A 61039-nucleotide genomic window follows, 5' to 3' on the forward strand; every position below is an offset into this window, starting at 1 on the left:
TTCCCAGCAGAGGCCTCTGGGTCCCCTCCCCCCCAGACAAGGGTCACATCACCAAGGGCACTGCGAGTTCCCCACTGTGGCCCTGCCCCAGGGTGCGTGCTACCCCAGAGCCGTCTCTGTCTTGCGTCCTCCCTGGTCTCTCCGGCTCTTCCTGGAAGGGGCTGCTGGCTCCCATCTCCCTAGGGTGCTCTCCAGCCCTCATCCCTCCCAGAAACCCAAGCCCAACCCCACGGTGGGGGTGTCCTAGCCACTTCCAGCCTCACCAACACTGCTAATATTAGCCCAGGACGGCAGCTCGCTGATGGATTAGGAGAGATTAAGAATTCAAATTCTGTGATTTGGACTGGAGGACGCTGCCTGCTGACAGCTGACACTTCCCCAGAAATTAATGATGAAGGATCCCGGTGGTGCCGTCTCTTCTCTGACAGTGTAATGCTCCTCGGCTGCCTGCCTTTGAACCCCAGCCCCAGGCAAACGCTCACTCCCAGCCAGAGCACTGTGTCTGGGTCCTCAGGGGTCTCGGGAGTTCTTGGAATTGGCCCCTTCACCCCCTCAGGTGTCCTTGGCACCTTCCCCAGCCCGGCCATGCCACACCAGCCTCTGTCCGTGCTGGGCCTCAGGCGCCTGGGTTCCTGTCCCTATGTCTCGGGATTCACTGTCCCTGGAGGGACTGTCTTGTCTCCCATATCAGTTTGTTGCCTTGTGCCTGGCCCAGCGGGTGCACCGTGCCTGGGGGCTGCACTGTTTCCAAAGCAGCACCTTCTCCATGGTCTTTGATCCTCAGTGTTGCTCCCATGTTTGCTCTGGGGGCACCCAGGAGCCCTGGGACTGGGGCCTCCACTTGCATCCTCAGAAACCTGCACTCTGCCTGGCATGGGATAGGGGCTTCCTCCCATGGCACCAGCTACTGAGGGCCTGCACAGAACTCTCCAGCCCGTGCAGGGCCAAGGCACAGGAGAACTGGCTCAAAGGGTTCTTGTATTGCTGAAGCTGCAGGGTCGCTGAGACCACCTCTGTCTTTGACAGATGGGAGCCGAGGTCCAGAAACTCACTTGAGATTGAACTCCATTACCATCTGGCAGGAAGGCAGTGGAGGGTGGTCTCAAGCAGCCGATCCTGGCCCTCTCTGAGAGCTGCAAGATTCTGGAAACTCAAACATTCTTCCCAATTCTGCCTCCTCAGGCTGTGTCTGAGCAAAACTTCACTGCAGAAGCACTGGGGCTGCAGGACAGGACAGACCTGGCACCTCCAGCCCCAGCTCACTTTCTGGGTCCACCCCACCCCAACTTCCCCACCCCTACCAATGTCCCCCTCCACCGACCTCCCTCCAGGGTGGGGAGCTCCCTGTAGCAGCCCCCACTGCCCTTAAGGGCCAGGCTGGGCTCCCACCTGGATTCCTATGCCCCCAGCTACAAGGCCCCTCTGTGCAGGAAACCGCCTTTTCCCAGATCCAATTAAAACGGTGTTTGGAACAAGGCTGAAATGATCACATAACCATTTTCTTCAGCAAAGCTACTGACTGGAGCCTGATTTGAAAGCGGAGCCAGTAATTGAATCTGAGAGGCAGTGATAGCAGAGGGACTGGGGGTGGGCAGAGGGTAGAGGGGGCGCAGGGACTGTGGTAGGGTGGGGCTTGTCATGGGGAGCAGACGCTCCAGGCTGGGATCACCCTTCCCACTGCCTGCTGTGTCTGTGTGTGCACATATGTGCATGGATCTGCTTGTGCAAGTCTCTGAGTTGTGCATGTCTGTCTGCCTGTGGATTTTGCATCCCCCTTGCCCCTGCCCCGCACTACCACTTCATGTCTTCTGGTCACAGAGAGATCCCCTAGAGCTGCAGGACCCCCAGACCACAGGAGCCCATGGGCCCAGGGCCCTGCCACACACCAGTCTCCTGGGGATGGTGCCTGCTCAGTCCCTGGGGGCCCAGATGCAGCCAGCCTCCATCTAGCCCAGGTTTCTGATTCCCCACTGGTGCCATCTCTGCCCCAGCATTCCCATCTCCCTGGAGGAAGCCACAGACCCACCCTACCACCTCCCTGTCTCTTATATGACCCTGCCAGGCCACTGTGTTCTCTGTCAAGGCAGGTGAGGCCCAATGCTGGGCCTGTGACCCACTCTCTCTTAAGAGTCCCTCCTCCCAGTATGGGCTAGGTTTGGGGAATTGTCATGTGTGCTTACAGGAGTCTCCCCCACTCCCCTTCTCATATCTGTCCTGGAGCCAGGCAGGTGCTGGGCTGGGCAGAGGTAAACAGATGGCAGTTGCAAGCCACTGGCAGTGCACAATGAGTTAAATACCACCACACAGCCCACGTGCAGCTGGGGTACCTGGGCTTCCTGCCTCAACACTGCAGAGGACTGTGTTCCCTCAAGGCACATGCAGACCCCTGCCTGGTGGTGCAGAGCTGTCATCCCAGCTGCTTGGAAGGCTGAGGCAGGAAGATTCCAAGTTTAAGGCTAGCCTGGCTAACTTAGTGAGACCCTGTCTGAAAATAAACAAGGGCGGGGCAGATGGCTCAGTGGTAGAGCACCCTGATCTTCAGCAGTCAAAAAGACTAAATAGGTGCAAAGGCTGGGCAGCAGTAAGAAGCAGATGCGAGTCTAGGCAGATCGAGGTCTCGGCTCCTCTAGAATGGATGCCAGGGTGTTTGGCTTGCAGGACTCTGGGCAAAGGTGTTTGGCTCTATACTCGCCCCTTATTACTGTTTGCACGGGGCAGGCTGGGGGCAGGGCGTTGGGGGACTTGCTTTGTGAAGTCTTGGGTGCTTTGCCTAAGCAGAGGGCATGGACTGCGATGTCCCTTCCACATGCATGGGCCCAGGGTCAAGGTGGGACCTGGTTCCCGGCACCCTTCAGCCAGTTAGCATCTGCTCTGCCCCCTGCAGCGGCCCATCTGGGAATGGTCCACTTCCCCACCTGCAGGTTTTGCAGGAGAGCTAGCCCTGGGCCGGCCTCATGCTCCCTACCAGCTGGGACACCCACCACCAAACTTTCCACCTCCGGGAATCCTTAAGCCTGGGCCTGTGGCCTTGCTGCCCTTCCTGGCATGGTGGCTGCCCGGTCAGCAGCTGCAGGGTGAGTCAAGGCTCTCATTAGAGCTTAATTAATCAATTGAGTTAATCAGACAGCTAGGATGTGCTGTGGTTGCAGATAGGGTGCAAAGGAACAGCCCAGGCACAAAGGCTGGGCTGGCAGGGAAGAGGCTGGCCTGGCGAGAACGGGGGTGTGGCTGTGCCTGCCGTGAGGTCGCTGGAGGGGGTGGAGGGCCCTGGGCAGGGTCCTGGGGTGCCAGGGTACAGCCTCACACGCCACCCCGTCCCTCATCATTCTGTCTCCTGCATCTCTGAAACTGTCTGAAATCCTTTTTTGAATGGAATGGAAAAGAGAAAAAGGAAAAAGCAGGTCCTCTGTCTCCATGACCCAAGGGCTCCTGCAACCAGACAGGCCAGGCTGTGCAGCTAGACAGGCAGGGGTGAGTGGCGGCTTCACACCGCGAAGCAGTATGCTTTGCCATCACTGCTCCTCACAACTGACCCTGGTGTCACCTTGGGGACGAGAGTGTGGGGTGGAAACAGTACAGGGGGATGGACACTGCTGCAGTACTGTCCTTGGGGTTCACCCTTTTGGCTGTGTGACCAGAGTGTGGGGTGCCAGGCTGGTGTGGGGCTCCAGGAAGGGTTGCAGGATCGAGATGTGCCATGGGCTCTGCAGAGCAGGAAGGGCTCAGAGGGAGAGGAAGGATGCTGAAGACTGCCCAGGACTGCTTGCATGGGGGCACAGCCCCAGGCCAAGAAGCCTGACGCTGACCGGCCACTGGAACCCAGGCCGCAACCCAGTGGAAGAGAGATTCAAGGGTCCAGGGGGCAGGCTGCCACACTGTGTGTATGGCAGTGGGAGGATGTGCTTGGGGTTGCAGATGCTCTTGGCCCCTACTCTCAGCTTGGAAAGCACCTGCAGTCACCATGCTCTGCCTTTGATGATGGTGACAACTGCGGTTTCAAAGACTATGAGGCCCATGTGCTGGGTCCTGAGGTGCCCTGAGGTGGAGAAGGTGAAACATCCCATGAGGGCAAGGCTGCAGGAGACAAGAGGAGCTTGGGGCTGCCCACTTCACAGCCCTCTTCTCCAGAAAAAGCCTATGATGGCCCTGGGGTCCGGCCCCAGTCCAGTACCTGGTCACATGGCCCTAGGGTTCACACCCTCCCCCACTGCCTCCTGACCCTCCTAGCTGTCCTAGAAGGGCCCCAGGTCCTCCCTTCTGTGGCTGAAGGGCAGGTGACAAGAGGCCAGTCCTGCAGAGAAAGCCAGGCTCAGAACGTGTCCAGGGCACTGCCCATAGGACTGCAGATCCAGAGGGGGCCTGTGCCCTGCCTGCAAGCTGGGATCAGCTGTGGGCCCAAGGGGATCTTTGCTGGTCACTGGCACCCCTTAGGAAAGAGGACTCAGTTTGTCTTGTCACGGGGCAGGAGCCCTACCCTGGCTTCTTTTTTTTCTTTTCTTTTCTTTTCTTCTTCTTCTTTTTTTTTTGAGACAGTCTCTCTATGCAGTTGAGGCTGGCCTTGAGCTCATTTTGTAGCCCAGGCTGGTCTTGAACTTACAGCAGTCCTTCTGCCTCAGCCTTCCAAGTGCTGGGATCACAGGCATGAGCCACCACACCCAGCTATCCTGGCTTTTTATCCTAGAATGGTGCTGGCCCAATATGTCACAGTGGGGCCTGCCGCTCTGGAGCAACTGAAATGTGACAGCTGTGCACCGCTGCAATCCTTGCACTCAGGGGGCTGAGTTCACCTTGAGTGTGAGGCATGAGAGTGGTCACCATGAGTGTGAGGCAGCCTGGGCTACATACTGAGTTCAAGACAAGACAAGAGAAAGAAAAACAAGAGAAAAAAAGAGATAAAGGTGGGAGACTAGAGCCACATGCAAAAATGGTAATATTTTAGACATATTGGGTTCAATTTAAAAATACATTTCAGGGCCTGGGGGTTTAGCTCAGCAGGCATAAGCGCCTGCCTTGAAAGCAGGCAGTTGTGAGTTCAATCCCCAGTACTGATAAAAAGGAAAAAGACCAAAAAAAAAAAAAATTTCAATTTGTTTTAGGTATTTTCTTCTCCTTTAAACATGGCTGCAAGAACATTTATAAGGACCCACCGCATTTAATATGTTCTGCCTGGTGCAGAGCCCAGCGGTGGGTAGGCCACAGTCCAGGAAAGGGGACTCAGAGATCAAACACCTGGGTCAAGGTCACGGCGCCCAACAGGACAGAGGTGTAGGATTTTTGTACTTCAGTCCCAGATGCCCCAGGAGAGCCTCCTTTGGTACTCAGCTTGCTGCCAGCTGCCACCCTCAGGAGTCTGGGGACCCCGCAGAACCTAGACGGCCCCCTGCAGCTCTAGAGCCCAAGCTGATGTGTGGCCTGTGGTTCAATCCCCTCCTTCCCCCACTTCGGGCCACCACCCTAGACAACAGTTCCTTTGATTTTTCCCCTTCCATCCCTGGAACATGATAAAACATCCCCAGAATTGATCTTTTTTCTTCCCCTTCTGCCAGGATAATGTTTACCCACATGTCAATCAGGAGAATCTAGCTTCCTAATTTCTCTCCTCCTCCCTGGGGGACACATGTCCCCTGCCTCGTGTGGACACTGAGCTAGAATCAAGGTTACTAATAATCCCCGACACACACAGCCACTGAGAGCACATATATTAAAGTCACACACTGATTTATATTTCTGAGTCTCTCTGCCTTTCTCCCTGCCAAGCAGAAAAAAGAATTATACAGCTGTATTTATCACCAAGATGTTTAGTGTAAAGAACATTGTGCAAAGATAATCCCTACTCCTTCTGGCCCTCTGGAGGGTATTTTCTAAAATACTGTGGCCACCTACCCATAAGCATTTATCTTTTTGCTGTTCGTCCTTTACACTTTTGCCAGAGGAGATAGTGAGAGACTTAGACTGTCAGGAGGCCTTCTGGGCTGGGCCCATGGCGGGTGGGCAGTTCCAGAGTGGGGGTTCTGTGTTCCAGGCAAAGTAGGGTAGGTGGGGTCCTGGGTTCAGCAATCTCTAGAACACATTATGATTAGTGGTTTGTGGCCATTGGGCCCACTTCACAGCTGGCAAATCAAGGTGGGGGAGTGGGCTGCTGTAGTTATCAGCCTGGAAGCCTGGACCCCGGGGACCTGGATAGGGCAGGGGTGGCCCAGACCCTCGTGTTGGAATCCCGGGGCTTACAACCCTTACACGGAACCACCCAAGCCCTGCCACCCTTGAGGGCCAAGCAACTCCACAGCAGTGGGATGGAAACAGGGGCTCCCCTGCATGTACTAGACCCTCCTGGGTCAGGGTTCCTCCCCCCACATCATTTCCTCCTCCCCTCCGCAGGCTGGGATAGTCCTTTCCTTCTTCCTGGCCCCTGCCCCGGGCCCAGCTCTTCCTTTAGCTGGGCCAGAGCTTTCCCCGGAGGGCCTGGCTGGACCACTGTCTTCACTCCACACCTAACTCCCCGCCCCCCCACCTCCGCAGAGAACTCACATGGGTGGAAGCGACAAGGCCAGGCCTTGTGTCCCCCCTACTGCCAACCCCACATACAGACAGGCATCCTGGACAAGGAGCACAGAGACTCCCAAAGGCCACCCAGCAGGTCCTGAAGGGACCGGGCCAGATCTACGAGACCAAGTCCTCTCTTGGGGACTCTCTTCCATCAGGAATCCATCCCTGGCCAGCTGCATGTGATACATGGTGGGGACTGAGTGCCAGCTGAGATGCAGCAGTTGGCCCAGACCGGGTAATTGATCTGCAGGTGCCAATTTGTAGCAACTAAATATTTGGCTTCTGCTGCTGCTTGCTCAGTTCTCTGCTCAAACAAACTTCAATTAAAAGTGAACAGTGAGGAGGGAGGCAGCAGCCACCACGCCAGTGGGCTGGCTGTCCCTTGCGTATCACTGGCTTGGGCACCGGGCTTGTGGGAGGGACTGTAGGGGCGTCAGCTGGGCCAGCATGGCTGGAGGTCCCTTCCAATACAGAGAGGGTCTTGACAAGGCCCACAGGTACTGGCAGAGGACACACCAGGCCATTCTGCCCTCGGAACTCGGCCCCCAGCCTCACCTTTTCCCCATGCTGGATGCTGGGCAGAGGGCCAGGGCCTCTCACTGAAGCACCTGCACACCCTGCCAGGCCTTTGCAGGGCATCTGCAGCAGAGGAAGAGTCCTGGTCCCAGGGGCTCTTGCCAGGGTTCCCACAGTGACCCAGTTTCCTGCAGAGGGAATGCATGGGGGTCCTGCTCTCCAAGGATCACCCAGGATGGGGGCCTGGAAAGAGTTGCTCGCTGGAAGGTCTTTCTGGGACAGTCATGATGGTGGGTGGGATGGGGAGAGTGCAGGGGACTCGAGGTCCTTCCGCCAATTGGAACCTAGATTGGAACCAGGGCCTGCCACATGCCAGGTACATACTGTCTTACTGAGCTATGCTCTGGCCCCTTTCATTTCTTAAGACAGTCTAAGCTGTCTGGGCTTGCCTTAAACTTGGGATCCTCCTGCCTCAGCCTCCCCATAAGCTGGGCTGCTGGGCACCAAGGGAACATTTCCTAGGAGCCAGAGGAGGGGCCAGAAGGTATGAGGAGGGCACTGTCCTCTTCTGCGCTCCAGCCACCTGGATGCAGAAGTGGGTCTTCCTCTTCCCCAGGCACCCCAGTTCTGGGAGCCCCTTGGCATGGCCCTTACTGGGTACAGGTCCTCAGCTTCCAGGCCCTTGACCACCTGTTAGGGCTGGTGCCTGCCTATTCCTAGGGCTCCACCCAGGCCTCCGTTCCCCCACCTCTCTCCTGCTCCCCCATCTCTCTTTGGCCTGTGACCTGGATCTCCTTGCACAGGGAATGGACCCAGAACAGAGCCCAGGCCTGGATGATCCCCAGCTCCTCAACCTCTTGCCAGTGCCGCTCCCTCCCTCTCTCCCTCAGGTGAGCCCAAGCTCTGTTGTGGAATGATTTCCTGTAATTGGCCTGTGCTGCACGGCCCACGTGTTCCATTGACATGCTGATTAGCAGGAATTGTATTGGAATCTGAGTAGATCAAGGACAGGAGGGCAGTAGGAGGCAGAGAGGTGCCAGGCCCAGCAGGGTACAACCTGGGCTCCAGGAGGGTGGCAGTGTCTCTAGAGGGCTCCTTCCCACCTCCCTCAGTGGCCATAGTGGCTGTCTTCTCTCCAACCTGGTTCCCAAGGGTCACCAAGAGTCCACGCCTTTCCCTGTTCCTCCTGGCCCCATGAGGAAGGAGACAAACACCCAGAGATGAACACCAAACAGTCAAGGTGGCACCCACAGGTGTGCAGGCAGTGGGGGAGCTCTGAGCTAGGGGTCACCTTGGCACCACACCGCTGACCTCAAGGACACACAAATTCCTGAGCTCAGGGCTCTGTGTGCTCCATAGGCTGGGCATGCATGCTTCTGGGTGGCCTTAGGCCAAGACAAGGTGACCAGGCCAGGGAAGGGGCAAGGATTGGAGTGGGGGCTGCAAAGCTAGACCCTCATCGCCCAGAAGGCCTCAGCCTGGGCACCTGCTGCCACCTGCTGGCTGCAAGGCGGCTTGGGAACAGCAAGGCACATGGGGGAGGGGGGACATTCAGCCTCCAACTTTGTGGGTTCTTGGGGATTTTAACCAACACAGGTTCCTCCATTTTCTATGTAGGAAGGCCCAACATGAGCACCACAGAGCTCACTCAGGAGCAGAAACCCCAGGTTGGAGGTCACAACACTCAGGGGGACAGCACTGGACCACCCACTGGAGGCCCTGCTCCCGTTAAGAAATCTGGCATGCTACACAGCAACCCAGATGGAGCCCCTCCTTCCCGGGCCCAGCATTAGGACAGCCTTCTGTCCTGTAGCCATCATGCAGCGCAGCGTCTGAACCCAGGCACTCAGGGAGTCCCCTTTTCTAAAAATGGAAATGGGAACACCTAAGCCCTTTCCCTGTCCTGCAGCTCCCCCAGAGCCCAGCCTCTCCCCTACCCAGGGGCTCAAAGATAGTTGAAGAACTGTCACCTGGGCATGTGCAGTGATGGGCAGGGGCCTCAGATGTGGCTACAGCTGCAGGAACAGTCACCTACACTTCTGGCCTTTTCAGGCTGCCGGGTGCACAACCACGTATCAGCAGGGCTCAAGCACGGCCAGGGGGCTAATGCCTGAACTGGTGTGATTGCATGGGAGGTTTAGGGACTACCCCACTCCTCTCTCAGGTGCAGGGCACCTGGCTGGCGCTCCTGGGCAGGAAGTGGCCAGGGCCCCGCAGAGTCACCCACCAGGTCTGTACACTCGGCATCTGTATCACACTTTATTTAGCACCACTGGAGCAGACAGTGCAGGAGCAGCAAGGAGGAGGGAAGTTCTACTCCAAGAGGCCCATGTCTCCAGGAGCCAAGGCTCCACGCTGGTGACACCCATAGATTATAGGGAATGTGGGAGGCTGGCTCCCTGGGACCCCAACCAGTCACCTTCGGAGCAGGGTTGGGTGGCAGCAGACGTCCCAGGCCATGGCGCTGGAGGGAGGCACAGGATGAGCAGCAGCAGGGCCAGTGGGTGCTGAGAGCTCCAGGCTCCAACAGTGTGGAGGAGGCCTGGGGTGGGGGCCTGGAGGGAAGCCAGGGCGCAGCAGGGCCTCCCCATCTGCTGGCCATAGCATCCCTGTCTGTCTTCCAAAAGGGTTTCCTCAGTCTACAAGGGGTCTGGTTTCGATGGGGGAGAAGCCAGGAAGGACTCAAGCCTGAGCCTTTGGGCCCAAGTCCCCAGTCTAACCAGTGTGGCCTCGAGTCACAGAGCCGGAGGGGACGCCAAAGTGGGGGGTGGGAAGTGAGGAGGGCTGGCCAGCCAGACCCAGGCGTGCAAGGGCTGTGCCCAGCTAGGGTGGCGAAGGCAGCAGGCAGCGGGCAAGCAGGTAGAGGAGGCTGGCAATACCGGCCAGCCCCACCAGCACGCCAAGCCGCAGTGGCAGGTACTCAAGCGACCGTTCCAGCTGTATGTGCAGGAGGATGGCCTGGCGCCGCGTGTTGCTCCACTCGCCCGAGTTGTCCAGCACATGGCTGGCCATCCGCACCTTGTCCTTCAGGGGCAGCTGGGCCTGGACACGGGCCTCAGCATCCTCGAGGCTCAGGCCATTGCGTTTCATCAGCCGCGCCAGCTGTGTATCTCGATTGCTGGGAACAGGCAAAGGGCAGCATGGGCCTCAATCTCCCTGCTGCTGCAGACAGGTGCTTGGGGACAGGGTCTCCCAGCCAGGACCGCCCTGAGAACTGGATGGTGAGGTGGGGCTCAGGGAGCTCCCTGCACACTGAGGATGGCGAGGGGGTGATGTTCTCTGCCCCCCTGGGTCCTTGGTATGGTGTGGGAGGTCTGGATTGCTTGTAATCAGTGCACCCCACGTCCCTAGATGTTGCACTTGGGCTTTGCATTTGCTGCAGGTTCCTGGGGCTTAGGTTGCAGCGTTCATGCCCTCTCCTGAGGACAGAGCCCTCACCCGGCACCACACCTAGAGGGTGTCTGCTTGTGTTCAGTGCCAAAGGCATGGGGACAGGCAAGCCCAGGGCCTTTGAATGACAGCAAGGACTCAAAACTTGCACCCAGTCTCAGGGCAGGATCAGGCATGCAGACTAAGTGAAGCACTGTGGGTCTCCCAACCCCAAGAAAAGGGCAACTGCCTCTTCTACCACCTGACAGGGCCCATGCACCATTTCTCAGGAAGCCCCCTCCTGCCTTTGGCACACAGGAGCTGCGTGGCATGGCTGCCACAGCCAGCCCCCCACCCTGAGAGCCTGGCCACTGCAGGCCAGGAGATGTTCACACCACTGTTTCCCACCCCCTGGGTCTCAGCTTTCCGGGCTGTGAAATGGGAGGTTTCATCTCAGGGCCTGGTTTCCAACTCAGGGCCTTTCCTTCTCTGGGACTGGCAGCAGACCAGCCCCAGCCAGGTACAGTGAGGCTGTTCTCTGTGACAATGCACATCTTTTTTACAGGGGCTGGGGCTGTGGCCACCTCGCTGAGGTCAGGATCTTATGTAACCTTCTTTTGGAGCTGGGGACCCAGGTGATGACAGGGCCAGCTTGAAGCTAAGGCTGTGGGTGCTGCCTGTCCCCACGAAGGTGGCCTGGAGCCACACCCTCCACCCTCCCTGGGATACTGGAGTTGAAGGCCTGATGCTTATCACTGCACTGGGATTTCTGCCTGTGTACATATGCCACGACTGTTAAAATTCCTCAAAAATATGAATAATCAGGGTGGGGATGCAGTTAAGTGTAGAGTTGTTTGGAAAGCATGAGGCCCTGGGTCTTTGTCCCCAGCACCACTATAAAGTCATTAGGTCTGGTTGTCAGCCAGGTGTGGTTTGCCAGGTTCATGCAGATCCTCTGCTGAAAGGAAGCAGCACTCAACTCTCTGGCCTCGCTGGAAGGCCAAACCTCCTGAGCTGGTAACAGTGTGACTGGCACTCAGACCTCTACTCTGCCTCTCTCACTCTGAGACCCAAAGTCCCTGTTTCTGACCGTTGGCAGAAAGATCCACTGTGCTACCAAGGCACAGAGGATCTGAGGACATCATGGGCACCCGGCCCACGTGATGTCGTCTATAAGCAGGGAACAAGAGCACCAAGGTGCAGGTTTGCAGGGGAGGCACAGCCCTTGGAAGGGGATGCTGCATCCCAGGTTGGGCCTGAAGTGACAGCCCAGAGAGTGTCGTTGGGGATGGTGACCAAGCAATCTGGCCTTGCCTCCAGGTGCCCCAAATACCTGAATATTGGGTGCCCAGCAAGTGGCTGTGTCCCTGTGGGTGGCAGCCTGGAAGTTAGCCCTGCAGCCTCATCTGCCACTGTTGGGGACTAGGACTCAGGTTCTCTGCCAGTCAGTTTGAATCCGCTGCTCGGCAGACCTGCATTCTTGTGCACTTCCTGGCCTGGGATTCTGAGAACAAAGCTCCTTGCTTGCCAGGCTCTGACCCCTCCACATAGCGCTGCCAGTGCGTGCCCTGTCTCTTCTGTACCTGCCCTAGCAACCTCATCCTGAGCAGCAGTGTGGAATTGTTTGGAAAGCAGGGCAGCCAGCATGGGGTGCCTTAGGCTCGGGAGCAGCGGAGCCTAGGCCCGCATCTGCCCCAGGTGGATCTGGCTCTGGCACAGCTGTTTTCATAGCTCAGGGCACTGCTGTCCAGGCCCCAATCTCGGATCCCATCAGGACAAGGCCAAGGGCACAGGGCTTGTTCTGGGCTCAACCCCCTCCAAGGCTGCCGGACTCACCAGTACACCACGATGGTGCGTTTCATGTACTTGAGCAGCTTCCTGGTCTCAAATAGCAACGGGATATCAAGAATCACATAGCGGTGCCCTGGGGAGAGGCCAGAACCGAAGGTCAACTATGCCGGGCTCCCAAGCAGCTCCTGTGATGGGGGTGCCATCCAGCGAGCGCCCAGAGAAGGGGTCGTCTTTGGGGCAGACCTGAGACTCCAATCCGCTCCACACACTCGCTGGAGACTGAGTCACCTCAGCTCAGGGAGAACCTCAAGGGATGGCATGGCACTGGCTGGAGATGAGGGAGGACTTGGTGCCTGAAGCCAGTGGTGCAGGGGAGAAGCCTAGGATGAGGCCTGTGAAGCCCAAGGCATAGGGATGTGCCCTGCCCTTCCCAAAGGGGTGTGCCCACAGCAGACAATGCTCGTCTGATTTTTTTTTTTTTTTTGAGACAGGGTTTCACTATGTACTTCAGGCAGGCCTTGAACTTGAAGCAATCCTCCCACTTCAGCCTCCTGAGTGCTAGGATTACAAGTCTGCACCTCCATATCTGCTGGTTCACCTTGGTCTTGAACCCAGAGTTCTGAGCAAAGATGTGACATAGCCAGGCTTGTGGGACACTGGGGAGAGTTCTAGAAGTCTCTGCTCTATTTGCACCTTTGCACCTAAGAGACCCCCCAAAAGGGTGGGCTATCTCTGAGCTAACACAACCCATGCAATCTCCACACTCACAGGGAAAAGCCAGGTGGAGGCTGCAGACAACTTTGCTTAGTGGGGAGCAGAGCTGGGTGGCCAGTCCCATCTGAGGGAGCTGCCCAGAGATGGGCACAGCTTCTGCTTCTCCTTACTCTGTGTGGATGACAAGAGGAGGCACCCAACGTCCCCCAGCCACACAACCAGGTGCCACCATGCCCATGCAGGGAGGTCGCAGGAGACATTCACTCTAGGGGACGAAGGGAAGGGAGTTGGCTTCAGCTGCTGCTGATACCCCCACTTCTGGCCTGTGACCCTGGCCCTTCAGGAGCCTCACCTGTGCCTCACAGGCTGCTGGGAAAGGTGAAATGAGGCCTGCCTGTGCACACTCCACCAGCTCACTGAGTTCTAGAAACAGTTGTTACGGCCACTGTCCCCCCCCAGGAGGAGGCTGGCTGTGCAGGCTCCTGCTCTGTGACCCAGCTTGGAGCAGAAAAGACCAGGTCCCCTTATCTCCCCTCTGCCCACATGCCCAAAGCCTCCCTGGCACTGTCCTTTCTCCTGGTCCTCTTGGGATCCGTGGCTAGGCTTCAGTCACCAGCAGAGGGCTACTCAGCTGTCATCTGCCTTTTGATAAGCCCTGCACACACCCTGACTCTATGAAGACGTCGTCTGCCTGCCGAGTCCTCCCCAGCAGCTGGTGATCTTATCTGATGTCTGATTATACCAACTTTGACAGTTGTATTTGTTATACTCATCAGGGAGAAGCTAGGACTGTAGAAGCCACAGCTGTCATCTCATTTTTCACCTTATTGAGCTGAAAAGAGCTTTTTGGCTTTTATTTAAGCAGTGGTGGAGGAGGAGGCAGGAAGCTGGCGGGTGACACGGAGGCAGCACTCGGTGCTGGTGACATTATATGACACCTCATTTCAGAAGCGAGGAGCTCCTGGCCTGATGGCCTGGCAGATGTGCTGGTATCTGCTCTGGGAGCAAAAGCAAAGGGCAGGCGTGGAAGGCAGAAGGCTCTGCCCAAGGCGGGTGCAGGAGGGACCTGACACAGGCGCAGGAGAAAGGACAAAGGCACAGTACAGTGCCTTCTTGGGGAGGAGGAAGAGGACTGCTGCTGGGATAGCCAGCACAACTTGGCCCAAGCAGTGGGGCTGACAGAGCAGGGTATCAGCATGAGTATCCGACGTATCACCCTTCTACCTCCCTCTACTAAGCCCGAGTTATGACTGAATAAGGGGTCTGGCCATGGACATGACATGAAGACAGCCTAGGAAGCTCCCACAGATCCCAGAAAGCAAGGCATAGTGTCTGACTGATGGTAGAAGACAGGCGCGCAGGCAGAAAGATCCGAGGCCCTGGCCAGCTTCCCCAATCCCATGACTGACTCAGCGGCCCCTGCCAGCAAGGTGTGGGAACAGGCTGGGCCGCCCATGTGACCCTGGGAAGGCCCTTGCTGTCCACATACAGACCCTGGCTTCTCTAATGCCCCCTCCCTCAAGGCCCTGCATACCTTGGTGCCCCTACATCTGTTGAGTAAGCTCTGGGAGCCGGTCCCAGGGGTAATCCCCCACCTGGAGCCCACCCTGGCTATCTTTCCCCAACTCGTCTGCAAACTAGCTTTCCCAGGAGCCATTAAAGCTGCTCTCACTGCAGCGTGTTTGTGTGACAATCAAGTCACCATTCTAAGAGCCATCTGAAGTGGCAGAGATGAGAAACTGGCAGAGATGAGAAGTTGGCCTGTAGCCCTGGACCCCTCTGTCAAGCCCTAAGGTAGAAACTGACCAGGCCAGGACGTGACCTCAGGTCTGTGACTGCAATGTCCCTGGCTGCCATCACACCTGTCTACCAGAAAGTTGACATCCTTCTCGTGGATCCTTGTGAGCCTCTGGGGTCTCTTCATCTCCTAAGGGCTAAAGGCCCAGCGCTTTTCCCGAGACTCCCCTCACACAGGCCCGGTTCTCACCCTGGAGGAAGTACTTAAAGGTCTCTTTTATCATCTCCTTGCGGATTTCCGGGTGGGTGATGGCGTTGAGCAGCTGCCGCTGGTCAGGCTGCTTAAAGATCAGGTCTCCCAGGACCTTGCGGTTGATGTCGCCATTCTCCAGCAAGACCTCAGTGCCAAAGGCCTCCACGATGCGCTGGTGGGCAGGGTACCCTGGCTGGATGACTATGGAAGGAAGAGGTGGAGGGGTCAGTCCTGGAGCCACAGGCCCTAATGTCCAGAGGTGAAGTGACAAGAACCTGAGGTGTGCCCTTGGATGCAGCAAAGATAAGGGAAGGAAAGCAGCAGGGAAGAGGGGCTTGCACAGCTCCCTCTTATGGTGAAAGAGGCTAGGCGGGAGGGTGAGATGAGCAAACAGAATTGCTGAGCCCAGAAGGCTCCAGACAGCTCCTCTCCTCCAAGGCCAACTTCTGGACTCACCATGGCGAGCTATGACGTCCACGTCAACCACTGCGCAGCCCAGCTGCTGGAAGATCTGCAGCACGGAGCTCTTGCCTGAGGCAATGCCCCCTGTCAGGCCCACCAGGAACATTATCGATGCAAGGGGGTTGGCCAGAGCAGGAGGAAGGGAAACGCTGGAAAGCAGGTGAGGTCAGCAGCCAGTAGCCCACGGAACAAGCCAGAGGACCTGTAGACAGAGGCAGGCCGGCTGGTCAGGGCTGGGCCCTTGGGGTTAGGAGTGGAGACAGAGAGTGGGAGGAGACCTGGCCCTAGGCTCAGAGGCTCTGGGGTGACCTGTCATTGGTAAGAGCTCTCTCCAGAACGTAAGGACAGAGTTTACCTGGAAAAACGGTCAACCTTGTGCCACTTAGCTGCAGTCCTGTCACAGGGAACTGGCATCAGTCTTGACTCCACAGTATCGAGGGCTGCAGCTTTTCCACCCAGGGCCACTCCCCACAGGCCCTGGCCTGCTGCCCTGATGGCAGAAGGCCACACAGTCACGCTTGGAACCGGACTGGCTGGCAGCCTTGAGGCCCTCCTGGACCCAGTGAAGCACTTCCGGCATGAGCAAGATTGAGAGCCACCCCTAGCCTTTGTTTAGCAGCGGGAGGAATGGGGACATGAGAGAGGAAAGTCCTGCCACAGCCATCCCAGGCCCCTCCTCCAGGCTGGCCCCACATCTTTAATGTGCTCAGAGAGTGAGGAATTATTTCACTTTACACTAGCAATACTAAATGAGAAGGGCGACTCCATGTGTGATAAGGGGACCCAGAACCAACAGAGGGGCTCTATGCTGTCACCATATTTTCTTTCTGCTGCAGAATGGGCACGACGCAGGCTGGCAGGGCCACTAATGGATGGTTTCCCTTCCGGGTACCTGAAGGCCATCTGCAGAAACACACTGGCAGCTGCTTGGACTCCAAGAGGATGGCCTCGGGAACAGGAGCATGTGTGGGAGTCCAGGGCTGGTGGCAACAGCACTCCCTAATGTACCCTGCACTGCTGGTTGAGATGCTCCAGACAAGCAGAGCCCTTGGGGGAGACCCAGGAAAACATGGGCCCCACCCTTCGGGAGCACAGAAGGCTTTGGGCAGCAGCAAATGATAACAGCTGGGAGGAACAGGCCATAGCAGACAGGTGCACTTAGGTGGCTTATACCCTTGGCCAGGCTCCCAGGTCTGCAAAGAACCCACTGTCCCCTCACAGCTCAGCAAGGGGGACCAAGATTTAGCCCAAAGCCCCATCCCAGCCTGCAGGCAGCTCCCCAGGCAATGGGACAGGTGGCCACCCTGACAACCCATGTCCAGCCTCCTCCTGTGCTGGCTCAAAAACCCTTTTCTGGAACCTCCTCTGTGGACACTCACACCAAAGCCAGGCCCAGCTATGACCTGAGTCCTCAGGAAACACTGACGTGCCCAGCCCACTCCACAGAGAGGCCTGAGTTCCAGTCCCTACACCTGGCCACAGAACCAGCCACAACACGGGGGGGGGGGGGGAGACCTGAGCAGGGTGATAAACACTAAGCCTCACATGCCTGTCTTCCTTTGCCTCAGTTTTCTCACCTGCAAAGAGGACAGGGCTTCTGATGCAGAGGGCATTAGACCTGAGTGAGCCGGGCCTCACAGGAGCTTCCAACCCTCACCTGGGCACCAAGCAATGATACAACCAGGGGTCATGCAACCTCTGGTTCCCAACATGAACACCACTGAGTGGCCCTGGCCCTGGGCAGGAACATGATGCAGGTGGTGGAGTCATTGCAGTCAAGGTGGGGCTGGGAGGAAACGTGGCACTCAGCCCCAGGGGCCTGAGGCCAAGGCCCCCTCCTAGTTCTCCACAGGGTTCGGGCACCAGCCCGAGGGCTCTGAGGCAGGGGAGGAATTTGTACCCCAAGTCTGCTGCGCACTCAAGAGGCTGAGGATCACAGGCCCGCTGTACTCCACTGCAGAGGCTTAGGCTCTTCTCACTGAGCAGCTATAAGCTGCCTTTCACTTCTCTCCCAGGCCCCATCCTCCCAGACAGGACAAGAAGGGCCTGCCAAGCCTTCGCAGTTCTTCGGGCCATCAGAACCTGGACCTCTGGTCCGCACTAGGCTTCTCCACAAGGAGGGCACGCACCTGGCGTGGGCGTTGCCTCACCTCGTCACTCATAGCGTTCAACCCCTAGTGATACTGAAACACCAACACCAGCCACCTCACTGGACTCTTTCCTCCCTTTCCAGCCGGTGCTGACCTGGGTCACTCTGCCCAGCACGCAGCTCTTCACCTGGCTTCCCTCTGTCCTAGTTGGAGAAGGGTCCACAGCTCCCTCGTCACCTTAGCTCACCCCAGGCCTCTGGCAATAGCAGCCACCTGTCCCCAGGAGGTTCCCAGCGTCATGTGGGAAGCTCTGAGCAAGGGGCTGTGGTGTTGGCAGATGGACCTAAGAGGGCACTGGGTCAAACCTGAGCACAGCTCAGTCATCTCCCAGGAAATGCATCCCATCCTGTATCGCTATTACTGTTTGGTTTCCCGCCTTTGCACCAGTGCACTCTGCAGCCTTGCACCATCTGCCAGGTGGGTGACAGGTGACGCTGGTCTTTTCCTCATCTGTGAACTTTAGCTACTGATACCCACTTCCCCTGATATGAAGAGTAGACGCGCCGAGGATGAAGAAAAAAGAGTGCGGGGTGTGGAACCCATCACACACCAGGCCCATGGCCCACAAGCCCCCCTGGAACATTTTTCTTGCGGTGCTGGTGACTGAATCCAGGGTATCTGCACCAAGCTGCATCCCCAGCCCTTATTATTTTTCATTTTGAGTCTGAGTCTCACAAAGTTGCTAAGTTACCCAGGCTGGGCCTGGACTTACACTCAGAGTCCTCAGCCTCCCAGTGTTGGGACTGTAGGTGTGTGCCACCACGCCTGGCCATGATCACCAGGACTAGGAGTGCGTCCCGAGGAGGAAAGGGAAACACCCGGGTCACATTCTCCCTCCACCTGCTTTCCCTCCCTCAGAACAAGCTGCTTGCCGCTAGCTGGCTGCTCCTGGGGAAAAAGGGAAACAAATGTGCTGTGGGTCAAGAAGGAACTGGTGTCCTGTGGCCACCCTGGAAGCTCTGGGGACTGAGTGGAACCAGGCTTCGTGGCCTCCCACGCGCTGGCTCAGCTCATTAGCCAGCAGCTCCTCCTCCCACCACCTCACAGACCAGTGATTACGCTGGCCAGCTGCCAGAGGGGACACATCCATTTCCCTCCAATGATCAATATAATCATTCATGAAAATGAGTCATCCCTGCCTTGGGACCCAATTATTTTCTTGTGAACCAATAGTTGCAAAAATATATTGTTTTTCAGTTAACTATTAAGTGCTATTTTTATACAGCTTTCCCACTCCTGGCCTTTCATTATTGGTGAGTGGTTGCTGCTTAAACAGCCACATCCTCCAGCGTGCGGGGCCTCTTAAGTCACCACCTCCTCAGGCTGCCAATTATGGGAAGAGGGGCACAGGGTCAGTTCGCAGGGCCAACACTGAGGGAGCGGAGACATAGCTCTCATCTTAACTACAGCTCTGTCCAAGCTCAGACCCTCACTCCAGAGAACAGCTGGGAATGGGTGGGGCTGGTGTCCCACAGAGGGGTAATGCCAAGATGGATCACAGGGAGCCTGTCCAGGCAGGAGAGCTCTCAGCTTTGTCCCTGAAGCAGCCATGTGGCCCTGGGCATTTCCTTCCAATTCCTTTCTTTCTTTCTTCCTTTTTTTTTTCTTGAGGCAGGGTCTTGCTATGTAGGCCAGCCTGGCCTCTTGTGGCTGTTATCCTGCCTCTGCTGAGTTCTGGGGTTATAAGTATAGGACATCACATCCAGCTTCCTCCCACTTGTGGGATTGATAATGATACATACAGTAGTCTTGCAAGATCAAAAGGCACCAGAGGTCAAGGTTCCCTCATTTACCCAATTCAGTGTGACATGTCACAGCGTGTGACATGTCACAGCCAGGGCAGCCTTCTCCTCTTCCTGCACAGTAGCAGCACCTGTGGCCTTAGCTCTGTGGGAGGCATGGTAGGAGGAATCTGGAGGGAGGAGGATTCTGGAGAGCACAGTGAGACCCTGACTTGTAAAAGAAGCACAAGCAAACACAAACTATTTGCTTAGGCCAAAATCCTTACACTTCCTGTTTTCCTTCTCTTTGTCTTTTCCCTTTGCTGAGCTAGATCCCCAGCCCCTGTTTTCCTTCTTATACCCTTCGTGTACCAGTGCCCTGCCAGCTCCCACCTCTGCTTCACAGACACTGCCCTCCTGCTCTGGATCACCGACAGCCACTGGATGGTTCCTGCTGCCACTTTGGGACCTCAGCTCCTGACACAGCAGCTAGCATGGGCCTTCAGAGTCTAATCCAGAGGTCACCATCTGCTCAAAACCTCCAAGAAGTGGGGCGAGGTGGCACAGGCCCGTGATTCCAGCTGATCAGGAGGCTGAGGCAGAGGATGGCAAGTTGAAGCTTAGTTTGGGCAACCTATCAACACCCTGACTTACAATATACAGTAAGAGGCCGCAGATGTAGCTCAGTATGAAGGCCCTGGGTTAAACTCTAGTACTGCAAATAAAACAAAGCAATGAGAAAGCATGTGTCAAAGCTTCTGCTCACAGGTTAAGTGCAACTCAACCCTGTTTTACAAAGCGAGAGGGTAAGTACAGTCTCCTGTCCACAGTTGGTCTGGTACTTTATGTGACAAGGATGTCCTCAATTCCATCTGATCAGCACAACAATCCAGTGAAACCAGATCTCTGATTTACTCTCATTCTGAAGACAGCAAAACAAGATGATAACCTCTGGAGTGTGGATATTTTCCAACTCAGCTGGTACAGGCCGCCCAGGAAGCTCAGGATCTCCCTGCAGGCTCTCCTTTCCTGGTGCCCATCCCAGTCCCAAGGCCCCACTGCCTCCCCCAAGCACTGCAGAGGGGCCATTCAGCACATACCTGTCGGGTCACTCAGTTAGTGAGAGTCCTGCCAGGAGGCGGTGGCTTCTAGGCCTTGGCTTCAAAGTCTGAGAACAATGAACGTTTAGTTGACAGATCACTATTAATCAGCGGTTGGGTTGACAGATTACCAAATGATTTTCTAGCCTGTGATTTCTGATGTGTTCAAAGAATCGAGTGATACTGCCACAATAATTTACCTTCAATTTCAAGCTTGGGCTGCATATATAGGCCTTGTAAAAAAAAAAAAAAAAAAGAAAGAACTCTCTTCATTCTAGTAAATATACAAATGCACATAGATACATGAATGTATGAATTGAAAAAAGAAAAAGATAGTTGGGCATGATGACCCACATTACAGCACTGTGAGGTGAGGCAGAATTCAATTGGAGCCCAACCTGGTTAATTTATAGCAAGTTAGGGAGACTTAGCCTCAAAAATATATATAAAAAAAGAGCCAGGTGTGGTAGCACATGCCTGTAACCCTAGCACTCGGAAGGCTGAGGCAGGAGGATTGCCATGAAAAACCAGGCAAAGCCAGTATGGGCTACACAACAACACCCTGTCCCAAAAAAGCAAACAAAGAACAAGAAGAAGAAAAACAGGGAGAAAGAAGAAAACAAGAAGACAAGAGAAACAGTGGATTTAGCCCAGTGGCGTAAGCACCTGCCTGGTAAGCGTGAGGTTGAGTTTGATCTCCAGTACCAAAAAAAAAAAAAAAGACAAAGAGAGACAGGGAGAGAAAGATAGACAGGCTGGCGATGTAACTCAGGGTGAAAGCCTTGGGTTTTGATTCAGTGCTCCAAAAGGAGGAGAAGAGGGAGAAAGATAAAAAGAAAAGCTACCTACTACTTAAAAAAGGCATTTTAAAGGAAACTTTTTTTTTAGCTATTATCAAATGTTGTTTTTTGTCTTTTTCGTTTTTTTATTGGTACCAGGGATCGAACTTACGACTGCCTGCTTGCAAGGCAGGCGCTTATGCTGCTGAGCTAAATCCCCAGCCCGTTTTTGGTCTTTTTCCTTTTTATCCGTACCGGGGATCGAACTCATGACTGCCTGCTTGCAAGGCAGACGCTTATGCTGCTGAACTAAATCCCCAGCCCCCGTTTTTTGTCTTTTTGAGACAAAGTTTCACTATGCAGTTCAGGATGGCCTTGAACTCACTTTGTAGCCCCTGTGGGCCTCAAACTCACAGCTATCCTTCAAAGTGCTAAGATTACAGGTGTGCACAATCATGCCAGGCCACTAATATTGTTTTGATCAATAGTGTATTTTAGAATTATAAAACTCACTGAGTGTGGTGGCACACGCCTGTAATCCTAGTGTTTGGGAGGCTGAGGCAGGAGGATCACTGCAAACTCCAGGCTAGCCCTTCTCAAAAAGCCAAAAAAAAACAAAACAAAACAAATAGTATTGTAAAACTCAATCCAAAAGAGTATACTATAATTACTATAATTTTTTTTTTTTTTTTTTTTTGGTACTGGGGAATTGAAAACAAGACCTTTGCCAGACTTGGTGGCTAACGCCTGTAATCCCAGCACTAGGGAGGCTGAGGCAGGAGGATCATTGGGAGTTCGAGACCAGCCTGGGCTACAAAGTAAGTTTGAGGCCTGCCTGAACTACATAGTGAGAACCTGTCTCAAAAAAGACAAAACAAAACCAAAAAAAAACAAGACCTTTACACTGAGCTAGAGTACTAACCCCTTTTTATTTATTGAAACAAAGTCTTGCTAAGTTTCAAAGTTGTGCCTTGAACTTGCAGTGGTCCTAACTCAACCTAACATGTGGGGAGTACAAGTTTGCACCTCACCCAGAGCAAAACAGCTTTTAAAGAACATTTTATTTTTATTTATTTAATTTTGCTACTGTTATTTGAGACAAGGTCTGGTTCTGTCGTTTGAACGACTGGCCTTGAAAAGTCTATGTGGAAATAAAGTGGACCTATGAAAAGGAAAAGGGGGATGTGGAATTCCAACTACTGGAAACAGAATCATATGAGATTCCATTGCAGGCTCGAATGAGCAACATGAAAGCTTTATTTTAAATTTCAATATTTACAATTTCATCCACCTCAGAAAAAAAAGGGGAGGGGCCTGGGGATTTAGCTCAGTGGCATAAGTGCCTGCCTGGCAACCATGAGGTCATGAGTTCAATCCCCGGTTCCACAAAAAAAAAAAAAAAAAAAAAACTTGTAACTCATCTGTCGATTATTTAAACTTTCAGAGAAAAAATTTTAGTTGTCAATGTAAAAACGTGGCAGCGGGTGATTTTTCGCTGTTCATCTGAGTCCAGCTATTGGTCTCAATCATTGTTTCCGAAGGCCAGACAACCTTAACAGAAGAGGTTCCACTGGGGCCCTCGGGCTGCTAGGACTGAATTTACCCCGCTCCAGCCCGTTGTCTCTCGATCGTCCCATCTCGAACCCATTCCCCAGGTCAGTCCGGGCACTGCCACGCCACGCGACTGGTTCATGCCCGGTGGAATCTGCCCTCTCCTCCCACAAAAGCGCATTGGACACATTCTACGGCTCCCACGTCCTCGCCTTTACGATCGGGGCTTGTGGGAGGTTCACTCGGGGCTGAATCCCCCACGCAAGATAGTGCGGCTACGGGCTGAGGCGGGCCCGGGGCCTTCACCAGCGCCGACTAGTGTCGTCCTCCGCCCGACCTACAGAGTCTACCCTTCCTGGCTGTCACCCTTCATCTAGACAGCGAGAAACGGGAGGGAGGCAGCTTCGCCGGCAGCTGTGCAGAGCACGGCCCGAGCCCAGGGGTACCCACTCGCCCTGGACAGCGACACGCCCCGGTGTCCAGTCAGCAGTCACGGAATCCTACACCCGCGCCAGCTCCGCTCCGCACCGCGTCACGGCCATGGCCCCGGTCGCCGCGAACCGCTCCGCCGCGAACCGCTCCGCCGCGAACCGCTCCGCCGCGAACCGCTCCGCCGCGAACCGCTCCGCCGCGAACCGCTCCGCACAGCGTTTGCCGCCGCCGTCGCCAAGACCCAATCTTCGTGCGGTTTACTGCGGACTCGGAGGCGGGGCGAAACCGCCCGGCGGAAGGGGCGGAGAGAGGGGTGTGGCCCTATGGAGGAAGGAAGCTTGTGGGCGGGCTCGGGGGCGGTGCGTGCCAGGTTTCCCTTCTTTTTTTTTTATCGGTACGGGGGATCAAACTCACGACTGCCTGCTTGCAAGGCGGGCGCTTATGCCGCTGAGCTAAATCCCCAGCCCCAGATTTCTCTTCAAATGCCTAATTTTAAGCTCAGACTTTGAGTGTAATCGTTCTGTCCTGCAAACATATACTAGCAAAAATTAAATAAAGTAAATAAGTAAATTCAGGCTGAGCAGTGAGAACCCTGAGCACGTCCACAGAGCACGTTCTATTTGCACGTTTCTATTTCTTTTGTTTCTTTTTCCTAGAGTCAGGATCAAACCCAAGGCCTTGGCGCTCTCTGCAGAGCTACATCCCTGTCCCAGCACTAAGACTTCCGAATGCTTTTGTAAGTTTATCTCAGTCCTCACGGCCCTCAGGGTGGACACTGTCACCAACCCCACAAAAGGAAAAAATTTTTTTAAATGTCCAAAACACAAACCCACGCTGGGGATGGAGCTCAGTGGCATGGTAGCCGCTTGGCAAGCATGAGATCCAGTTTGATTCTGATACCCAAAACAAACAAATAACACAACAAATCCAAAAGCTTTCGCACAGGTCCTTTCCATCTGGCAGAGAGAACCTAACCCCAGACTGAAATCGACTGGATACCTATTCTAGGCACAAGCTCACCCGTGTTTTTCTGAGCGGGGAAGGTACTGCCCCTGCCAAAGTGCTACCACGCTCAGGAGTTGCCTTCTCACACTAAGCAGCACTGCAGCTTCCCATGATTCACTGTAAGCACAAGAATTAGCCAGGCATGGTGGTGTACACTTGTACCAGCATCCAGAGTCTGGGCTGAAAGATCCTCTCAAGTTTGAGACCGACCTGGGTTACATAGCCAGTTTTGTCTCAAAAAGAAAACCAAAAAACAAGCCGTGGATCACACCCGTGCTGCTCACTGGTCCCATGGGTTAGGGTTAAGGTCAAAGGGAGGCTGCGGAAGTCTAACCTTGAGCAGTCTCGCACAGTGCCAGGGGCAGAGATGCTGCATGTCCTGCTCCTGGCCTCTACTTCTTCCACCCCCTCCCCAAGACCATATAACCTCTTTCCCACTATTCCTGTATTTGTTCATTTATACATTAATTAATTCAACAAAAAAATTCTGTGGTCCCGAGGATCCCTGGACCAGATCCTTGCACGCAGGGCAAGTGTTCTATCATGAGCCACATCTGATGCCTCTGTTCCTTGATTTTTAAGTGTAGCTGGTTTTTCTAATTTTATTATAAGTGTCATCTGGCCAGGGAATACCTGGCACATTCTTAAAACCACAGCAGCAACCAGGAGGCTGGGCCCACAGTGGTCCTGACTCATAGTCAAGAGGCAGAGGTCCCTTCTGGAGGGTGAGCTCCAGGGGACACAGGAGCTGCGCAAGGCCGTCTCCTGACTCCATTTCACATTTAGCCCACGGACCCAGTTCTTCCAACAGAAGACACCACTTCAGGAAGTATGCCTCACTGTGACTGTCAGGCTGGGTGCTTCTCCCCTCCTGGTAAGAACTCAGAGCAGAGACTGTGTGCCCTCCGCCTGGCCCTAAACTGTCCTGCATGCTCTGTGACACGGTTTAAACCCCAACCTGATTCACACCTTCCTGGGCCTACTGGATGTGTATCTGCGATAATGCAGGGCTACAGCAAGGACTAAGTTCTGTGATTACCAAATTTTTCTTTGGTTATCATAGCACCACTGCTGAATTCTTGGGAAAAAAAAAAAAAAACAGTAATTGACTGAGTATTGACTCTGTCCTGACACTGTACTGTCCTAGAAGTATTGTGTGCTAATTGACTGTGTCGCTGGAGCCATTTTCCTAAGTGCTTTGCTATATATCTCATTTATCTTATAGATGAGTCCACTGATGCTCTGAGAGATCCAGATCAAATGACTTATTCAAGGTTGCTCATTAATCAGAGGTGAGGCCAGCAATCAGGCCCCCAAGATCAGACCCCGGGGCCTACATGCTTAACCTGTGTTCTATTGCTGTGGGGAACAGCTGGGAAGGGGTAATGGGGGTCTGCACACAGCAGCATCCATGCAGGTTCACAGGCTTGTGCCTCAGCTGTGCTGTGACCAGTGGAGCCAAAGAGGAGAGGCCTCCTATTCTGGCCCTGAGCTCAGAAGGCTGGGAATGTTTACCCAGTGGGGGAAATTTGAGAATTAGATACTAACTGTAGAAAATATAACAATTATCTACAAGGACACAGGATTATGTATTTTTGCATATCTGCATAAGTTGGCTAACCCTCCACCAATTAGAACTGAGAGTGGAAAACTGTTTCTCACAGTGGAATTGGGAGAGACAAGTACCCTTGGGACCCAGGAAATTATCTGTGGACTCAATTTTGTAAATTTGTTACTTTTTTTCTTTGGTCTTTTTCTTTTTTTATTGGTACCGGGGATGGAACTCATGACTGCCTGCTCGCAAGGCAGGTCTTATGCTGCTGAGCTAAATCCCCAGCCCATAAATTTGTTCCTTTTTGAGGACTGTTTGATACTAATGTGATTTTAAATCTATGCAAAGGTTGGCATTAAAATGATACTTGGCAAGGCTGGGGATGTGGCTCAACGGTATTGCACTTACCTAGCAAGTATAGGGCCCTAGATTTGATCACTAGCACCACCAAAAATAAATAGTAAAAAGTAATCATATATACTTAGTAGCCTACAATTCAATTCATTACAGAGAAACTATAGATCATACAAGATCTAAGGATAACTTAAACAGTCTTGAGATAGCAGAATGCCTCAAAGTTTTTCTTTCAGTTTCTTTCTCTGGTCCTTATGCCACTTATGCCAGTGAGCTAAATCCTTAGTCCTTTTTTTTTTTTTTTTTAATAGAGTCTTGCTGTGTACTTTATAGGCTGGACTTGAACTGGCTGTGATCCTCTTGCTTCAGCCTCCTGAACTGGCCTGTGGGTAAGTCCACGGAGACCCTAGAAGGGGAATGGAGATGAAGAGGGGACAAGAGACACAAAGGATGGAGACAAGACGAAGTCCAATCAAGTCTCCTTTATTCACGGAAGGAGTAATAAATATATAGGGTATTGAGGAGGAGGTGTTGTACCCTAAGAAAATAGCTTTGTTATATGTGTATTATAGCAAACCTGTATAGGGGCTTACTAAATGTGTTTGTTTTATCCTTTTTCCCTAACTGATATGTTAAGGGACCTAATTGATCTGTTGAGCAACACTCTCCTCTGTAAAGAATTGCAAGAATCTCACCTAATTGATATGTTAACCATTGTTGCTCTCTACAAACTACAGAAGCTGTGCTAAAACAAGCTAACAAGGGTTGTTAATCACTGCTAAGAGCCTCTATTCTCTGCTAAAGAGCTAAGGAAAACTAGAATGGCAATTAACTTACATTTGTTTAAAGTAACCTGCTTGTGTGCAGAGAGATTTGCGTGTGAGTTTAACCCTTTACCCTGACCTTGACACATTACCGCCGTTTTCTGTTCTGTATGGCGCCTTATTGCCTCCCTCTCCCCTCACCTATCTATCTAGGCCATAAAGAATTTGGGTTTCTGGTGACCTCCCCCTGACCCGGTGATGATCTGTTGTAAAATGAGCCTGCCCCAATTTTAAGAACTGCTTAGCTTAAACAAATTACCGGGTAATACTATGGCCCAAACCCCAATCGGTGCTTTCCTTTTGTTCTGTATGTATCAAATGAGTTAGATATCAGGTCTTCATAAAACTTAAGTTCCAGCGTCTCATAACTTGTGACCCCTTCGCACTCACTAGCGAAGACAAGCTGTCCTGAGATAATTAACTGTCCACTTTCTTCTCCAAATATTGCTGCAGACGTGCCACTCTGAGATAATGTCAGTCTGCAGGATGGAAATAATTTTTAAAAAACACCAGAAACTCCCTAGATTGTCAGAGCTAAGTGGACAGCAATACAGTTTCCAGACTCGGGTCAACAAGTTTGATGGCTCTACAGGTTTCTTTGTTTCTCTCCCCCCGCCCTTTCCTCCAGCCCCTTTTTAAAGTCCTCCCTTCAGCTCCTAGGGGACAGTCTCCAAATTGGCTCCCGGAGACTGGTCGCCAGGCCTGGAAATAAAGCCTTTGCCACTAAATTTTCGGTCTCTTGCCTCCTTGGATTTTATACCGGGGCTCAAGTTATAACAGAGGGACTTGGGTTCTGAGAAGTCAACAGGTAACTTAGCAACAATGGCATGACCAAGGATTATAGGTCAAATTCAAATTTCCCAGGCTAGCAGGCTCATAAGGCTGGGTTAATTAACATAATTCCTGAATAGATCAAACAAGCTAGGTAGGCAAGGGAGTTAAGGTGGTGCAGCCTGCAGATTTTAAGGTGGCAGCCAATTACAGGGTTTCCCACAGCCTCCAAAGTCCTGGAATTGCAGGCAGGTACCACGACATTAGATTCTCATTAGGTTCTCTTTTTTAACCTAGAGATTCTCAGAGGTGCTGGATTACAGAACTTTGGACTTGTACTTGCATTCTGAATTGGGTTTTAACAGCCTCATTGCTTGCCTACCCCCAGAAAGGCTCTCCATCAGGGAAAAAACTGCTGTTTGTATTAAACAATCAAGCAAGGTGATCTGCTTAGATTTTGAACCCCAAAGGCGGCACAATGCACAGAAACCAGCACTTTGTTCCCTATAATTACACTCCCTAGGCCATGCTCTTAAGCTTCTCTTCAGTGGCTGGCTGCCTGTTTGTAGGAAAAGAGGGCACTGGGCTGGATTAGAACTCCCTCTGGTCTCAGTTCTGCAGCTGGGTGTCGCCAGTGTTCCTGGGCAAGCACACTTTTCTTCAAGGCCCCTTCCCTATTTACTTTAGAAGGCCATCTGAAATAAAGGAGTGAAACATCTAGAAAAGTTAATGCCATCTAACACATACAAGGTTTATTCTCACCTCTGGCCTCTCCCCCTGCAGCTGAAAAAATGCACCATATTGACAACAGTCTTGGCCGCAGAAAGGTGAACATAGCTGACAGCTCTCAGCCTTGACACCTTTCAAAGTCAAACAGAAATAATTGGGGATGATCTGCAGCTTTGAGTCATATTTACTTTTCCACTCTTGTCACTGATATAAAAAGAGCTGACTATATTTAGCGCTGTTTGATTTGGTTTTCTTTCCCTGAGTCAAATGGGAACTGTTTCTTCCTACCCTATCCTTCCCATGTAAAGTTCCCCAAAGGCAAAGTTCACTTCCCTTTTGGCCACATAGCTCTCTTAAACCGTGCTTTGCTCACCACCCACCACACCCAGCAGAGAATAGGAAATCTCCAAGGATGGGAACCTTGTCTTTGGGTTGTCTTTTCACACCTCAAGTGAGATTACTCAGTGAGGGTGAGGGGACTCCAAGGGACTGAAGCATTCAATAAGGTCAAAAATAGAAAAAAAAAAAAAAAAAAAGATTACAGTGTAGCAGGTACCTTCTAAATTAACAGATCTCCTTAGGTGGTGCTTGAGTCAGACAATAGGACGTTAGTGGTTGTAAAACCAGAGTCACTCAGAGGAACTGAGGGACTTGTATACTGACTTTGCCACCTTCTCGCTGTGTGCCTGTGCTTTACTAACCTGCTAGGCCACACATTGTAGTCTGTGAAATGGGATCAAATTCTAGGCTTGCGAGCACAGAACGAGAACAGACACGAAGTCCTTCCCTGGAGCCTGCACGCACGCGCTCACGGAGGGGCCGTCGCGAAGCAAAAGGAGCCGCGGGCACAACGAGCTTGGGGAGCCTGGTAACTGGAGGCCGAGGCGCAGCGATATTCAGGCCTAGGGGGTGCACACCTTCCCGGAGGCCAAGGCCATCCAGGGGCCCGCTGAGGAAGACAGGGGGCTTAAATTCTCACAGAGTACCCGGGATGGTAACGGTCCTTAAAAGCAGCTCATAACGGCTCCTCTGAGGCCCGGGGAGGGCAAGGGGCAGGTTCAAGACAACAGACTTTGGACCCTCCACACCTTCAACCCGAAGCCAACACATACTACAATTCCCGGCAAGCTGCTGGGCTGGGGGCATCTTCCCCCAAAGGTGGGCCGCACATGGTGCTTCTGGGGAGTTCGCCTGGCCGCGTAGCCTTCTGGGTATTGTAGTCCACCTTTTTCGGGTTTTCAGGAATGGGCGGCTCTTTAGCACTAGAAAACTACAACACCCAGAATACAGCGCAAGCCGGGCTGGTCCAATAGGAGCGCCCCTTATAACGGGGCGCGGAGCCCGGCGCTGGCAGCTCAAGATGGCGGGTGAGAGTGAGGCAGCAGTGAAACCGCCGGCACCTCCGCGGCCGCAGATGATGGAAGGCAATGGGAACAGCCACGAGCACTGCAGTGACTGTGAGAACGAGGAGGACAACAGCTACATCCGAGGGTAACGAGATCCTCGAATTCCACTCTCCGTCCAGCTCCCACAGCCTGGGTCTCGGGGTGTGGGGAAGTCATTGAGAGCTTAGTTTAGCTCCACCCCCGTATTCTTATTGGCTAAGACATTAGGATCCTGCTCAGCGATTGGTTGGTGCCTTTGTCATTTGCGAAGGGGGGGTGCTTGGTATATTAAGGGCCGGAGACATTCAATACTTTATCATATAGAAGTTCTTATGTGTGGTGTTCAACTCGTGTTCTTCAGACCTGTTCGGGGGAAGAGCATGTTGAACGATGGTTTTTGGTGGCACTACATGGGCAATCTAGTAACTACAGTCCAGGAGAACGTTACATACGGAGGTGTTGTATGAACAACGTGACTAGCAATAAATGAATAATAAAACATTTCCCTGTAGTTTACTTTCAATAAGGAGATTCACCAGGCTATACAAACCATGTATGCAATTATGTTGTAAAGTATCACAGAGAATCCCAAAATACAAACTCACCTTATAAACAGTGTAATTAACCGAATGATAATGTTTTGGTTTATGCATTGTTGTATCTAATAATCCATAAGTTTCTTGAACAATATGTAATTAGGTCTTGGAGCATCTTCCTCTGTTAACTTTGCGAAACGTTCAAGAAGTTGATCTGGGCTGGGGATTTAGCTCAGTGGCATAAGCGCCTGCCTTGCAAGCAGGCGGTCGTGGGTTCGATCCCCGGTACCGATAAAAAGGAAAAAGACCAAAAAAAAAAAAAAAAAAAAGTTAATCTATGCTTCTTGGATAGCATGTAATACTTGTGGGTTTAATACTGCATATCTTGCACTTTAGGGACTTGCCATTAGAAACGACTGTTATTTGTAACCCGGCTCGAAAAACTGCATCAGATCTTGGAGTATTACTTTTTTTTTTTCCAAGTCAGTGTTAGCTTTTGTAAGACATTTTAACGTTCATCCTCATATTGTTCCTATATAGTGCGTTCTCTTGCTCTTTGTCTGTGCTTACATGTATATTTTTAAACAGAAAGCTGTGAGTTACTGAATTTGTGGCAGTCTGATTGTTATAGCCACCTTGTTGATGGCACTAACTGCCAACTCAGCCTACTCCAGCCCTAGGTAAAAAAGAGGTAAAGGTAGAATATTGACGTTTTTGGATAAACTTTTATTTTTATTTTGCTACCTTGTAGAGATGGGAAAGAAAAGCCTTACTTAAGTGGTTAATAATCTGCTTGTGGTCAGTTTTAAAGGATCTAGCATATTCTTCAAACAGGGTGAAAAATCATAAGAATGTAGCAGAAAAAGGAAGCTTACCATATTTGGTCTTTATAACTGTTCTAACTCAACAGATACAGTGTAACAGAAGCCTTGTTTTGAAGTTCAATATTCCTAGGAAGAGAGAGCTGAGAAAGAGAAAGTAGCAACTGGTGGAAGGGAAGGACAGCCCACTGGGGTAGATATACACATCATAGATGAGAATTGTTGAAGGTGAAAGTCATTTCAGAAGTGAAAGTATGGGTTTTTCTTTGCTCTTTATGTAATTGCTTTTATTTTTCTCTCTAAATTGTTGGCCTGATTAGTGTTTGTGGCTCTTTAACAGGTTTTATTCCCTGTGAATTACTTTATGAAACTGCCCTGGGAGGTTCTGTGACTTAGTGGTAGATTATGCACTTAGCACTTGGAGGGGCAGGGATCATAGCTCAGCAGTAGGTCTGGTGCTTGCCTTAAAGGCACAAGGTCCTGGGTTTGAGCCCCAGCACTATAAAAACAAAGCAGACAAATAAAGAAAGAAAAAAAAAAACAGTTATCAGAAAGTTCTTTGTAGTACAACAATATTTTTTTTTTGTCTTTTTCCTTTTTTATCGGTACCGGGGATTGAACTCATGACTACCTGCTTGCAAGGCAGGCGCTTATGCCGCTGAACTAAATCCCCAGCCCCCAGTACAACAATATTGAGTCCTATCCTAGATCCCTGATCTCCCAAATGAGTGTACAGCGGAGGTTAAAAAAAAAAAAAAAAGACAAATCATATGATTTTTAGGGCTCCAGGAGGGTCAAAACCCTTTTAATTAAGCTCGAGGCTTCGAGGGAAAAGACCAAAGATTTTCTGGGTCAGTTCACTTGTATTAGGACCAAAGGCAAAGGGCAGAGAAACTGAGGAAAGTGCAGGCAATGAGCAGAACCTTGGGAGTTACTTCAGGGACATCTCCAAGTAATGAATCAAGTCAATTCAGTAGCACTGTCTTATCATGAAGACATGGTAGAAGTGAGACTGTAGGAGTAATCTTTGCAGCTGCAGTCTCTACCTAGTTAATTGGGGTTGGAGCCAAGTGTCCACAGCTGTGGCCTTATCTTGCCCTTTGAGGTATCTCTCGAATCACAGGCCACTACAGGCCTTAGCCAGGACCAGTGATTCATAGAGGTTCACTTACTATGAATCAGCTCCTGTCGCCAGGCAAGGGGCCTAGCTAGGCCTAGGACAGACTCACAGATAAACATAGAAAGCCAATTAGTAAAATTTAAATCCTGCTCAGAGCCTCGCTTTGTAGTGGTCTCCAACACAACAATAAAGTGAAAACCAAAATACAAAGCAAAACAAAGCCTTGGAAGTAATCTGTTATTGTTACTGCATGAGATTATGCTTAGGATGAACCTGTCACATTTACAGAGCTGTGAACAGGAGTTTGGAGGTGGCAGGAGGAAAGCAGAGCCCAATCTGAAGGAGAGAGTCAGATTCTGGGATGGGATTGACATTTTCCTACTCACATTCAAAGAAACCAGTTTTGGGAAGAAGCAGCATGGAACTTTGAGAAGTCTGGACCCTGGTGTCAAGGCCTGATTCTGACACTCATTAGTCCTGTGACCTTGGGAAAGTGACTCACCCTAGAGCATAGAGCACAGATTAAATGAGAGAAGCATCTGGAATACAGCTTCCCCCTCCTGTTCTTCCAGTTTTCTGTAATCTTCCCCAGTCCGCCCTCTGCTCTTGTCACATACTGTATCTTTATTATTTATTTATTTATTTTTGTACCAAGGATTGAACTCATGATCTTACACTTACCAGGCAGGCATTTGAAACACTGGGTTAAATCTCCAGCCCCACAAACTGTATTTTTGTAGTTTGGGTCTTTCTTTTTTTTTTTTTTTTTTGAGACTGGATCTCACTGCATAGTACAGACTGGCCTTGAACTCACTGTGTAGCTCAAACAGACCTTGGACTCACAGTAATCCTCCTGCCTCAGCCTCCTGAGTGCTGTGGTTATAGGTGTGTGTTACCATATGTGGTTTTATGGCGTTTCTTATAGCAATAGTTAAATAGCACATCTGATAATTTTATTTACTATGTCCAGACCCTACCTCACTTTGACCATTATATGCATGAGCACAGGGATTGTCTTCAGTGCCTGGTGCTTATAGATAGGAACGAGTATTTGTTGGATAAAATGAATGACATGTTAAGGTGCTTACCCCTGTGTTAGAGTTTCATTTCCCTTTACTGAGTGCAAGAAGGATGTCAGATTTTTCTTTTTTTCTTTGAGATAGTGTCTCACTGTGTAGTTCATCCTGGCCTTGAGTTTACTGTGTAGTCCAGGCTGGCCTCAGACTTGTGGTGATCCTTTTGCCTCAGCCTCTTGAGTGCTGGGATAACAGGCATGTGCCACCATGCCCGACCAGATTTTTCTTATGTATACCTTCTTTTCATAGCAGTATATAATTTTTGTGAATTGCCTACAGAAATCAAGCAATTTCTAGTTTGTTGTGGAAGTCCAAAATTTTTTTTCTTCATCTTCTTGAAATGTTTTTGTCTTTACTTAATGTTACTTGACATGTTTTCAAAAATCACATAAGAATGGAAGGGGCGAAGGATATAGCTCAGCAGTACAGTGCCCTGCCTGGCAAGTGTGAGGTCCTGAGTTTGATTCCTGGTTAAGAAAAACTGAAGGCAGGTGTGGTATCATGCACCTGTAATTGCAGTATTCAGGAGGCCGAGGCAGGAAGATTGCTATGAGTTCCAGGTCAGCCTGGGAAACATAGGAAAACCCTGTCTTAAAAAAAAAAAAAAATGATGCCAGGCATGGTGGCTCATATCTGTAATCCCAGCACTCACGAGGCTGAGGTGGGAGGATCATTGTGAGTTCGAGACATGCCTGGGCTACAAAGTGAGCTCAAGGCCAGCCTGAACTGCACAGGGAGACCTCGTCTCAAAAAAGACAAAAAACAAACAAAAAAAATTGAATGGCACTTTTTCCTTTGTATGCTAATGGTTCTAAAATGCAACACACAATAGAAGTTTTGGTAGTTAAAGCTAACACTTTCTCTTAGGCCTCTCAGGATGGGTTTAGAGTGCTTTACACTAATGAAGTGATGCCCTAACTTAATAAGAGTCTGTGTTGGTTATATATGTTTGTGTGTGTTTACTTTTTGATGTTTGCAGTCAGTATGTTTCTTCCATAGTTAACTATAAACATTTGGTGAGTATAAAACTTCATATAAATGTATATAAATATATATGTACATAGGCGTATGAACACATGTGTGTGTGCTTATCTATGATAAATCACAAATGTGCAAATCTGTCCATGGTGTATACATCTGATCCAGGCTGTGTGTATCTGTCTAGTTTTTGTCGTTTTGTTTCATTTATTTTGACACTGAGTGTTGGATCCAAGGTGTTCTCGCCCAGCTGCTTCCCCAGCCCTTGGTTACTTGTTACTCCAAGACAGGGTTTACTGGGTCGCTGTGTTGTGGGGAGGCCCAGTGTAACAGTCCTACATCAGCCTGGGTTGGGAGCGCATGCCAGCATGTCCAGTGCTTTTGTCTAGTGTTTTTCTGTGAATTATTTTAACACACACACACACACACACACACACACACACACACACACACACTTGTACTTGCCTAGCATGCATAAGATCCTGGGTTTGAGATCCTGGGTTTCCTTCCTATGAAGGAAACAGACTTGAAAAGAGGTCGATGTTTGCTCTCTAGTTTACTTGCTTGACATATATTACCTTGAACAGTTGAAAGGGAAGATAATCTTCCAGCTGCATCCCTCTGCAGTTTCTGATTTGCACATATGGTTTAATTTGCCTTTTCCCCGCCTTGGTCCTTTAAGACTGGGTCTGGAAGTGTTTCAGAAGGACCGCACATTCTCAGGACTCTCGAGTGCTGGGGTTACAGGATGCACCGCCACGCCCGGCTCAGTTTTCCTTTTGGGGGCACAGTATGAGGGATGGAACGTCTTGGAGAGCTGGGCTATATGCTGGGCAACTGCTCTGCCACAGCGCTACGTCTTCTGCATCCCTACTTTTTTTTTTTTTTAGTTAGGGTTAGTGTTTTCCAAGAAGTGTTACTTAGGAATAATCCTCAAGATCTAGCAGTGGATTTTAATTTTAAGTTTGTCAGCTCTGGAAGGAGAAAGCATTAGGTTGTTGTTCCTCACCAACTTTGGGGCTCACTCTACAGTGTTGTAGATGTGGGTATGGTGCTGCTAGGCATGGGCCAGGAGCGTTTTGACCAGGCAGTCTCTTCTCCTTCCCACTCACCTCCTCCATGGAGCATCTTAGTATTGTTTTTACCAGTACTGGGGATGGAACCCAAGATCTTTTCACTCAGCTACATCCCCAGCCCTTTTTTCATTTTTTATTTTGAGCCACTCATTAAGTGGTTGAATTGCTCAGGCTGGGCTTGAACTTGGTGAGCCACCTGCCTCAGCCTCTTGAAGTGCTGGACTACACGCCCTGTAGCACCACATCCTCCTTAACCTGGGTTCTTAGAAGTCTCATTTCTGGGGATGGAGATAGGGCTCAGTGGTAGAGAGTTTGCCTAGCATGCACGGGCCCTGAGTTCAATCCTCAGAACCACCACCACAAAAAAAAAAAAAAGTCTCATTTCCCATTTGCAAATGTCCTCACCTATTGAATGTCTTTAAAGGCATATAATTCTGAATGTGAATTCCATAAGGCTGCCCTTCTTTGCTTTTGTTTTCTTCAGATTCTCCAAGAGTGATATTTGATGGCTGTGACTACAGTAACTGCATTCAGCCTTTGGAAAGGAGAAATTTTCTTTGGTCCCTTTTTCTTCATTTTTGCCTACAACTTTTGGTTTTTCAGAACTAATTCAAAGCAGAGATGAAAAGAGAAACTTCATCACTGATATCAAATAAGTTTTCTAATTTTGTGTCCCAATTAAGTAGTAATTAAAAAGGAAACTAATGAAGAGCTGCTTCAAAGAGAAGAGACTGGAATGCAATCAGTAAAACCCAGCTTGTCTCAGGGAGCTGCTACTCAGGGCAGCGGCTGAGTTGTGCTGATTTCCTCACTGTTAACTGATGCGTGCAACTTTCCTGAGCGGGCTGCTGGCCCTGTCCCTTTGAGTCTGAAGTTGTAACTTCAGAGTGTCTTCTTCAGCTCCTTCTGGCTTTTAAAATCTGATGTTTCTACTCCTTAAGCCTCTCTTCTAATTCCTCAAGGTGTCCTTGGGGTGGCTACACAGAAAATACAGGGCTCCCTATTGAGAACTGCGCTCAGATTCCTCCACAAGGTCAGTCCTTGCTTCCTGTGTTTCCAGTGACGGTGACAGAGGCAGCTGTGGCTTGGGAACTGTGCCCTCCCACTGCTCTCAGCGTGGCGTGGGTCACCTCATCCCTGATCCCACTCACACAGGCTTGGTTTCTGTGGTGAGCCCTCGCCCTGTAGGCAAGCAGCCCCCTGCTCTCTTTCAACAGCTCGAGGGCCCCATCTTGAGCTTGCTGGATGTCTTCCCTACTGAGTTGCCTTCTGCATCCCTCCTGAAGCTGTGGCAGTGTGAGTCCTGGTTCCCGTTCTGTCCAGCAGCCTGTGGACATTTCTGTGGGGATAGCAGGCCCCTCAAGCTTCTTCACAGAGCAGCACCTGCCAGGATGTGCTGTGGCTGCCGGCATTCTGCCTCAGTTTCCCAGTGTGCTGTGATACAGACCTGCCCGACCAGGCCCAGGGAAAAGTACTGTTCGTGCTTTGTGAAGAGCATTTCATTTGACCTTGGAGTCACCTGCCCACAGTCCGGGTTACCAGACTGAATTTCCATGTGTTCCGGTTACCACCAGTCATGACACTGCTCTTGTCAGCACCGCAGACCTGTGGCCCACCTGACAGGACGCCAAGGCGAGCAGCGGGTGCTGGCCAGAGCGGCTGCATCCCCTGGCACAGGCCACCATGCTTTCTGAGGCTTCCCAGTGGCCCGGACGGCAGAACTGCAGTGCCTTGTCTTCCCCACATTAAGGGTTCACCAGCAGGCTTTTTAAAAAAAATCTAAATAGTGATTGGTGAGAATGTGCAGGTTTGAGGTATTGGGTCAAATGGTCATGGGCCACAGCATGTGGAGCACAGGTGGCTTGACTGGTTCCCTCATGTGGCTTCTTGCTGGTATCCCGGAAACGTCCCTTCATTCTGGACTCTGGTTTTCTGAGGAGTAGTGAGATCCCTGGTAACTGTCTGCCTCAAAAGTAAATGATTTTGCAAAAGGAAATCTGATGTCATGTCTAGAAGTGGAATTAGAAGTTGAGGTTTATTTTAGTGAATTTCTCTGGACAATTCAAATGTTTAGCACCAAGATTTCCGCCCCTTTTTTGAGACAAGTTCTCACTGTAGTTCAGGCTAGTTTTGAACTCACTATTTAGCCAAGGCTGGCTTGAACTTGGACCAGCCTCAGCCTCCCCAATGTGGGCATTACATGTGTGCTCCATGACAGCGGGTTTACCACAGTGTTTAAAAGTAGAAAACAAGCTGGGGATTTAGCTCAGTGGCATAAGCACCTGTCTTGCAAGCAGGCAGTTGTGAGTTTGATCCCCAGTACAGATTTTTAAAAAAAAAGTGATGTAAAGTAGAAAACAAGGGACCAGAAGTTGTAAGTTTTATTTTTTGCACTTTTTTTCCTTTGATCCTATATGTCTGTGGTCTGTTTAAGGTATTGACAAGGTCAGAATAGTTATAGTAGAGCTTTTTTGCTTTAGCTCTTCTAAAAACAGGGCAGACTTGAGAAGGGAGAGACAGGAAGGAATTTGAACTCTGGAAGCTGTGGCAGGCAAATTGTGAGTTCAAGGCCAGCCTGAGCTACACTGCAGAGTTGCAGGCTGGTTTGGACTACAGAGAGAGCAGCTTTCAAGAAAGAAGAAATTTGACACCCCCAAGGAACCCCCACTTAAGCTGTTCAGGGGTTGAACCCAGGGAACCAGAAGCAACATTACCAGCACCATTTACTTATTTTGAGACCAGGTCTTGCTGAGTTGCCCAGGCTGGCCACCTTAGTAGCTGGGGTCATAAGTATCCAGAAAGTCAGTAATTTCAAATCTCAGCCAGCAGCCCCATAGAGTACGGCATCTCCCTTTCCTGCTGAGAGTATGAATGCAGATGTCTTGTGCAGACAGAAGGAAAGATCTGATCTCTTTGGGGCTGAGCTTTTCAGAGTTTTGTTTTAGGCTCGTAGGCCTAGAAAGTGTCCTTCAAGCATGTAATGGTCAAACTCATGATTGTATGCTGAGTAAAAATGGAGGGCTCAGAAAAACAGTTGTCTAAGATGTGGTCTCTGCCCTCAAAGGGGTTTTTATTTTTATTTTTTTTTTTATCGGTACTGGGGATTGAACTCACGACTGCCTGCTTGCAAGGCAGGTTCTTATGCCACTGAGCTAAATCCGCAGCCCCTGGTTTTATTTTTAGTAGTGGGTCTGTACTGAACTTCTTTTTAGGCCTCTTTTAATTATATATATATATATTATTTTGTTTGTTTGTTTTGTTTTGTTTTGTTTTTTAAACTGGGAATTGAACTCATGACCTCGTATTTGCCAGGTAGGTGCTTATATTGCTGAGCTAAATCCCCAGTCTAATTTTATTTATATTTTGAGGTATCTCACTAAATTTCCCTGGCTAATATGAATTTGTGGTCATCCTGTCTCAGCCTTCCAAGTAGTGGTATTGCAGGCATGGGATGTGAGTGCACGTGGGTTTGTTACTGAGAGTGTACCCTGGGCCTAATGGCCGGCAGAGTTCCCCCACTGAGTTACATCCCTAATAAGTTATTTTGCTGCAGTTGAGAGAGAAGGAGAGAGAGTGAAGCAGAGAGAGCCCTTCATTGGGGGCACAGGGTGGGGCGCTGCCGGAGACTGCAAGGCCCCTCAAAAAGGGAAGCTGGAAGGGTTTTTATGGAATTGCCTGGGGGTAGGGCACTTGGGTGGTTGTAGAGTCTGGGGATTGGAGAGGGCTCCACCTAGAAGAAAAGGGAACAGGAGGTTTTTTTCTGGAACTAGGAAAACAGCACAGAAGTTGCTTCTGGGGAGAAAAATTGTCCCTGGGCCAGTGCCCAGTTGGGTTGATGTCATGGTGGAGATCATTAAGCCCCAGGCTGGCAAAATCTATCAATCCCCACCCTTCCCGCTCTTTTCCAGCTTTTTGTTGTTATTTATTTTTGGTGTTTCGAGAAAAAGTAGGCTACCCTCGAACTCTTGACCTCCCGTCTCAGCCACCCAAGTTCTAGGAATACAGGTGTGAACTACCACTTGGCTCTTCTCTCTTATTTTGAGATGGGGAGGACCTGTAGCGTTGTTCAGGCTGGCCTCAAACTTGTGACCCTCTGTGTCAGCACTGCATACCCCCTGAATGAGAGCTAGAAACTAGAGGCAGTCCTCTGGGTTGCAGTGTTGCTCCTGCCACATGGGGAGATGCCAGTCCGAGGCCTGCTGATGCCATGATATGCTTCTGCCTGGTGTGGTGGTGGTGGACACTCTAGTGCTGGGGAGGCTGAGGGGAGAGAACACCGTGAGTTCAGACCCAGGCTGGAACACACAGTGAGACCCTGTCTGGAAAAACCAAAGCAAGAGTAGTCTTCTAGCTTTGGAGACTGCTCAAAGCACAAGGGGCACAACCAGCAGTTGGGAGGGTGTGCAGATGTGTGGCTGTCCCAAGAGCCTAGTTGTTAGTTGGTGGCCACCTGCCTCACCTGGTTTCCTCCTGCGCTGTAACAGGCTGACCTGGGTTCGGAGTCCTTCATGCCAGCCTCGCCCACACTGCACTAATTGATCTCATACCTGGGTCCTGACTGCGACTGTGCGCCTACCATGGTCCACTGCGGTGCTGATGTTGGAACTTAGAATCATGGGCCTTTTTTTTCTTTTTTCTTCTCATTTTTTTTTTTTTTTTTTTTTGTCTTTTTCTTTTTTATTGGTACCGGGGATCGAACTCACGACTGCCTGCTTGCGAGGCAGGCGCTTATGCCACTGAGCTAACTTCCTAGCCCCCATAACCTTTTTTTCCCCCGTGTGGTGCAGAGGAAGAGCCCTCTGCTGCGGCCTCTGTTCTGAGACGAGGCTGAGCTCGAACTCGGGAGCCTCCTGATTCAAGCTTTTTTTTTTTTCTTGATTAGTCTTCTTTTTTCTTTTCAGTATCAGGAATCAAACTCATAACTTTGCACTTACCAGGCAGACACTAGTGTTGCTGAATTAACCCCCTCCCTTTTTAAAGGAAGGAAAAATTTATGTAGCTTACAATTTTTGGAGTTTCAGTCTACACTCAGCTTATTGGTTACCATTTTCGTTGTTCCTGAATCTGTCACTACTCATTTGTCTGTCTTTGCTTGGTCATTGGTAACTTGACCTGATCAATTTGTATTAGAGTGCAAATTTCAAAATTTCCCAAAAAAAACTTCACCTCATCTTGTGCTCTTTGTTTTGTTTTTGTTTTTTAAAGATACATATAGCCTGTATATAGTCCAGGCTGGCTTTGAACTCTCTATATAGTTGAGGGTGGCCTTGAACTTGTGGTGATCCTCCTGCCTCAGCCTTCAGAGTGCTGGGATTACAAGTATGCACCACCACGCCTTGCTTGCTCTTTATTTTGGAATCCAGTAGAACAAATAGACTTGTACTGTGGTCTCTGGTTCTGGCCAGCCTCTGAAGACTATCAGGGTGACTGGCTGAGATCTCTTGAGAGGCTGTGTTGCTATGTGCTGAGTTCTAGGATGCTCACCAGGAACTTCAAGACACTCTACTCTTTTCTTTTCTTCTCTCCTCTCCCCTCCTGTCCTGTCCTGTCCTCTCCTCTCTGCTTCTCTTTTTTATATCTCTGTAGAGACAGACATCTCACTGTGTTGCTCAGGCAGGCCTGACCTAGTCTTGAGGGGTCCTCTTGCCTTAGACTTCTGAGGGCTGTGACCTCAGGTGCATAAAGTCTCAGGTCTCTTTTAAAAAAGATGCAAAAGGCTGGGGATATAGCTCAGTGGCACAGCACTTGCCTGGCAAGGGCAAGGCCATGAGTTCAATCTCAAAAAAAAAAAAGATGCAAAGGCCAGGAGTGGTGGTGCACCTCTATAATCCCAGCACTCTAAAAGACAAAAGAATCTCCAGTACTGATAAAAATAAATAAATAAATAAATAAAAGACAAAAGAAACAGAAAAAAATGACAAGGCCTGGCGAGTTAAGTCTGTCCCCGTAGTCAGTCACTCAGGAGGCCGAGCCAGGTTCCCACGTGAACTTGGAGCCTGACCTGAGCATCACAAGCATAGCAAGACATCATCTCCAGGAAGAGCCAAGTCTTGGTGGATTAGCCTGGCTTTGGTGGTGCTTAGCTTTTCTCCAGATCCCAGTTGAGGCCATTTTGTGATTTTAGCTTGCTGGGTTGCCTCTTTGTGTTCAGCCTGGCCTTGAACTCACTGTGTAGTCCAAAATGGTTTAAGCTGAGGGGCTGGGGATCTAGCTCAATGGCATAAGCACTTGCCTTGCAAGCAGGCAGTCGTGAGTTTGATCCCCGGTACCGATAAAAAGAAAAAAAAAGACAAAATGGCTTAAGCTGTTAGTGATCCTCCTCCTGGTGGACCACCACATCCAGCTCATCAGTCTGTTTTTAATCCTTACCACACCGTGCATGATCCTGGGCCTGAAGTGAAAATGTCTCCTAGTATGACAATCATGTATAGTTTTGACAGCTATTGGTAGGTCTGTGGGTCGTTAGGAAAGAAAAGTTATCTCAGCCTGGGGCCTACTCCTTGCCAAGGTCCTGGGTCTCTGTTTCTAAGCAGGTGATTGTTCTCCCTTAAGAGGTCCCAGGTGACCTCCAAGTACCTTGAGTCTCATTAACAGCACTCGCAGATTACGTGGAAGCCCTTATACTGGACCAAGGGAGCCCCAGCCTTTACTAGAGAGAGCTCCCTGGCTTCACCACCTTTTCCCAGCACCCTAAGTCATATGTGCCAGGAGTAGGAAGGCATGACTCTGAAGGCATTTTTAAAAAGTACATGGCAAGTTCTGGGAGAGTGCTTGTATGCCCTAGATTCATCCTCAGGGTGGCAAAAAAAAAAAAAAAAGGCAAGCTGGACATGGTAGTGTCTACCTGTGATCCCAGTACTTGGGAGGATTGTGAGTTCAAGGCCATTCCTAAGCACACAGCAAGTCTGAGACCAGCCAGAACTACGTAGGAAAACCTGTCCCTATGGGAAACAAACCTGTAGCAGTGGGTGTGTTGTTGTGTATAGTAAGTTTACTAAAGGTCACAGACAGCATCAGGAATAAGCAGAAGGTCGAAGGAGGGCTAGAAAAAAACTCAGTAACTCAAGGTTGGACACCACTGACCCAAGACACCTTCCGTGGCTTCTCTCTGAGGGCAGCAGTCTGCTGACCTCCTAAGCTTCAGCGGGTGAGCTTCAGGGTGGGTGGATGGGGAGAAGGCAGTGGTGACTCACACAATGTCTCTGTCCTAGGGTTATGGAAGCCTGGGTAGCCTCTGGGTAGTGTGGTGCTTATGGCTGAATGAGAGGAAGGGAGTAACTCGGCTCCTTTGTGTCTAACTGTACTGCTGCTCCCTGAGAGCCCTCGTCCTGGGAAATCTTTGAAGGGAGCTAAGGAAGTCCCATCTTCTAGAGCAGCTTCCAGCCAGATGGGACATGGGCCCCACCTGCTCGAGGCAAGGGACCCCTCACCCTGACTTGTCTCTACGGTCCAGGGAGCCGAGTCTGTTCTCTGAAGACATTTGATGCACCATTTGGGCGTGGAAGCAGGCTCTGGTCACCAAGTATGGTCAACACCAGTATTTCGACGGCTTCCTTGCTGGCTGAGCTTCTGCCTGCCTGCTTCTGCTGATGTCTCCCAAGGTCTGTGGGCTGCTGATGCCTCTGATGTCTGTGAGGCCTCTGGGCCATGGGGCAATAAAGTCCCTTGGCTCGTGGTCCCATGAGGTCTCCTACAGTTTGGTAAAGTCCTCTTGTCTTGGCTCAGCTCAGCTTAGCAGACGTTACAGTCCAGTGGGCCAGAATAACTCAGGTTCTTGTGTGTGATAAGGAAGAATGGCCAGGTGTGGGCCTCATGGTGCGTAGTAAGTCTGCTGGAGAGTGCATGGTGGCAGCAGGACTGGCAGGAAGGTGAAGTGGGGAAAAGGGGGAAGTATGTGATTTTAGATTACCCATTCCTCACCCTCGGGGATGGAGCCCAGGCCTTGCATATGCTTCTGTACCCCTGACTCTAGTGTGGCTGAGGGACCTCTGCTGCGTGGTCAGAGGAAAGTCCCTTTGGCACCTGTCCACTCTTGCATGTCTGTGTCTCCTCCTGACAGGAGCTGCCAGGGCTGAGATTTTATCTTCTCGGGACTTGAGTGCTGTGCTCAAGTTGATGCTGTTCTCAGGCCTGCAGGCCACATTGGGGGGTCCCTGCCGACGGGCCATTGTGGACCCAGGTCACAGAAACATGGGCCTGCTGTTGCCCATGCTTCAGGTCAAGCTGGAGAAATGGGAGACTTAGTGCATTTCGGGGAGGCAGGGCAGAGCTATGTGGTGATGTGGCTAAGCTGGATTGAGTCTGTTTCTCCCAAGAGCCCTCACCCAGAATTTGGGAGGCTGAAGCCCATGGCTATCACCCTTTGAACACAGGGCTTAGGGAAGTGGCAGTGGTACAGATGCCCTTGGTCAGCTGTCATTTACCTTGGTGTCATCAGCCCAACAGTCTACAGAAAACAAGCAGAGAAAGTCAGCAAGGGTGGAAGAGGCCTTGGAGGCAGAGGCCAGGCCTCACACAGCGCCCACCCTGGGAGTAGAGGGTAGCTCCACAGGAGAGCCATGCTCACCGGTGTCCTCCAAATGCCCCTCTAGCACCCGAGCCTCTAGGCTGTTCTGAAGCCAGCAGGCCTGATGAGGGATGGCTGCTCCACAGAAAGCCCTTTGTCCCGTAGCTCAAAGCAAATGACTTTTAAAAACCACACATCAGAGTTTACTTTGTCTTGCAGTGGTTTGAGTCCAGCCAATGACACTGGAGCCAAAAAGAAGAAAAAGAAACAAAAGAAGAAGAAAGAAAAAGCCAGTGAGACAGAGTCAGCCCAGGATCAGCCTGTGAAGGTAACAAGGAGGCTGTGTTCTCTGTGGCTGTTTCCTGAGCAGAGCGTGTGGGGTAATGTAGAGGCAGCCCCTCCTGATGCTGCTGCAGGACGGGAGAGATCCCAGTGCTGAGCCCTGCTGCCCTGCACTGAGGTGAAGAAATTGCTCTCTGTCCCCTAAAAGACCCAGCAATTGGGACACCCGGGCACAGTGCATCGTCCTGCGTATGCACAAGGCCAGTCTCTGTGGGTGCAGATGGTGACAGCCGTTTTTCCCAGAGCGCTGTTCTTGGTCCTCTCTGCCTTGTTCCCCACTGCTGTGTGTAGAAAAGCTCTGTGCTCTTCTGCTTCTCCTTTTTCTCCTTTCTCTTCCTCCTTTTATGGTACAGGGATTGAACCCAGGGCTTCATACATGGTAGGAAAGTACTCTACCAGTAAGCAACATCCTCACTCCTTTTTATGTTGAGATAGCATCTTGGGAAGTTACCTAGGCTAGTCTGGAACTTGTGATCCTCCTGCCTCAGCCTCCCAGAGTGCTGGGATTACAGGTATGTGCTATCACGCCGAACTAGCCCTCTTTCTGAAGGTAGATCTTTGCCTATCTGCAATCATTTCCTCAACTGCTGTAGTCATTGTCATGAAAACCAGAAGTTCCCAGGGTCCTGGAGCAGACAAGCCAAGACCAGTGCACTGACCTAAAACCAAGAGGTCTAGTATGGGTGGTTTTGTTCCTTAAGAAACAATATTGCGGGTCTGGGGATTTAGCTCAGCGGCATAAGCGCCTGCCTTGCAAGCAGGCAGTCCTGAGTTCAATCCCCGGTACCGATAAAAAAGAAAAAGACAAAAATAAAAAAAAAAAGAAAAAGAAACTATTGCAGGCTGGGCATGGGCGTGGTGGTACACATCTATAATCCCAGCACTTGGGAGGCTGAGGCAGGATGATTGTTGCAAGTTCAAGACTAACTTGGGCTACAAAGTGAGCTCAAGGACAGCCTGAACTGCATAGTGAGACCCTGTCTCAAAAAGACAAAAAGAAAAAAAAAAAAAGAGAGTGAGAGACAACACTGGAAGGAAAGCTTTTATTTCAGGCTACATGATGTCCTCTTCAAGGTAGGCCCAGGAACATGTTGCCAGCCTAGCCATGTCCCCTTCTAGAATCATATCAGAAGCAGTTTGCAGTGGGTTCATGCTGTGCTTTATGCCTCAGATTTTTGTCCCGGGTTGGATCTTCTGCCTGAGGTAGCCTCGGGTAATTTCTTTTTTTTTTTTTTTTTCTTTTTCTTTTTTGTACTGGGGAATTGAACTCACAACCTTGTGCTTGCCAGGAAGGTACTGTGCCATTGAACTATATCCCCAGCAGTAATTCTATTTCTGATACCAAACCCATTGTGGAAAACTCGTCATACTTGTTGACCATGGGTTAGCTGCACTCTTGCCAGGCTAGACCTCATCGAAACTAGCCCTAAAACTCCACTGTTTCGCACGCAGACTGGGGTTGTTGTCACACATGAGCGAGGTAATTGCCAAGGCTTCTAGTCATGAATTCTCGCCCAGTTCTTGGCTGTAGGGGATGTTCATGGGAGGATTGGAGCTCAAGCCTAACTTTGAAATTATTTTATTTTTTAGCGCTAGGGTCGGAACTCGGCTCTGTACAAGCTAAGCCTGTACTGTGTTACTGAGTCTTGTCCCAGCAGTATATTTTTACCCAAACACCACTCACACAGCAGCTCTTCTGCTTTCTTCTTCTTCTTTTTTTTTTTTCAAATTCTTTATCAGAGTGGCAGCACTCATTGTGGAGAGTATGATTTGTAAAAACAGCATGAAGAGGAAGAAGAAAATCACTTGTATGGGTTTATACTCCTCGATGTGTGTCACTGGGGATGGACCAGGGCCTTGCACGCACACGCTCGTCCAGCGCCCACCCCTGCCCAGCGGCCCTGGCCCCTGTTCGCTTTCCCTGAGGTGGAGTGGAACTGTCCTTACCTTATGCCTGTGTAAGACCCAGGAGCCAAGAATGAGGAGGGAGTTCATAAAGAAAAAATACTCCTGTTTAATTGACAAGTAAGCAAAAGGATGCTAGAAACCAACATGAAAGACACAAAAATTAAAACATTTTTCTCTCCTAGATTAACAGCCATGAAAGTTTGGTACACATAACAGCCAAGGTCTGAGAAATAGATTTTTTTTCCCTGTGGTATTCATTGGATTATTTGATATTCTCCATTTAGAGAGCAAGATAATGACACATTTTATAATTTGAAACACACATATTCTTTGACCCAGCCTCTTTCTTAAACTTTACCCTACATAAATACATAACTGAGGGAACAAAACTAGAAATACAAGAAAATTCACTGCTCCGTTGTTCGTAAAAATAAACAACAGAACCACCAGGACGCCTGTCAGCAGCAGGCCAGTCTGTGCATGAGCACGGGTTGTTCAAAGAAGCTGCACTGTGCCCTCATTTGGGAGAGTCTAAGGCTCAGTAGTTTTGTTTTGTTTTGTTTTGAGACAGGGTTTCACTGTGCAATACAGGCTGGCCTTGAATTCACACTTTAGCCCAGGTTGGCCTCAAACTCACAGTGATTCTCCTGCCTCAGGCTTCTGTGTGCTGGGATTACAGGCCTGGTAACACAGTGTCTTTTTTTTTTTTTTTTTCCCCCCAGTACCAGGAATGGAACTCAGGACCTTATGCTCGCCAAGTAAATGCTTATGCCGCTAAGCACACTGTCTTTTTAAAGGCAGTGCTGGGATTGAACTGAGCCTCCCCCCTGCCAAGCACATGCTCTGTCATTGAGCTATACCCCATCCCTTTCTAACATAACATCTTCATCTTGCTAAATTGCTCAGGCAGGGCCTAGCATGGTGGTGCACACTTGTAATCCCAGCACTTGAGAGACTGAGGCAGGAAGATCCTGTGAGTTCAAGACCACCCTGAACTATTTTTGAGACCCCCCAACTAAAAAAAAAAAAAAATTAATTAAAAACTAACTTGCTCAGGCTGGCCTTGAACTTAGGGCCCTTGTGCCTTAGTCTCCCAAGTAACTGGATTACAGGCATGTACCATGGTGCCTAGTTTAAGACTTGACAGTTTTTGTTTCTGTTTTCCTGTACTGGGAATTGAAGCCAGGGAGTGCTAAGATATATATGTCTCAGCTTACTCCCTAGGGTTTTTTGTGTTCTGTTCTGTTCTGTTTTGTTTTGTTTTACAATGCTGAGGGTTGAACCCAGGACCTTGTACATGCTAGGTAAGTTCTGTACCACTGAGTTATACCTTTGGCTTCTCCAGCACTTTTATTTTTTAATTTGATACATGGTCTTGCTGAGTTGCCCAGGCCAGCTTTGAACTCGTAATCCCCTCCTAGTTTGGCCTCCTAAGTACATGGAATTACAGATTTACACCATCACACACAGCTAAAATTTAGTTTGTAAAGCATAGGTTGTAGGATATCATATAACCCAGTTTTGGTTTTGGTGTGTGAGCACTTGGAATTTTCATTCAAAAAGGTCTGGAATTATATCTGTCTCTTCTTACCTTCTTAGATTGACTGCAGGTGACAAGAATTGTATTTGAAGCCAGGTGTGCTAGCACCTACCTGCTGTCCCAGTACTTAGGAGACTGAGGCAGGAGAATTGCTACAAGTTCGAGGCTAGGCTGGGCTACATAGTGAGTCCAAGGCCAGTATGGACTACGTAGTAAAACTCAGAAAAGAAAGAAATTATATTTGTTAATTTTTTTTTTTTTTTTCTTTTTCCTTTTTATCGGTACCAGGGATCGAACTCACGACTGCCTGCTTTCAAGGCAGGCGCTTATGCCACTGAGCTAAATCCCCAGCCCCAAGAAATTATATTTGATGGATTAGATTGTTAGGGTTACTTTCTTGTGTGTTCTTACACATTTCTGCATTGTTTGAAAATTTGCCCTGAGCATGTGTTATTTTTGTTATCAAACAACAAAGCCTTAAGGAGAGAAAACCACAGATGTTAGTCTTGAGCGGTAATGTACTGGACCTGTGATTAGGACGGGGACCCTCATCTCTTCTTTGAGTTGATGCTTCTTTCCCAAGCTCAGTGAGTAAGTAGAAGTCTTACTAATACAGTGGACCTTTTTTTCCCCCCAATTTTGTCTTCCCCAGATGAACTCTTTGCCAGCAGAAAGGATCCAGGAAATACAGAAGGCCATTGAGCTGTTTTCAGTAGGCCAGGGACCTGCCAAAACCATGGAGGAGGCCAGCAAACGAAGCTACCAGTTCTGGGATACGCAACCTGTCCCCAAACTGGGTATGTGTTCGCCCTGGTGAGAGGGAGGCATGTGTCTGCCTGTGAGGGCTCCAGTGCTGAGCCACAAGAGGCCAGGAGAGGCCTGTAGATCCTTGGCGGTGGTGTAGTTTTTCGGTTTGGGGTGTTATTTTTTTTTTTTTTTTTAGGGTTTTTTGGTTTTGGTTTTGGTTTTTTTTTTTTTTTTTTTTTTTTTTTTTTGGTCTTTTTAAGACAGGGTCTCGCTATGCAGTTCAGGCTGGCCTTGGGCTCACTTTTTAGCCCAGGCTGGTGTCTGATTTGCAACAATCCTCCTACTTTAGCCTCCCAAGTGCTGGGATGACAGAAGTGTACCACCATGCCCGGCTTTGGTGGTGGTTTTAGTGTGGCTAGATTCCCAGAGGCAGATAGGAAACTTGTTCAGAGAGGTCATCGTTCGCAACAGCACACACTTCGAGCATGTGACTGCTCTGAGACCCTCAGTCCACAGGGAAGAGCAGTGGACTGCTCCTGTGGGACGAGGCTGTCTTCTGCTTAACATTCTAGATGGCCTCCTTCATCTTGCAGTGTGTGATCCTGGGCTGGGCACATCCCGGCCTCCTCCCACTTCCAGCTGACACACAAAGCAGTGTGACATTGTACCCTGCTTCTGGAGTATAGGATTCAGCAGCAGCCTGGGAAAGGTGTGCTGGATCCATAAAGGGCTTCGGGGTGCCTAACAGGACTGAACTGCAAGTGACAGGATATTTCTGGGCCCATTAAGCACTCAGTCCTAGTTTCCCTTGTGGCCTGGAGAGTTTCGGAAGTCTGTTCTGATGCCCAGTGTAGGCAACTGTTGGGTTGCTGATGGCTATGCTTCCCACCAGAAACAGAGTGAGACCTGGCCGGGCCGGGCAGGCCAAGCCAGAGATCAAGCAGAGAAGGCAGCAGTGCCAGGGGGAGTCTCCACAGAGATTTCTTCTGCCGCATTTGAACAGGTGTCCTTCAGGTCACCATGGGTTACTATCAGAGGAGACTGAGTCAGAAATGCATCAACTGTCCCAGACATCACAGCTAGCGCACTGTGGGTGTCAGGTCTTCCCTTGAGGTTGTCTGGCTGACGGGAAGCTACATCACAAGAGTATTACATGGTATCTCACTAGACCAGGGTAAGATTAAAATTCACAGTTTGAAGTGTAGGTTCCCTTGAGTGTTTTTGCTTTTGCATCATTGTGAAGTCGAAAGATCCTAAGCTGGGGACAGTCAGGATGGGAGTGGCGCAAGAGTACGCAAACCTCCCTGCTGCAGACCTTCGAGAGGCCCTGTGGTGGAGTGGATGCAGACTACCAGTCCATTGAGACCAAGAGAGGGATGCAGGCCTCTGCCAAGGGTGTGCATGGGCCTGGATGCCAGAACCCCTATCCACATGGCCCAGCAAGGCCTCCATAGGCCTTGGGCCCCAGGGCTGCTGTCTCTGGGGCAAGGCATCAGGAAGCAATGTTTTATCACTGGCACTAGCCCAGGCCTGTGGGCTGCTGTGGCAGCTGCCCCACCTTGTGAGTTTGCAGACCACTTTAGGGTTTCAGCAAGCAGATGGTCTTGCTCTGGTCTTCACAGAGGCAGACTGGGACCAGCAGACTTCTGTGCCTCTTCAGGCTCATAACTGCCTGCCTGGACGTGGAGAGGTCTGCAGTTTGGTTCTTGGCAGGCTGACGAGCAGACTGTACAGTTGCTCATGGTCTGGGGCTGCTGTGCAGCCTGTGGTGGGGACACTGGTAGTGAGGTGGCCTGCAGAAAGTCCTGTCTCTGGGATGGAGCACTGCTGTGGCCTGCAGCTGGCCCTAATCTTTCCACCTGTCAGGAGCTGTTGCCTGTGAAATCAAGGGTCCTGTGGCTGGGGATTTAGCTCAGCAGCATAAGCGACTACCGTGCAAGCAGGCAGTCGTGAGTTCGATCCCCGGTACCGATAAAAAGGAAAAAACAAAAACAAAAAAAAACAAACAAACAAAAAAAGAAATCAAGGGTCCTGGTTCATAGCACCCCACCTTCATGGGAAAGTTCTAATTCAGTGTTTATCTGTGTAATAGTTGTGTGGCCCAAAGGAACTTGCATCCCCCTCTCCAGATCATGACATTCTTTCCCTGTTGTACAAGAAAGCAGAAATTTGTTGTAGCCTTAGCTTGGCCACCTTGGAGTAGTTTAAAACAGTCACCACGGGGAGGACAAGAGCTCACCCTTGCCTTGTTTTGCAGTGGATCGGAGAGAGAAGCTTCACCACTCTCCTTGTCTCCACTGTCCACTTTGGGCTGATTTCCCAGTCCCTTCATGGATGCACTGCCATGCCTGGTTTGGGGTCTTTGATGATGGAGGGTAGAAAATTGTAGGGAAAGCTGTACAGCAGGAGACCCACTGAAAGCCGGGGTTTCTTAACTCAAGCAAGTGCCAGGCACCTTGGGATACCTGAATTCTTGGTATGTCCTTGTAGGGCCACCTGCCACCCCTGCACTGCTGTGATACTCAAGAGCCCTGGCCACTAGAAGGTGGGCCATTGCCCAGAGCGGGACACTCCTAAGTGGGGCACGGTTTGGAAGGAACAGCCAGAAGCCAGGCTGCGGGGCCTAGTAAGAGGTCTAAGTAGAACACTTCTTGACTCTGTCCATTGCAAGATGAGCTGGCTGTGCTGCTTGGTGTTCCTTGAAATTGGCTGCCTTGCCAGAGCTACTTCTCACAGGAGCATTGAAGGAAGGCACTGTATGTGTGTCAATAGCTGACAGCACTCACTGGTGCTCCATGTGAAATGCAGACCTGAAGATGTCACCCTGCTATCCATTCCCTGCAGATAAGCTGGCCTCTGAGAATTCACCCTCCTGGTTTCCTCCGTGCAGTTCCCACTCTGCTCCCGGCCTCCACACTCATGGGGATGGGTGAGCTAGCTGGGGAGTGGCCTTCCCGGCAGCTCCCTACAGGCAGTGACTCAGCCCAAAGGCACTTGTGGCCTCTGAACGCTCAGGGACACACTGCTGGAAGCCAGGCTGATGGGGCCAGGATTGTGCCTGGTGCCAGGAAGAGGCCAGCGCATTGTGCTTACTGTTGACGGCCTTGTTGGTACTACTCAGACCCACCGGGGTTGGCAGCCTGCCCACGGCATGACAGCATTTTTCACAGTCCCTGGAAGGCAGACAGCCAGAGGGGAGAGATCAGTGACTGCCACTTGGGAAGCCAGGGGAGACTTAGAAGGAGTCCCAGGAATGAGCCTCCTTGGATACAGTGATGGTCCTGAGGTCTCACCATGCATTGGTGCTCAGCTGAGGGACAAAAGGGAGCAGGAGAATGAATGGGCTGCCAAGCACAGAGTGTTCTTGGGCTATGGGCTCCTGGGGACAAGAGGAACTCCCCCTGGTCAGGCTTTGAGCTGAATGCCTCCTCCTCCCTAGAGCAAGCAAAAGGCTTATGGCTGGGTTCTTTTCCAGGTGAAGTGGTGAACACCCATGGTCCTGTGGAACCTGACAAAGACCATGTCCGCCAGGAGCCCTACACCCTGCCCCAGGGCTTCACCTGGGACGCCTTGGACCTGGGCGACCGGGGAGTGGTGAGTAGGCCCAGCAGCCGATGTTGCCTGGGGCTACCTTGGACCCTCTGAAGACAGTGCTAGTCCTTTCTGGGAGGCTGAGAGGACCCAGTTGCTCCTGATATGGATACCTTTTGTCATCATTCTTCCTGGATTGACTCACCAGGCCTTCATACTGAGCTCCGTCTCCAGTCCAGATATGGTCTTGCTAGGTTACTGAGTTACCCAGCAGGGTGTGAACTTGGGTCCTGGCCCTCCAGCTTTAGTCCCAGAGCGATGACACCACAGGCATGCATGTGCCACCTGGCCTCCGCGGTCAGTGGTCAGTGGGATGCACTCTCCTCACGCACTCTTTTTTTTTTTCCTCCTCCTTGTCTACCAGCTAACTAATAAGCTGAGGCTGTTACTTGGGGTCCTTCCCCGCTTCCACCATGGCCTCCTTCTTCTGACAAAAGGGATTTGTTTTCCCTACAAAGAATGATGAAAATGTAAACAGAGTTTTTAGAGTCAGGCCTTGCTGTGCTGCCCGGACTGTTCACAGGTGCCCCTACCACACACACAGTCTTGGCACCTGACTAGCATCCCACTCCCCCGCTCCTCCATCCTGCCTCAGCCTCCCCAGTGCTGAAACCATACAAGACTCATGAACAGATTTCTTTTATGTTGATAATGCTGTGGTACAGACCCAGGGCCTTACCATTGTGCTATTCGCCCAGCCCATGAGCAAAATGTTTTAATAGTAAACTTGGCCTAGCAGACAGAGGTGGCTGGGAAGGTAGAAAAATGTTGAAAGGCCTTTATCTGGGCCAGGAGATAAAAACCAGACATGATGAGCCAGGCGAGGTGGCTCACACCTGTAATCCTAGCACTTGGGAAGCTGAGGCAGGAGGATCGTTGTGAGTTCGAGACCAGCCTGAACTGCATAGACGGACCCTGTCTTAAAAAGACAGGAAAAAAACCAAAACAAAACAGACATGGGGAGGCCAAGCAATGGCAGGTCTCCCCTCAAGCATCTCAAGAGCAGCTCACAGAGGGTTCCACTGTGACAGCTGGCTCGGCTGCCACTGGCTCTGCTGTCATCCATGACTCTACCTGCTGCTGGCTCAGTTTCCCTGCAGAGCCAAGTTCTTATTCCAAAATGGCCTCTGCCAGTGGGAGGACAGGGTTTGTGTGTGCAGAAGGAGTGCTCAGTGGCTTACTCCAAGTTTCTGTAAAGCTGAGAGCTGCAAGGCACTGGAGTTGGACCCCACCTAGCTGAGTCCCCCCAGTGAGCACCCCATCTCTCCATAGCTGAAAGAGCTGTATACCCTGCTGAACGAGAACTACGTGGAAGACGACGACAATATGTTCCGATTTGATTACTCCCCAGAGTTCCTTCTGTGGTGAGTGGTGAGGCTTTCTCCTGGGTGTTTGGTTGCTTGTTTAATGTAGAAACAGTGGAAAGTTATTTCTTGTGGTTCTGGAAACTGTGAAGTCCTGGGTGAAGGCAGGAATGGAGTCCATGGAGGCCTGGCCCTGATCCCAGGATAATGTGTGTGGGGCAAGGTCTGGGGATGTCACCACCGCCTGTCACTGCTAGCCCAGGGTCTCTGAGAGCTCTGTGGAGCTCATAGCAGGAGTCAGCACCTGTGCCCAGCCAGGAGCCAGCTGGAGCTTCGAGGGAGTACAGTGCTGAGCTCGTGCATCCATAGCTGCCCGGCTTTCAATGGTGCTAGAACAGGCTCTTACTTCAGACTGTCTGCCTAGGGAGCCCTTGGCAGAGCTGACCCCACTGCACAGCAGAGCATCTGCTAGGTGGGAAGGGAGGGCAGGAGGGTTTGCAGGCTGACAGGAGGGTCCCTCTGTGTGTGCTCTCCATGGTCGTGCAGCTATGTGGCAATGGCTTTGTGTGACTGAGACCTCTGCCTGCCTGGGCCACATTTCATAGCCAGGAAGATACAGCCAGGCTGGCAGGGAGCGGGAGGATGAGCCAGCAGAGAGACTCCCAACAGAGCAGCAGGTACATCACAGCTCTGGGGCACAGTCGGCCCAGCCATGAGACCTGACCCTTTGAGCCTGAGGCCCGTCCTCTAGGCCACACTGGCAGGTACATGCAGATGGTTGCATGTGATGTCTGCAGAGCAGGCCTCAGATGGGGTGGGTGAGCAGAAATGGGGAGCTGTGCCTCCACCCATGTGTCCAGGAAGTCTCAGCCCCTCATCCCGGGGCAGGCATGGCACTGGGTTGGGATCGTGTGTGGCTATGGCACCTAGATGGCCCCACTGTTGCACATGTATCATAGTGCAGCTGTCTCTCTTTCAGGGCTTTGCGGCCACCTGGCTGGCTGCCCCAGTGGCACTGTGGGGTTCGAGTGGTCTCAAGTCGGAAACTGGTTGGTTTCATTAGTGCCATCCCAGCAAACATCCACATCTATGACACGTAAGCACAGCAGCGCCCCCGTCACCACCGTCTGGGGGAGGGGAGCAGCTCTGGCTTCGGTGGAGAATGGGCCCACAGAGGGGCTCCTTGCCGGGCCGTGTGCTTCACTGAGTTCTGGTGGCGCCCACCCACGCTTGCCACCCAGCCACAGTCATGTGGGGTGCCGCGCTCAGTGCTTCTTGGTATGCTGAGGCTGGCAGTGCTGGGCAGACTCACTAGGCCCCCACTGCTGCTCGCTCTTCTCTTGGCAGTGCCGCAGCTCTCTGCCGCAGCCTTCTGGCTCAGCACTGTGGTTTCTTGTGGGACTCAGATTCCTGGGCACCCTGGAACGCCCCTGGCATACCCTGGCTGTTTCTTGTACTGCTTTCCTGCGAGCCACAGGAGGACCCAGCCCACTCTTGCGGATGCTTGGGGAGGTGCTGCTGGCCTCTGCTTTCCCTCGGAAGCCTGGCCGGGGAGGGAGTCCTGTGCTGACTGCTGCGTGCAGGTGTGGTGAGGGGCATGCCTTCTTAGAGCTCTGCCAGTTTCGCAGCCTTGTACCTTCCCTCCCTTACAGAGAGAAGAAGATGGTAGAGATCAACTTCCTGTGTGTCCACAAGAAGCTGCGTTCCAAGAGGGTGGCACCAGTCCTGATCCGAGAGATAACCCGGCGGGTGCACCTAGAGGGCATCTTCCAGGCTGTGTATACCGCTGGGGTGGTACTGCCAAAACCTGTGGGCACCTGCAGGTAAAAGCTCCCAGCTCTGCAGAACTCGTGTCCTGGAAGAGTGTTAGCTACTGTCCTCACTATGCCTGAGAGGGGCAGGCCGCCTGCCACGGGCTGGGTTTTGTTTTGAAAGATGAGGCTAAATCTGGATTTTTTATGGCCAATTCCGAATGTTTAAATGGTTGGCGCAATTGCTTCTTAAGTATTATGGGGGCCAGAGAGCTTGTCTGGCCCTGTGCAGCCCGGGGACACTACGCTCCAGAGCTGCCTGAAGCAGTGGGTGACACCTGCTGGAAGGCAAGGCTCTGGGGATGTGGCCAGGCGGGCACACCTGTGGGCAACCCTTGGCTTTTCCCCAGCTTGTGCCAGGAGTGAGGGTTGCTGTGTCCAGGCGAGGAGCGGCTCTGGGGAGAAGGGAAACTGCAAGCAGCTGTGCAGCCCTGATCCCTGCCAGCCTGGCTAGCAGGGCCTGGTGTATCTTTTGCGTCACCTGCTGGCCTCTTAACTGACCAGTGAGTGTCCTCTGAAGACAGGATGTTTGTGTCCCCTCAGGTATTGGCATCGGTCCCTCAACCCCCGGAAGCTGATTGAGGTGAAGTTCTCTCACCTGAGCAGGAACATGACCATGCAGCGCACCATGAAGCTCTACCGGCTGCCAGAGGCCAGTGGTGCCTGGGCATGGGCGGGGCGGGCCAGGCACACCCGGGCGGTCAGCAGGTGTGGCTGCAGTCAGAGGGGCCAGGGAGGCTGCCACAGCCGCTAGGCACAGCCCATTGCTTCTGTGCCAACTGTTAGGTACGCTTGGTTTTCAGCTACACTCAACTCATTCCCCAGCTCCTACACTCAGGAGCCACAGCCTGAATGGAACATTTGTGGGAAGATATAGCCTCTTCCTGACCTGCCACTTGCCATACTTTTCCAGAACAGGGTCTGGGGCTTGCCAGGAACTTGTTGGGGCCTGAGGTTTCTAAGCCCATGATGGACTCTGGGCCTCAGCCTGGCTCCCTATAGGATCTGAAGTACAAGCCTGCGACCCCCTCGGGGCTGGGGATTTAGCTCAGTGGCATAAGCACCTGCCTCGCAAGCAGGCAGTCATGAGTTTGATTCCCAGTACCGATAAAAAAGAAAAAGACAAAAAAAAAAAAAACCTGCGACCCCTCCCTTCTCTTGGGTGCTTCTAGCCACTGTCTGGCTGTGTGAGCCTCTGCTCAGAGGGCTGCTGCTGGCCCTGTGGACCAGACAGAACCAACCGCTCAACATAGGGCTGGTGGGCTGGGGATTTAGCTCAGCGGCATAAGCACCTGCTTTGTAAGCAGGCAGTCGTGAGTTCGATCCCTGGTAAAAGGAAAAAGACAAAAAAAAAAAAAAACTAAAACATAGGGCTGGTGCCCCAGGGATGGGGCGATAGCACCCCATCTGACAGTGCTGTGGCCAAGAGGACCCTGAGGCCCTCTCATCCTGGTCGAGGAGCAGTGTTAGGGTGCCAGGGGAGCCAGCGTGTCTGGACCCTGTGGGGAGAAGACCCAGGGCAGCTGTCTTCAGTCCAGAAGAGGTCTCTATGTTTCTTGGGGCTCCGGGACAGTGACTGGTCCCAGGGGTGTTACAGGCAGACTTCACAGCAGTCCTGTTCCTGTGGAGTGATTGTGTCAGGTGGCACCAGGCAAAGCCACTGAGAGGCCACCCGGGTTTCAGTCTGGCTGAGCTGCACCTTTGTGCACTGTTCAGTTCTGTGGCAGGTCCACAGGGTCACACGTTCCTAAGACAGAGCAGCAGGGCACAGGCTGAGCTGTAGTCCAAGGTAGAGGGGTACCAGACAACTCCCAGTGCTGGAACAGCCTGCACACTGCTGATGGCTTCTACGCTGTCCACACTAGTAGCTCCCTCCCTGAGCTGCAATAACCAGAAACCAACAACCGGATGTTGTCCTGTATCTCTGTGGGAACAGCATGGCTTCTTTTGAGAATCACTGGGCTAGGAGGACTGGATATCCTCAGACACAGCCGAAGTGGCCAGCTCGGTTTGCAGGGTGGGAGGTCCTGGCTCAAAGGGGAATGGAACAGGAATGCAGGAGGACCCAGCCACAAGGTGAGGACACACATAGCAGCCACGCCAAGGACAGGCCCAGTGACAGGCATGTTTCATACCCTGCCTCCACCTTCATCTAGACTCCTAAGACAGCCGGGCTTCGACCAATGGAAAGAAAGGACATTCCAGCAGTGCACCAGCTGCTCTCCAGGTACCTGAAGCAGTTCCACCTCACACCAGTCATGAGCCAGGAGGAGGTAGAGCACTGGTTCTACCCCCAGGAGAACATCATTGACACCTTCGTGGTGGAGGTGAGTCCTGCTTTTCCAGAAGCCAGGCCATAGCTCATGGTCAGTGAAGGTGCCTTCGGCCTGCCTGAGTGACCCCGCAAACCCCTCTGCACCGGGAATTGCAGCTTAGACCAGAGCTGTGTGTGCCTGGGGTGTGAGCCACAGGAGAGGGCCCAGGATGGTCCCCCCGCACACACCTGCAGTCCCAGCCCCATGGGAGGCTGAGACAGAAAAATCAGTCCTTCGAGTTCAGAGCCACCCTGGGCAGCATAGTGAGGCCTGGTATCAAAACAAAAGCAAATGAGAAGAGGAAGCAGAGGTTAGAGGTGATGTAGCCAGACATCCATGCCCGCTGCCCAGCCTGGCTCTGCGCAGTGCCCTGAACCACTGTGTTTCCTCCCTGTGTCCACTTGGCCAGAGGACACAGCTGCCTGGTGCAGGGTGCAGGTGTGGAGAACAGTTTGTCCCGGGGCCTGGTGCCACTCACAAGGACCTGGCCTCTCGTCCCCTGCAGAATGCGAGTGGTGAAGTGACAGATTTCCTCAGCTTCTATACACTTCCTTCCACCATCATGAACCACCCAACCCATAAGAGTCTGAAAGCTGCTTACTCCTTCTACAATGTCCACACCCAGACACCTCTTCTAGACCTCATGAGTGATGCCCTTGTTCTCGCCAAAATGGTGAGGAGTGGGTGGGCATCTCAGAAAAGGGCAGGGATGGTTGTGGTGGGTGCAGCTCCCAGAGGAGCCACTGTCTTGTCTGGGAGGTGTTAGCCTGGCACCCTCAGACAGGGCCCCACAGCCGGGGCTTCAGATGGGAGGCAGCAGCCCCTGGGAGCCTCGTCCTCCCAGGAGCCAGTGAGCCATGGTGTATGCATGTGCCTGAGCTGTGTTCCACAAAAGCTCTGCTCCACATGGGACCTTGGGAATATCCTGGTCGCAATCTGGAGTAGTGCCCCTCGGTGTCCCGTGGTTACTGTGTCCCCCAGGAGCCGGCAGCAGGCCGAGTCTCTGAGCAGGAGGGGCTCCTGGAAGGTGTGAGGGGCAGTGGGAGCATGTGGGATGCCCAGGAGGAAAGGCGAGGGGAGGTGGCTGGGAGCCTGTTCAGTTGGCAAGAGGGTGAGGTGGCCACCTCCAACTTCACCCGTCCTTCCTCACTGCCCTGCAGAAAGGTTTCGATGTGTTCAATGCACTGGATCTCATGGAAAACAAGACCTTCTTGGAGAAGCTCAAGTTTGGCATAGGGGACGGCAACCTTCAGTATTACCTATACAACTGGAAGTGCCCCAGCATGGGTGCCGAGAAGGTGAGTGCTCCCAAGGGCAAGGCCCTGGCTCCTGGGAGCTCAGTTACATGGCTTTGCCCAATGGCTGAATGCTGTGTGCTGAGGCAGGACAGTGCATGCCAGGAGGAAACTGGGAGTTGTGAACCATGGGTGGCGCCCTCCCCGACTCAGCCTGCCCGAGCTCATGGGTTCCGTGAGGGAGCATCCGGGTGCCGTCCACTCACCCACCTCTCCTGTCGGCTCCAGGTTGGGCTTGTGTTACAGTAACCAGTTGTCAGTGAGATTCTGGATAAAGCCACTGAGGATTCCAGCCAGCAAGGGAACCCACCACTCTTTGGTCCAGTCTCACAGGCCTGAGGGTCCTGGAAGGGAGCAGAACCAAACTGGCTTCACCAAACTACCAGCAGGCTCGAGGACTGTGCTGCAGTGGCATGGGCCACGTGACTTCACCTCAGGCCATCTGGTCTCCCTGTTTTCCAGTTAATCACATCCTCATGGAGCCGTGATCAAGGGAATGTAACTGCTGAAACTAGCTCGTGATTGGCATATTATGGAGTTAACGGGTGAATAATAAAAGTATATATATTATATATATATATATATATAAAAATATTTTAAATATCTTTCATGTCTCAAATATATGAGGATGCTTGGTCTGTAATGAAAAGTTGACTCCCGTCGTCCTCAAGTTTAGAAGCCAAGGACGGAGGCAGACAGTGTCGGCACCACTTAAGTCTCCAGGAGCAGGAGAGGAGCCAAGGCCATGGTTCCCTGCATGCTGGCGCTGAAAGAGGGACGGAGGAGGGATCTGCAGTTCTGGAGGCCCCAGTCAGGGTGCCTGGTGCTCTGGGCAGGGACGGTCAGACACGTCTTGCTGAGCCTCCCATCCTGCAGCCTGCTTCCCAGCCATCACAGGGTTCATGCCGTGAGGTTCTGCCTTTCCATTTCCCTCATGTGGGACCTCGTGGAGACATAGAGCAGAGCCAGCATCCGTCAGCCTGCCCGTCTTACCCTGCTTTTTGCCAGGACATGGCTGTGGTAGGACACAGGGACAAGAGGCAGCCCTGCACTTGGCAGCAAGCACAGGCTTGCCCATGCCACCACGTGGACTTGTGCAGTGGCTGTGTGGGTCTCCAGGGCCCTTGATCCAGCTGTGCTGTCTGTCTACACACAGTCTGCAGCTGTGCCGGCCAAGTGGCCTGGGGGCCACCTGTCATACTCAGTGGCCCACGTTCCCCTTCCAGGGAGCTGGCCTTGCCTAAGCCTGGCAAGCAGCACAGCGTGGGTCAAGGGTCTTCGTCCACTCCCTCTGCTTCTTGAAAGGGAAGGAAGCAACTGCAGCTAGCCTCAGCCTTGGCCGCCCACCCAGGCTCCCCAGGCCAGGCTGCAGGCTGCCATGCTTTGCTGGAGGCTGTGTCTACCGTCGTAGAGCTGGAGAACACGGTGTGCTTGAGACAGACTGTGCCGCTGTGGAGCAGAGGTGGCCACTCCAGAGGCTTCATGGACCTCGATCCCCACGGTCCTTGCTGTTGACTGCAGGTCCTGACCCGTGGTTTTGAATCCTCCACTCCAAGCCCCCAGGCCAAGGAAGCCTATATTCTTGACAGGAAGCACATGGAGTTCCACAGACAGAGGAGTCAGAGAGGTGGGGGCTGCCTCACACCCACAGACATCAGGTGGTGGTGATGGCAGCATACGGGACAGGGGCGCCCCTCCACATGCTGCTCAGACCCAGGAAACACACACACTCAGAATGGCTCTCCTGTGGTTGGCCAGAACCCTGTGAAATGAGGACCCTGTGCCCCAAGCTGCTTGGGAAGAAGTGGACCCTGCAGGGCCCAGCACCTCCTTCTCAGCTGGCGGTCGGTGGTCTGCAGCCTGTGGCCTGCACCTGGAGTATTCTCCTGGGGGCCCACCCAGGGCTGCAGGAGGCCACTGGGTTACTGTTGTCAGTCTCCGTCCTTTTCACTCTCCTTAGTCCTACACACAATTCTGTCTGGGTTGGGGCCTCCTAGAGGGCCCTCAGGACAGTGGCACCAGTGACGGGCAACCCACTGCCTAGGCTGCCTCGCCTTGGGCAGCTGCTGTGGCACTCCTCCCACCAGGCTCCTGGCAGCCACACTTAGGATGCCATCCCCGCGTGTGGACCGACTGCTTGGCCATGGACTCCCCTCTGGGACAGAGCTTTGGGCCAGGCCAGCAGGCTGCTCCTGGACTAGTGTCTGTGGCTGGCCCGGCCATGCACCCTGACCCCTGCTTGTCAGAGATGCTGACCATGTCTGCACCTCCCCTCTGCTGCTCTGTAGCTTGGGGGCAGGGCTCGTGGTCTGATGTTTCTTCCCCACAGCGT

The 61039-nt window shown here is 51.6% G+C and overlaps 2 protein-coding genes across 6 annotated transcripts; one reads left to right on the plus strand and one right to left on the minus strand.

Moving 5' to 3' along the window:
* Window positions 1-9307: 9307 nt before the first annotated feature.
* On the minus strand, window positions 9308-23388 carry Dcakd (dephospho-CoA kinase domain containing). 4 transcript variants are annotated; one of them, XM_005001877.4, is made up of 6 exons: window positions 23218-23387; window positions 20360-20427; window positions 15383-15590; window positions 14924-15127; window positions 12268-12355; window positions 9308-10180 (listed from the first exon to the last, which is right to left on the minus strand). In XM_005001877.4, exons 3-6 carry the CDS (start codon window positions 15492-15494, stop codon window positions 9886-9888), a joined length of 699 nt encoding a protein of 232 aa, XP_005001934.1. In that variant the 5' UTR covers window positions 15495-15590; window positions 20360-20427; window positions 23218-23387; the 3' UTR covers window positions 9308-9885. The 4 variants fall into 4 exon arrangements, with proteins under 4 accessions (XP_005001934.1, XP_005001932.1, XP_005001935.1 ...); XM_005001875.4 differs by having other exon boundaries at window positions 23140-23387; XM_005001878.4 differs by lacking the exon at window positions 20360-20427 and having other exon boundaries at window positions 23218-23388.
* A 6261-nt stretch (window positions 23389-29649) lies between these two features.
* Window positions 29650-59312, plus strand: Nmt1 (N-myristoyltransferase 1). 2 transcript variants are annotated; one of them, XM_003465732.5, is made up of 12 exons: window positions 29650-29847; window positions 44074-44182; window positions 48297-48441; window positions 51867-51985; window positions 53255-53346; window positions 54266-54382; window positions 54939-55109; window positions 55641-55749; window positions 57254-57424; window positions 57918-58085; window positions 58573-58710; window positions 58936-59312. In XM_003465732.5, exons 1-12 carry the CDS (start codon window positions 29717-29719, stop codon window positions 58954-58956), a joined length of 1491 nt encoding a protein of 496 aa, XP_003465780.1. In that variant the 5' UTR covers window positions 29650-29716; the 3' UTR covers window positions 58957-59312. The 2 variants fall into 2 exon arrangements, with proteins under 2 accessions (XP_003465780.1, XP_063107822.1); XM_063251752.1 differs by lacking the exon at window positions 29650-29847 and adding an exon at window positions 42931-42949.
* The last annotated feature ends 1727 nt before the right edge of the window (window positions 59313-61039 follow it).

The sequence above is a fragment of the Cavia porcellus genome, unplaced genomic scaffold (genome assembly GCF_034190915.1).
Source record: "Cavia porcellus strain 051 isolate PalLab524CR breed Dunkin Hartley unplaced genomic scaffold, mCavPor4.1 scaffold_6, whole genome shotgun sequence".
Classification (NCBI taxonomy): Eukaryota; Metazoa; Chordata; class Mammalia; order Rodentia; family Caviidae; genus Cavia; species Cavia porcellus.

Coding starts and splice junctions, on each gene's coding strand:
- Nmt1 (XM_003465732.5), top strand. CDS start 29,717: ATGGCGGGTGAGAGTGAGGCAGCAGTGAAACCGCCGGCACCTCCGCGG. Junction 44,183..48,296: donor CCCAGGATCAGCCTGTGAAG/GTAACAAGGAGG, acceptor TGTCTTCCCCAG/ATGAACTCTTTGCCAGCAGA. Junction 48,442..51,866: donor GCAACCTGTCCCCAAACTGG/GTATGTGTTCGC, acceptor GTTCTTTTCCAG/GTGAAGTGGTGAACACCCAT.
- Dcakd (XM_005001878.4), bottom strand. CDS start 15,494: ATGTTCCTGGTGGGCCTGACAGGGGGCATTGCCTCAGGCAAGAGCTCC. Junction 15,128..15,382: donor GGACGTCATAGCTCGCCATG/GTGAGTCCAGAA, acceptor TTCCTTCCATAG/TCATCCAGCCAGGGTACCCT. Junction 10,181..12,267: donor CGCACCATCGTGGTGTACTG/GTGAGTCCGGCA, acceptor GCCTGTTCCCAG/CAATCGAGATACACAGCTGG.